We start from the raw sequence: 54,269 nt of genomic DNA, 5'->3' as shown, positions 1-54,269 counted from the left end.
CCCCACTCTCCCCACCCCCCCTCTCTCTCCCACTCTCCCCCCCCCCACTCTCCCCACCCCACTCTCTCTCCCCACTCTCCCCACCCCCACTCTCTCTCCCCACTCTCCCCACCCCCCACTCTCCCCACCCCACTCTCTCCCCACTCTCCCCCCCCCACTCTCCCCCCCCCACTCTCCCCACTCTCCCCACCCCACTCTCTCTCCCCACTCTCCCCACCCCCACTCTCCCCCCCCCACTCCCCCCACTCTCCCCCCACTCTACCACTCCCCCCACTCTCCCCACCCCACTCTCTCCCCACTCTCCCCACCCCCTCTCTCCCCACTCTCCCCCACCCCCTCTCTCCCCACTCTCCCCACCCCCTCTCTCCCCACTCCCCCCACCCCCTCTCTCCCCACTCTCCCCCACCCCACTCTCTCCCCACTCTCCCCACCCCCTCTCCCCACTCCCCCACCCCCACTCTCCCCCACTCTCTCCCCCCCCCACTCCCCCCACTCTCCCCACTCCCTCTCTCCCCACCGTCTCTCCCCACTCCCCCCACTCTCCCCACTCTCCCCACCCCACTCTCTCTCCCCACTCTCCCCACCCCCCACTCTCTCTCCCCACTCTCCCCACCCCCCTCTCTCTCCCACTCTCCCCCCCCCCACTCTCCCCACCCCACTCTCTCTCCCCACTCTCCCCACCCCCACTCTCTCTCCCCACTCTCCCCACCCCACTCTCTCCCCACTCTCCCCCCCCCCACTCTCCCCCCCCCACTCTCCCCACTCTCCCCCACCCCACTCTCTCTCCCCACCCCCACTCTCCCCCCCCCACTCCCCCCACTCTCCCCCCACTCTACCACTCCCCCCACTCTCCCCACCCCACTCTCTCCCCACTCTCCCCACCCCCTCTCTCCCCACTCTCCCCACCCCCTCTCTCCCCACTCCCCCCACCCCCTCTCTCCCCACTCTCCCCACCCCACTCTCTCCCCACCCCCACTCTCCCCACTCTCCCCACCCCCCACTCTCTCCCTGCACTTTCCCTTCACCTCACACGACCCCAGCCTCTACAAACCACGCCCACCAACAACACATAGACTCCTCCCCCCTCACCCTCAAGCCACGCCTCCCGCTACCATGACAACGCCCCTCCCCCCTCAAGCCACGCCTCCCGCTACCATGACAACGCCCCTCCACCATCAAGCCACGCCTCCCGCTACCGTGACAACGCCCCGCCCCCCCACCGCAATCCCAAGCCACGCCCCCCGCCACTAACCACGCCCACAATTAAAGCCACGCCCCCCTTACCCCTCAAGCCACGCCTCCCGCTACCATGACAACGCCCTGCCTCCACCACCACCTCCATCGACAATCTCAGCCACTCCCCCTCACCCTCAAGCCACGCCCTCTTACCCTCAAGCCACGCCCCCTTACCCTCAAGCCACGCCCCCCGCCGCCACTAACCACGCCCACAATCTTAAACACGCCCCCCTCACCCGATCACAAACCGCCATGACCACCACCACCATGACAACCACCACAACTACAACCTCGACAACCACTACCATCACAACCACCACAACTACAACAACCACCACAACTACAACAACAACCACCACTACAACAACCACGACAACCACCACCATCACAACCACCACAACCACGACCACCACCACCATCACAACCACCACAACTACAACAACCACCACAACTACAACAACCACGACAACCACCACAACTACAGCAACCACTACCATCACAACCACGACAACCACCACCATCACAACCACCACAACTACAACAACCACTACCATCACAACCACGACAACCACCACCATCACAACCACCACAACTACAACAACGACAACCACCACCAACAACACAACCATCACAACCACCACCACTACAGCCACCACAACTACAACAACCACTACCATGACAATCACCACCACTACAGCCACCACAACCATCACAACCACCACCACTACAGCCACCACAACTACAACAACCACTACCATCACAACCACGACAACCACCACCAACAACCACAACTACAACAACCACTACCATCACAATCACCACCACAACGACCACCATCACAACCACCACCACTACAGCCACCACCACCACAACGACCACCACCACTACAACCACAACAACAACCACCACAACCACAACTATCAAAACCACCACTACCACAACCACCACAACTATTACAACTACTACCACAACCACCACAACTACTACCACAACCACCACTACTACCACCATCACAACCACAACTATCAAAACCACCACTACCACAACCACCACAACTATTACAACTACTACCACAACCACCACAACTACTACCACAACCACCACTACAACCACCATCACAACCACAACTATCAAAACCACCACTACCACAACCACCACAACTATTACAACCACTACCACAACCACCACAACTACTACCACCACTACTACCACCATCACAACCACAACTATCAAAACCACCACTACCACAACCACCACAACTATTACAACCACTACTATCACCACAACCACCACTACCACAACCACCACAACTACCACCACCACTACTACCACCATCACAACCACAACTATCAAAACCACCACAACCACCACAACTATTACAACCACTACTATCACCACAACCACCACTACCACAACCACCACAACTACCACCACCACTACTACCACCATCACAACCACAACTATCAAAACCACCACAACCACCACAACTATTACAACCACTACTATCACCACAACCACCACTACCACAACCACCACAACTACTACCACCACCACTACTACCACCATCACAACCACAACTATCAAAACCACCACTACCACCACAACTATTACAACCACTACTATCACCACAACCACCACTACCACAACCACCACAACTACTACCACCACCACGACCACCATCACAACCACAACTATCAAAACCACCACAACCACCACAACTATTACAACCACTACTATCACCACAACCACCACTACCACAACCACCACAACTACCACCACCACTACTACCACCATCACAACCACAACTATCAAAACCACCACAACCACCACAACTATTACAACCACTACTATCACCACAACCACCACTACCACAACCACCACAACTACTACCACCACCACTACTACCACCATCACAACCACAACTATCAAAACCACCACTACCACAACCACCACAACTATTACAACCACTACTATCACCACAACCACCACTACCACAACCACCACAACTACTACCACCACCACTACTACCACCATCACAACCACAACTATCAAAACCACCACTACCACCACAACTATTACAACCACTACTATCACCACAACCACCACTACCACAACCACCACAACTACTACCACCACCACGACCACCATCACAACCACAACTATCAAAACCACCACAACCACCACAACTATTACAACCACTACTATCACCACAACCACCACTACCACAACCACCACAACTACCACCACCACTACAACCACCATCACAACCACAACTATCAAAACCACCACAACCACCACAACTATTACAACCACTACTATCACCACAACCACCACAACTACCACCACCACAACTACCACCATCACAACCACAACTATCAAAACCACCACAACCACCACAACTATTACAACCACTACTATCACCACAACCACCACTACCACAACCACCACAACTACTACCACCACCACTACTACCACCATCACAACCACAACTATCAAAACCACCACTACCACAACCACCACAACTATTACAACCACTACTATCACCACAACCACCACTACCACAACCACCACAACTACCACCACCACTACTACCACCATCACAACCACAACTATCAAAACCACCACAACTATTACAACCACTACTATCACCACAACCACCACTACCACAACCACCACAACTACTACCACCACCACTACTACCACCATCACAACCACAACTATCAAAACCACCACTACCACAACCACCACAACTATTACAACCACTACTATCACCACAACCACCACTACCACAACCACCACAACTACTACCACCACTACAACCACCATCACAACCACAACTATCAAAACCACCACAACCACCACAACTACTACCACCACCACTACTACCACCATCACAACCACAACTATCAAAACCACCACTACCACAATCACCACAACTATTACAACCACTACTATCACCACAACCACCACTACCACAACCACCACAACTACTACCACCACTACAACCACCATCACAACCACAACTATCAAAACCACCACTACCACAACCACCACAACTATTACAACCACTACCACAACCACCACCAATTTTCCCGCCAAAATCAAGGAATCCCCTCACAAATTCGTGTGACGTCATCCATTCACTCCACTTCATCACAAGGCTGGTGTGACGTCATCACGCAAACATTTATTGGAGGCTCGAGGTGACGTCATCGCGCCGCCTGCTGACGCCAATCGGGGTGACGTCATCACGCAAAACATTTCTTGCAGACTCGAGGCGACGTCATCGCGCCACCCGCGTTTTCCAAGCGTGGTGACGTCATCACGCAAACATTTCTTGTCGGTTCGGGGTGACGTCATCACGCCGCCCGCTTTCTCCAATCGGGGTGACGTCATCGCGCAACTCTTTTCACAAGGCGCGCGGTGACGTCATCACGCAATACGCTCTCCAGCTGAGGATCGACGTCATCACGCAACTCCTCTCCGGGCGAGGTGACGTCACCACGCAAAACTAAAATCCCTCGTGACGTCATCGAACGTGGTGATGGTGGTGATGATGGTGATGGTGGTGGTCGTGATGATGGTGATGGTGGTGATGGTGATGATGGTGATGATGATGGTGATGATGATGGTGATGGTGGTGGTGATGATGATGGTGGTGATGGTGGTGATGGTGGTGATGATGGTGATGGTGGTGATGGTGATGATGGTGATGATGATGGTGATGATGATGGTGATGGTGGTGGTGATGATGATGGTGGTGATGGTGGTGATGGTGGTGATGATGGTGATGGTGGTGATGGTGATGATGGTGGTGATGGTGGTGATGATGGTGATGGTGGTGATGGTGATGGTGGTGATGATGGTGATGGTGGTGATGATGGTGATGGTGGTGATGATGGTGATGGTGGTGATGTTGATGATGGTGGTGGTGGTGATGGTGGTGATGATGGTGATGGTGATGATGGTGGTGATGGTGGTGATGGTGATGGTCGTGATGATGGTGATGGTGGTGATGATGGTGATGGTGGTGATGGTGATGGTGGTGATGGTGGTGATGGTGGTGGTGGTGATGGTGGTGATGATGGTGGTGGTGATGGTGATGATGGTGATGATGATGGTGATGATGATGGTGATGGTGGTGATGGTGGTGGTGATGATGATGGTGGTGATGGTGGTGATGGTGGTGATGGTGATGATGCTGGTGATGGTGATGGTGGTGATGATGGTGATGGTGGTGATGGTGATGGTGGTGATGATGGTGATGGTGGTGATGATGGTGATGGTGGTGATGATGGTGATGGTGGTGATGTTGATGATGGTGGTGGTGGTGATGGTGGTGATGATGGTGATGGTGATGATGGTGGTGATGGTGGTGATGGTGATGGTCGTGATGATGGTGATGGTGGTGATGATGGTGATGGTGGTGATGGTGATGGTGGTGATGATGGTGATGGTGGTGATGATGGTGGTGGTGATGGTGATGATGGTGGTGATGATGATGGTGGTGATGGTGGTGATGATGGTGGTGATGGTGGTGATGATGGTGGTGATGATGATGGTGATGATGGTGGTGATGATGGTGGTGGTGATGATGGTGGTGATGGTGGTGATGATGGTGGTGATGATGATGGTGATGATGGTGATGATGATGGTGGTGATGATGGTGGTGATGGTGGTGGTCACTGTGTGTGTGTCACTGTGTCTGTCACTGTGTCACTGTGTGTGTGTCACTGTGTCACTGTGTGTGTCACTGTGTCACTGTGTGTGTGTCACTGTGTCACTGTGTGTGTGTCACTGTGTCACTGTGTGTGTGTCACTGTGTCACTGTGTGTGTGTCACTGTGTGTGTGTCACTGTGTCACTGTGTGTGTGTCACTGTGTCACTGTGTGTGTCACTGTGTCACTGTGTGTGTGTCACTGTGTCACTGTGTGTGTGTCACTGTGTCACTGTGTGTGTGTCACTGTGTGTGTGTCACTGTGTGTGTGTCACTGTGTCACTGTGTGTGTGTCACTGTGTCACTGTGTGTGTGTCACTGTGTGTGTGTCACTGTGTCACTGTGTGTGTGTCACTGTGTCACTGTGTGTGTGTCACTGTGTCACTGTGTGTGTGTCACTGTGTGTGTGTCACTGTGTCACTGTGTGTGTGTCACTGTGTCACTGTGTGTGTGTCACTGTGTGTGTGTCACTGTGTCACTGTGTGTGTGTCACTGTGTGTGTGTCACTGTGTCACTGTGTGTGTCACTGTGTGTGTGTCACTGTGTGTGTGTCACTGTGTCACTGTGTGTGTGTCACTGTGTCACTGTGTGTGTGTCACTGTGTGTGTGTCACTGTGTCACTGTGTGTGTGTCACTGTGTCACTGTGTGTGTGTCACTGTGTGTGTGTCACTGTGTCACTGTGTGTGTGTCACTGTGTGTCACTGTGTGTGTGTCACTGTGTCACTGTGTGTGTCACTGTGTGTGTCACTGTGTGTGTGTCACTGTGTCACTGTGTGTGTCACTGTGTGTGTGTCACTGTGTGTCACTGTGTGTGTGTCACTGTGTCACTGTGTGTGTGTCACTGTGTGTCACTGTGTGTGTGTCACTGTGTCACTGTGTGTGTGTCACTGTGTCACTGTGTGTGTGTCACTGTGTGTCACTGTGTGTGTGTCACTGTGTCACTGTGTGTGTCACTGTGTGTGTGTCACTGTGTCACTGTGTGTGTGTCACTGTGTCACTGTGTGTCACAACAACGAGCGGAGCGCCGGGTGGCTAAAGCACAGCAAGTTGGCACAGTAGGGGGCACAGGTGGTGCATCAGCCAGTCATCTCGGTCGTCTCAGTCAGTCGACCCGTGGCACCTGCTGGGTCTGCCCCGTGACCTCCTCATGCACCTAGCCTGGCACAGCAGCACAACCCGTGGCACCTGCTGGGTCTGTCACGTGACCTCCTCATGCACCTAGCCTGGCACAGCAGTACAACCCGTGGCACCTGCTGGGTCTGCCACGTGACCTCCTCCTCATGCACCTAGCCTGGCACAGCAGCACAACCCGTGGCACCTGCTGGGTCTGCCACGTGACCTCCTCCTCATGCACCTAGCCTGGCACAGCAGTACAACCCGTGGCACCTGCTGGGTCTGCCACGTGACCTCCTCCTCATGCACCTAGCCTGGCACAGCAGTCAACCCATGGCACCTGCTGGGTCTGCCACGTGACCTCCTCATGCACCTAGCCTGGCACAGCAGCACAACCCGTGGCACCTGCTGGGTCTGCCACGTGACCTCCTCCTCATGCACCTAGCCTGGCACAGCAGTACAACCCGTGGCACCTGCTGGGTCTGCCACGTGACCTCCTCCTCATGCACCTAGCCTGGCACAGCAGTCAACCCGTGGCACCTGCTGGGTCTGTCCCGTGACCTCCTCATGCACCTAGCCTGGCACAGCAGTACAACCCGTGGCACCTGCTGGTTCTGTCACGTGACCTCCTCATGCACCTAGCCTGGCACAGCAGCACAACCCGTGGCACCTGCTGGGTCTGCCACGTGACCTCCTCCTCATGCACCTAGCCTGGCACAGCAGCACAACCCGTGGCACCTGCTGGGTCTGCCACGTGACCTCCTGCCAGCGGGCGTTCGACACTTCACGTGGTAGCCTCAAGGTGCACATGGCCTGGCACAAGCGTCGTGGTGACGTCACCGCCACTTAGTGGCGAATGGCGGTTGTTGTGTATCACTGTGTGTGTGTCACTGTGTGTGTCACTGTGTGTGTGTGTCACTGTGTGTATCACTGTGTGTGTGTGTCACTGTGTGTATCAGTGTGTGTGTGTGTGTCACTGTGTGTGTGTGTCACTGTGTGTGTCACTTTGTGTGTGTCACTGTGTCACTGAGTGTGTCACTGTGTGTGTGTGTCACTGTGTGTCCGTGTGTGTGTCACTATGTGTGTCACTTTGTGTGTGTCAGTGTGTGTGTCACTGTGTGTGTCACTGTGTGTGTCACTGAGTGTGTCACTGTGTGTGTGTGTCACTGTGTGTGTCAGTGTGTGTGTCACTGTGTGTATCACTTTGTGTGTGTCACTGTGTGTCACTGTGTGTGTGTCACTGTGTCACTGTGTGTGTGTCACTGTGTGTCACTGTGTGTGTGTCACTGTGTCACTGTGTGTGTGTCACTGTGTCACTGTGTGTGTGTCACTGTGTGTCACTGTGTGTGTGTCACTGTGTCACTGTGTGTGTCACTGTGTGTGTGTCACTGTGTCACTGTGTGTGTGTCACTGTGTCACTGTGTGTCACAACAACGAGCGGAGCGCCGGGTGGCTAAAGCACAGCAAGTTGGCACAGTAGGGGGCACAGGTGGTGCATCAGCCAGTCATCTCGGTCGTCTCAGTCAGTCGACCCGTGGCACCTGCTGGGTCTGCCCCGTGACCTCCTCATGCACCTAGCCTGGCACAGCAGCACAACCCGTGGCACCTGCTGGGTCTGTCACGTGACCTCCTCATGCACCTAGCCTGGCACAGCAGTACAACCCGTGGCACCTGCTGGGTCTGCCACGTGACCTCCTCCTCATGCACCTAGCCTGGCACAGCAGCACAACCCGTGGCACCTGCTGGGTCTGCCACGTGACCTCCTCCTCATGCACCTAGCCTGGCACAGCAGTACAACCCGTGGCACCTGCTGGGTCTGCCACGTGACCTCCTCCTCATGCACCTAGCCTGGCACAGCAGTCAACCCATGGCACCTGCTGGGTCTGCCACGTGACCTCCTCATGCACCTAGCCTGGCACAGCAGCACAACCCGTGGCACCTGCTGGGTCTGCCACGTGACCTCCTCCTCATGCACCTAGCCTGGCACAGCAGTACAACCCGTGGCACCTGCTGGGTCTGCCACGTGACCTCCTCCTCATGCACCTAGCCTGGCACAGCAGTCAACCCGTGGCACCTGCTGGGTCTGTCCCGTGACCTCCTCATGCACCTAGCCTGGCACAGCAGTACAACCCGTGGCACCTGCTGGTTCTGTCACGTGACCTCCTCATGCACCTAGCCTGGCACAGCAGCACAACCCGTGGCACCTGCTGGGTCTGCCACGTGACCTCCTCCTCATGCACCTAGCCTGGCACAGCAGCACAACCCGTGGCACCTGCTGGGTCTGCCACGTGACCTCCTGCCAGCGGGCGTTCGACACTTCACGTGGTAGCCTCAAGGTGCACATGGCCTGGCACAAGCGTCGTGGTGACGTCACCGCCACTTAGTGGCGAATGGCGGTTGTTGTGTATCACTGTGTGTGTGTCACTGTGTGTGTCACTGTGTGTGTGTGTCACTGTGTGTATCACTGTGTGTGTGTGTCACTGTGTGTATCAGTGTGTGTGTGTGTGTCACTGTGTGTGTGTGTCACTGTGTGTGTCACTTTGTGTGTGTCACTGTGTCACTGAGTGTGTCACTGTGTGTGTGTGTCACTGTGTGTCCGTGTGTGTGTCACTATGTGTGTCACTTTGTGTGTGTCAGTGTGTGTGTCACTGTGTGTGTCACTGTGTGTGTCACTGAGTGTGTCACTGTGTGTGTGTGTCACTGTGTGTGTCAGTGTGTGTGTCACTGTGTGTATCACTTTGTGTGTGTCACTGTGTGTCACTGTGTGTGTCACTGTGTCACTGAGTGTGTGTGTCACTGTGTCACTGTGTCACTGAATGTGTGTGTGTCACTGTGTCACTGAGTGTGTCACTGTGTGTGTGTCACTGTGTGTGTGTGTCACTGTGTCACTGAGTGTGTCTCTGTATGTGTGTCATTGAGTGTGTCACTGTGTGTGTGTCACTGTGTGTGTGTCTCTGTGTGTCACTGTGTGTCTGTGTGTGTGTCACTGTGTGTGTCACTGTCACTGTGTGTGTGTCTCTGTGTGTGTCTCTGTGTGTCACTGTGTGTGTGTGTCTCTGTGTGTGTCACTGTGTGTCACTGTGTGTGTGTCACTGTGTGTGTGTGTCTCTGTGTGTCACTGTGTGTCTGTGTGTGTGTCTCTGTGTGTGTCACTGTGTGTCACTGTGTGTGTGTCACTGTGTGTGTGTGTCTCTGTGTGTGTCACTGTGTGTCATTGAGTGTGTCACTGTGTGTGTGTCACTGTGTGTGTGTCTCTGTGTGTCACTGTGTGTCTGTGTGTGTGTCACTGTGTGTGTCACTGTGTCACTGTGTGTGTGTGTGTCTCTGTGTGTGTCTCTGTGTGTCACTGTGTGTGTCACTGTGTGTGTGTCACTGTCTGTGTGTGTGTGTCACTGTGTGTGTCACTGTGTGTGTGTGTCACTGTGTGTGTCTCTGTGTGTCACTGTGTGTGTCACTGTGTGTGTGTCACTGTCTGTGTGTGTGTGTCACTGTGTGTGTCACTGTGTGTGTGTGTCTCTGTGTGTGTCTCTGTGTGTCACTGTGTGTGTGTCACTGTCTGTGTGTGTGTGTGTCACTGTGTGTGTCACTGTGTGTGTGTGTCACTGTGTGTGTCTCTGTGTGTCCGTGTGTGTGTCACTATGTGTGTCACTTTGTGTGTGTCAGTGTGTGTGTCACTGTGTGTGTCACTGTGTGTGTCACTGAGTGTGTCACTGTGTGTGTGTGTCACTGTGTGTGTCAGTGTGTGTGTCACTGTGTGTATCACTTTGTGTGTGTCACTGTGTGTCACTGTGTGTGTCACTGTGTCACTGAGTGTGTGTGTCACTGTGTCACTGTGTCACTGAATGTGTGTGTGTCACTGTGTCACTGAGTGTGTCACTGTGTGTGTGTCACTGTGTGTGTGTGTCACTGTGTCACTGAGTGTGTCTCTGTATGTGTGTCATTGAGTGTGTCACTGTGTGTGTGTCACTGTGTGTGTGTCTCTGTGTGTCACTGTGTGTCTGTGTGTGTGTCACTGTGTGTGTCACTGTGTCACTGTGTGTGTGTCTCTGTGTGTGTCTCTGTGTGTCACTGTGTGTGTGTGTCTCTGTGTGTGTCACTGTGTGTCACTGTGTGTGTGTCACTGTGTGTGTGTGTCTCTGTGTGTCACTGTGTGTCTGTGTGTGTGTCTCTGTGTGTGTCACTGTGTGTCACTGTGTGTGTGTCACTGTGTGTGTGTCTCTGTGTGTGTCACTGTGTGTCATTGAGTGTGTCACTGTGTGTGTGTCACTGTGTGTGTGTCTCTGTGTGTCACTGTGTGTCTGTGTGTGTGTCACTGTGTGTGTCACTGTGTCACTGTGTGTGTGTGTGTCTCTGTGTGTGTCTCTGTGTGTCACTGTGTGTGTCACTGTGTGTGTGTCACTGTCTGTGTGTGTGTGTCACTGTGTGTGTCACTGTGTGTGTGTGTCACTGTGTGTGTCTCTGTGTGTCACTGTGTGTGTCACTGTGTGTGTGTCACTGTCTGTGTGTGTGTGTCACTGTGTGTGTCACTGTGTGTGTGTGTCTCTGTGTGTGTCTCTGTGTGTCACTGTGTGTGTGTCACTGTCTGTGTGTGTGTGTCACTGTGTGTGTCACTGTGTGTGTGTGTCACTGTGTGTGTCTCTGTGTGTCACTGTGTGTGTCACTGTGTGTGTGTCACTGTCTGTGTGTGTGTGTCACTGTGTGTGTCACTGTGTGTGTGTGTCACTGTGTGTGTCTCTGTGTGTCACTGTGTGTGTCACTGTGTGTGTGTCACTGTCTGTGTGTGTGTGTCACTGTGTGTGTGTGTGTCACTGTGTCACTGTGTGTGTGTCACTGTGTATGTTACTGTCTGTGTGTGTGTCACTGTGTGTGTGTCACTGTCTGTGTGTGTGTGTCACTGTGTGTGTGTGTGTCACTGTGTCACTGTGTGTGTGTGTCACTGTGTGTGTGTGTGTGTCACTGTGTGTGTGTGTCACTGTGTGTGTCATTGTGTGTGGCACTGTGTGTGTGTGTCACTGTGTGTGTCACTGTGTGTGTCACTGTGTGTGTGTGTCACTGTGTGTGTCACTGTGTGTGTCACTGTCTGTGTGTGTGTGTCACTGTGTGTGTCACTGTGTGTGTCTGTGTGTGTGTGTCACTGTGTGTGTCACTGTGTGTGTGTGTCACTGTGTGTGTTTCACTGTGTCACTGTGTGTGTGTCACTGTGTGTGTCACTGTGTGTGTTTCACTGTGTCACTGTGTGTGTGTCACTGTGTGTGTGTGTGTCACTGTGTCACTGTGTGTGTGTCACTGTGTGTGTGTCACTGTGTGTGTGTCACTGTGTCACTGTGTGTGTCACTGTGTGTGTGTCACTGTGTGTGTGTCTCTGTGTGTCACTGTGTATGTGTCACTGTGTGTGTGTCACTGTCTGTGTGTGTGTCACTGTGTGTGTCACTGTCTGTGTGTGTGTCACTGTGTGTGTCACTGTGTGTGTGTCACTGTGTGTGTGTCACTGTGTGTGTCACTGTGTGTGTGTCACTGTGTGTGTGTGTCACTGTGTGTGTGTCACTGTGTGTGTCACTGTGTGTGTGTCTCTGTGTGTGTGTGTCACTGTGTGTGTGTGTCACTGTATGTGTGTCACTGTGTGTGTGTGTCACTGTGTGTGTGTCACTGTGTGTGTGTGTCACTGTGTGTGTCACTGTGTGTGTGTCACTGTGTGTGTGTCACTGTGTGTGTGTGTCACTGTGTGTGTGTCACTGTGTGTGTCACTGTGTGTGTGTCTCTGTGTGTGTGTGTCACTGTGTGTGTGTGTGTCACTGTGTGTGTGTCACTGTGTGTGTGTGTCACTGTGTGTGTGTCACTGTGTGTGTGTGTCACTGTGTGTCACTGTGTGTGTGTCACTGTGTGTGTGTGTGTCACTGTGTCACTGTGTGTGTGTCACTGTGTGTGTGTGTCACTGTGTGTGTGTCACTGTGTGTGTCACTGTGTGTGTGTGTCACTGTGTGTGTGTGTCACTGTGTGTGTGTCACTGTGTCACTGTGTCACTGTGTGTGTGTCTCTGTGTGTCACTGTGTGTGTGTCACTGTGTGTGTCACTGTGTGTGTGTGTGTCACTGTGTGTGTGTGTCACTGTGTCACTGTGTCACTGTGTGTGTGTCTCTGTGTGTCACTGTGTGTGTGTCACTGTGTGTGTCACTGTGTGTGTGTGTGTCACTGTGTGTGTGTCTCTGTGTGTCACTGTGTGTGTGTCTCTGTGTTTGTGTGGGGAGCGGTGGGTGTAGTGGTTAGCGCGCTGCGCTATGAACCCGGCGACCCGGGTTCGATTCCCACTCACGGCCAACACGAGTGGCGATTATCTGAACCGGTCCTGGGCCTCCCCTAGGTCGACTCAGCCTCAAATGAGTACCTGGCGCGGTGTGTAAACATCGCCCCTGGGGAGACAAAGGCGGCCGGGCGTGGTGCTGGCCACCCACCCCCCTCGTGTGCCACTGTGCCGGCAGCCTTCATAGGCGCTACTCGCTAACAGCACTTGCCCCTACAGTCTGTTGAGGCTACACGGGGGATCTTTGTGTCACTGTGTGTGTGTCACTGTGTGTGTGTGTGTCACTGTGTGTGTGTCACTGTGTGTGTGTGTGTCACTATGTGTGTCACTGTGTGTGTGTCACTGTGTGTTAGTGTGTGTGTGTCACTGTGTGTTAGTGTGTGTGTGTCACTGTGTGTGTCACTGTGTGTGTGTCACTGTGTGTTAGTGTGTGTGTGTGTCACTGTGTGTGTCACTGTGTGTGTGTCACTGTGTGTTAGTGTGTGTGTGTCACTATGTGTGTCACTGTGTGTGTGTCACTGTGTGTTAGTGTGTGTGTGTCACTGTGTGTGTCACTGTGTGTGTGTCACTGTGTGTTAGTGTGTGTGTGTCACTGTGTGTGTCACTGTGTGTGTGTCACTGTGTGTTAGTGTGTGTGTGTCACTATGTGTGTCACTGTGTGTGTGTCACTGTGTGTTAGTGTGTGTGTGTCACTGTGTGTGTCACTGTGTGTGTCACTGTGTGTGTGTGTCACTGTGTGTGTGTCACTGTGTGTGTGTGTGTGTCACTGTGTGTTAGTGTGTGTCACTGTGTGTGTGTCACTGTGTGTGTGTGTCACTGTGTGTGTGTGTCACTATGTGTGTCACTGTGTGTGTGTCACTGTGTGTGTGTCACTGTGTGTGTCACTGTGTGTGTGTCACTGTTAGTGTGTGTGTGTGTCACTGTGTGTGTGTCACTGTGTGTGTGTGTTAGTGTGTGTGTGTGTTAGTGTGTGTGTGTGTTAGTGTGTGTCACTGTGTGTCACTGTGTGTGTTAGTGTGTGTGTGTGTCACTGTGTGTTAGTGTGTGTGTGTGTCACTGTGTGTGTGTCACTGTGTGTGTGTGTTAGTGTGTGTGTGTGTGTCACTGTGTGTGTGTCACTGTGTGTGTGTGTTAGTGTGTGTGTGTGTTAGTGTGTGTCAGTGTGTGTCACTGTGTGTTAGTGTGTGTGTGTCACTGTGTTAGTGTGTGTGTGTGTCACTGTGTGTTAGTGTGTGTGTGTCACTGTGTTAGTGTGTGTGTGTCACTGTGTGTGTGTCACTGTGTGTGTGTCACTGTGTGTGTGTCACTGTGTGTGTTAGTGTGTGTGTGTCACTGTGTTAATGTGTGTGTGTCACTGTGTGTGTGTCACTGTGTGTGTGTCACTGTGTTAGTGTGTGTGTGTCACTGTGTGTGTGTCACTGTGTGTGTGTCACTGTGTGTGTTAGTGTGTGTGTGTCACTGTGTGTGTGTCACTGTGTGTGTGTCACTGTGTGTGTTAGTGTGTGTGTGTCACTGTGTGTTAGTGTGTGTGTGTCACTGTGTTAGTGTGTGTGTGTCACTGTGTGTGTGTCACTGTGTGTGTGTCACTGTGTGTGTTAGTGTGTGTGTGTCACTGTGTTAGTGTGTGTGTGTCACTGTGTGTGTGTCACTGTGTGTGTGTCACTGTGTTAGTGTGTGTGTGTCACTGTGTGTGTGTCACTGTGTGTGTGTCACTGTGTGTGTTAGTGTGTGTGTGTCACTGTGTGTGTGTCACTGTGTGTGTGTCACTGTGTGTGTGTCACTGTGTTAGTGTGTGTGTGTCACTGTGTGTGTGTCACTGTGTGTGTGTCACTGTGTGTGTTAGTGTGTGTGTGTCACTGTGTTAGTGTGTGTGTGTCACTGTGTGTTAGTGTGTGTGTGTCACTGTGTGTGTTAGTGTGTGTGTGTCACTGTGTGTCACTGTGTGTGTGTCACTGTGTGTGTTAGTGTGTGTGTGTCACTGTGTGTGTGTCACTGTGTGTGTTAGTGTGTGTGTGTCACTGTGTGTGTGTCACTGTGTGTTAGTGTCACTGTGTGTGTTAGTGTGTGTGTCACTGTGTGTTAGTGTGTGTGTGTTAGTGTGTGTGTCACTGTGTGTTAGTGTGTGTGTCACTGTGTGTGTTAGTGTGTGTGTCACTGTGTGTTAGTGTCACTGTGTGTGTTAGTGTGTGTGTCACTGTGTGTTAGTGTGTGTGTCACTGTGTGTGTTAGTGTGTGTGTCACTGTGTTAGTGTGTGTGTGTCACTGTGTGTGTGTGTGTCACTGTGTTAGTGTGTGTTAGTGTGTGTGTGTGTCACTGTGTTAGTGTGTGTGTGTCACTGTGTGTGTGTGTGTCACTGTGTTAGTGTGTGTTAGTGTGTGTGTGTGTCACTGTGTGTGTGTGTTAGTGTGTGTGTGTGTCACTGTGTGTGTCACTGTGTGTGTGTTAGTGTGTGTGTGTGTGTGTGTGTTAGTGTGTGTGTGTCACTGTGTGTGTGTGTTAGTGTGTGTGTGTCACTGTGTGTGTGTCACTGTGTGTGTCACTGTGTGTGTGTTAGTGTGTGTGTGTGTGTTAGTGTGTGTGTGTGTCACTGTGTGTGTCACTGTGTGTGTGTTAGTGTGTGTGTGTGTGTTAGTGTGTGTGTGTGTGTTAGTGTGTGTGTGTGTCACTGTGTGTGTCACTGTGTGTGTGTTAGTGTGTGTGTGTGTGTTAGTGTGTGTGTGTGTCACTGTGTGTGTCACTGTGTGTGTGTGTGTCACTGTGTGTGTGTCACTGTGTGTGTGTCACTGTGTGTGTGTGTGTCACTGTGTTAGTGTGTGTGTGTCACTGTGTGTGTGTGTGTCACTGTGTTAGTGTGTGTTAGTGTGTGTGTGTGTCACTGTGTGTGTGTGTTAGTGTGTGTGTGTGTCACTGTGTTAGTGTGTGTGTGTCACTGTGTGTGTGTGTGTCACTGTGTTAGTGTGTGTTAGTGTGTGTGTGTGTCACTGTGTGTGTGTGTTAGTGTGTGTGTGTGTCACTGTGTGTGTGTCACTGTGTGTGTCACTGTGTGTGTGTTAGTGTGTGTGTGTGTGTGTTAGTGTGTGTGTGTCACTGTGTGTGTGTGTTAGTGTGTGTGTGTCACTGTGTGTGTGTCACTGTGTGTGTCACTGTGTGTTAGTGTGTGTGTGTGTGTGTCACTGTGTGTGTCACTGTGTGTGTGTTAGTGTGTGTGTGTGTGTGTTAGTGTGTGTGTGTGTCACTGTGTGTGTCACTGTGTGTCACTGTGTGTGTGTCACTGTGTGTGTGTGTGTCACTGTGTGTGTGTCACTGTGTGTGTTAGTGTGTGTGTGTCACTGTGTGTGTGTCACTGTGTGTGTGTCACTGTGTTAGTGTGTGTGTGTCACTGTGTGTTAGTGTGTGTGTGTCACTGTGTGTGTGTTAGTGTGTGTGTGTGTGTTAGTGTGTGTGTGTGTCACTGTGTGTGTCACTGTGTGTCACTGTGTGTGTGTCACTGTGTGTGTGTGTGTCACTGTGTGTGTGTCACTGTGTGTGTTAGTGTGTGCGTGTCACTGTGTGTGTGTCACTGTGTGTGTGTCACTGTGTGTGTTAGTGTGTGTGTGTCACTGTGTTAGTGTGTGTGTGTCACTGTGTGTGTCACTGTGTTAGTGTGTGTGTGTCACTGTGTTAGTGTGTGTGTGTCACTGTGTGTGTTAGTGTGTGTGTGTCACTGTGTTAGTGTGTGTGTGTCACTGTGTGTGTGTCACTGTGTGTGTGTGTGTCACTGTGTTAATGTGTGTGTGTCACTGTGTGTGTTAGTGTGTGCGTGTCACTGTGTGTGTTAGTGTGTGTGTGTGTCACTGTGTGTGTGTGTTAGTGTGTGTGTGTGTCACTGTGTGTGTGTCACTGTGTGTGTTAGTGTGTGCGTGTCACTGTGTGTGTGTGTTAGTGTGTGTGTGTGTGTCACTGTGTGTGTGTCACTGTGTGTGTTAGTGTGTGCGTGTCACTGTGTGTGTTAGTGTGTGTGCGTGTCACTGTGTGTGTGTGTTAGTGTGTGTGTGTGTGTCACTGTGTGTGTGTCACTGTGTGTGTCACTGTGCGTGTGTTAGTGTGTGTCACTGTGTGTGTCACTGTGTGTGTTAGTGTGTGTGTGTCACTGTGCGTGTCTTAGTGTGTGTCACTGTGTGTGTCACTGTGTGTGTTAGTGTGTGTCACTGTGTGTGTCACTGTGCGTGTTAGTGTGTGTCACTGTGTGTGTTAGTGTGTGTCACTGTGTGTGTCACTGTGTGTGTGTGTCACTGTGTGTGTCACTGTGTGTCACTGTGTGTGTGTCACTGTGTGTGTGTCACTGTGTGTGTCACTGTTTGACACCGTGTGTAGGTCGACTCGGCCTTAAATGAGGACCTGGTGCGATGTGTAAACATCGCCACTAGAGTGCCGTGCCCGCCTTAATAGGTGCTCGCTAACAGCACTTGCCCCTACAGTCTATCAAGGCTATACGGGGCATCTTTGTCTGTACCTTTGTCACTGTAAACGTGAGAATCGCTTGCGACGATTACTTAACCGATTCCAGTGCGTTCACTTACAAAGGAGAATCGATTTTTCGCCGTTCGGATCGATTCCCCTGCCCCACCAATTGAAACGAACGCGGAATTCATCGATTCCAGCGTCGTCGATTCCCACCTTTCCGATTCCTCCGCCGAATCGACTCCAGCGAAGGGCGTGGCCAGCTCCCCCGTGACGTCATGCATACATTAACATATACTTAGCATATCATTAACATATACTTAGCATATCATTAAAATATACTTAACATATCATTAACATACACTTAACATATGTTTATCATATACTTAGCATGTCATTAGCATCTCATTTGCCGTTCACTCCACATGCGATCAACAGACTCCAAGCGTGATAATCATTAGCATTTTATTGGCATGTAATTAGCATGTAATTAGCATGTTACCGTGAAACGTGATACACATTAAAATGGTGAGCGAGTGGGTGGGTGGGTGAGTGAGTTGGTGAGTGGGTGGGTGAGTGGGTGGGTGAGTGGGTGGGTGAGTGGGTTGGTGTGTGGGTGAGTGTGTTGGTGAGTGTGTTGGTGAGTGTATGGGTGAGTTGGTGGGTGAGTGTGTGGGTGAGTGTGTGGGTGAGTGGGTGAGTGAGTGGGTGGGTGAGTGAGTGGGTGAGTGGGTGAGTGGGTGGGTGAGTGTGTTGGTGAGTGTATGGGTGAGTTGGTGGGTGAGTGTGTGGGTGAGTGTGTGGGTGAGTGGGTGAGTGAGTGGGTGGGTGAGTGAGTGGGTGAGTGGGTGAGTGGGTGAGTGGGTTGGTGTGTGGGTGAGTGGGTGTGTTGGTGAGTGTGTTGGTGAGTGTATGGGTGAGTTGGTGGGTGAGTGGGTGGGTGAGTGTGTGGGTGAGTGGGTGAGTGAGTGGGTGGGTGAGTGGGTGAGTGGGTGAGTGGGTGAGTGGGTTGGTGTGTGGGTGAGTGGGTGTGTTGGTGAGTGTGTTGGTGAGTGTGTTGGTGAGTGTATGGGTGAGTTGGTGGGTGAGTGGGTGGGTGAGTGGGTGGGTGAGTGGGTGGGTGAGTGTGTTGGTGAGTGTATGGGTGAGTTGGTGGGTGAGTGGGTGGGTGAGTGGGTGGGTGAGTGGGTTGGTGTGTGGGTGAGTGGGTGAGTGGGTGTGTTGGTGAGTGTGTTGGTGAGTGTATGGGTGAGTTGGTGGGTGAGTGGGTGGGTGAGTGGGTGGGTGAGTGGGTTGGTGTGTGGGTGAGTGGGTGAGTGGGTGTGTTGGTGAGTGTGTTGGTGAGTGTATGGGTGAGTTGGTGGGTGAGTGGGTGGGTGAGTGGGTGGGTGAGTGGGTTGGTGAGTGTGGGTGAGTGTGTGGGTGAGTGGGTGGGTGAGTGAGTTGGTGAGTGGGTTGGTGAGTGTGTGGGTGAGTGGGTTGGTGTGTGTGGGTGAGTGTGTGGGTGAGTGGGTGGGTGAGTGAGTTGGTGAGTGGGTTGGTGAGTGTGTGGGTGAGTGGGTGGGTGAGTAGGTGAGTGGGTGTGCTGGTGAGTGTGTTGGTGTGTGGGTGAGTGGGTGAGTGGGTGTGTTGGTGAGTGTGTTGGTGAGTGTATGGGTGAGTTGGTGGGTGAGTGGGTGGGTGAGTGGGTGGGTGAGTGGGTGTGCTGGTGAGTGTGTTGGTGAGTGTGTGGGTGGGTGAGTGGGTGGGTGAGTTGGTGAGTGAGTTGGTGAGTGTGTGGGTGAGTGTGTGGGTGAGTTGGTGAGTGAGTGAGTTGGTGAGTGAGTTGGTGAGTGGGTTTGTGAGCGGGTTGGTGAGTGGGTTTGTGAGTGAGCTGGTGAGTGAGTGTGTTGGCGAGTGAGTGAGTTGGTGAGTGAGTTGGTGAGTGAGTTGGTGAGTGAGTTGGTGAGTGAGTTGGTGAGTGAGGTGGTGAGTGAGTGACTGAGTGAGTGAGTGGGTGGGTGGGTGAGTGAGTGAGTGGGTGGGTGGGTGGGTGAGTGAGTGAGTGGGTGAGTGGGTGGGTGAGTGAGTTGGTGAGTGAGTTGGTGAGTGAGTTGGTGAGTGGCGGTGCTGTAAACGGACCAGCTTCTCTGTACAACACTGGCCAAAAATGCACCGCACTCACCGCACTCACTCACCAAACACTCACCACTCACTCACCCTCCTTGTGTGTATGATGCAGTGAGTGGGTGATTGCGATCGCGATGGTATAGCCGGCTTTTCTGTATCACGCCGGAGTAGTGAGTGAGGTGGGTGGGTGGGTGAGCGAGTCGGTGGGTGAGTGGGTGGGTGAGCGAGTGGGTGAGTGGGTGGGTGAGCGAGTGGGTGGGTGAGTGGGTGGGTGAGCGAGTGGGTGGGTGAGTGGGTGGGTGAGCGAGTGGGTGGGTGAGTGGGTGAGTGAGTGGGTGAGCGAGTGAGCGAGTCGTTGAGTGAGTGAGTGGTTCATATCGCGATGGTATAGCCGGCTTTTCTGTATCACGCCGGAGTAGTGAGTGGGTGAGTGAGTGGGTGAGTGAGTGGGTGAGTGAGTGAGTGGGTGAGTGGGTGGGTGAGTGAGTGAGTGGGTGAGTGAGTGGGTGGGTGAGTGGGTGGGTGAGTGGGTGAGCGAGTGAGCGAGTCGAGTGAGTGAGTGGTTCATATCGCGAGGGTATGGCCGGCTTTTCTGTATCACACCGGTGAGTGAGTGACACAGTGCGTGACACAGTGCGTGGCACAGTGCGTGACACAGTGCGTGACACAGTGCGTGTGACAGTGCGTGACACAGTGCGTGACACAGTGAGTGACACAGTGAGTGACACAGTGAGTGACACAGTGAGTGACACAGTGAGTGTGTAAAGTGCTTTAAGAGTGTTTCAGATGGTGTTTGACCGGCTTTTCTGTATCACGCCGGAGTAGTGAAGTGGGCGAGTGAGTGGGGTGAGCGAGTGAGTGGGTGAGTGAGTGCGTGAGTGAGTAGGTGGGTGAGTGAGTGAGTAGGTGAGTGGGCGAGTGGGTGGGTGAGGGAGTGAGTAGGTGAGTGGGTGAGTGAGTAGGTGAGTGAGTGCGTGAGTGAGTAGGTGAGTGAGTAGGTGAGTGAGTGAGTGGGTGAGTGAGTGGGTGAGTGAGTGAGTGGGTGAGTGAGTGGGTGAGTGAGTGGGTGAGTGGGTAGGTGGGTGAGTGAGTGAGTAGGTGAGTGGGTGAGTGGGTGGGTGAGGGAGTGAGTAGGTGAGTGGGTGAGTGGGTGAGTGAGTAGGTGAGTGAGTGCGTGAGTGAGTAGGTGAGTGAGTAGGTGAGTGCGTGAGTGAGTAGGTGAGTGGGTGAGTGGGTAGGTGGGTGAGTGAGTGGGTGAGTGAGTGAGTGGGTGAGTGAGTGGGTGAGCGGGTGAGTGAGTGGGTGAGTGGGTGAGTGAGTAGGTGAGTGGGTGAGTGAGTAGGTGAGTGGGTGAGTGGGTAGGTGGGTGAGTGAGTGGGTGAGTGAGTGGGTGAGCGGGTGAGTGAGTGGGTGAGTGGGTGAGTGAGTAGGTGAGTGGGTGAGTGGGTAGGTGAGTGGGTGAGTGAGTAGGTGAGTGGGTGAGTGAGTGAGTGAGTAGGTGAGTGGGTGAGTGGGTAGGTGAGTGGGTGAGTGGGTAGGTGGGTGAGTGAGTGGGTGAGTGAGTGAGTGGGTGAGTGAGTGGGTGAGTGAGTGAGTGAGTAGGTGAGTGCGTGAGTGAGTAGGTGAGTGGGTGAGTGGGTAGGTGAGTGGGTGAGTGAGTAGGTGAGTGGGTGAGTGAGTGAGTGAGTAGGTGAGTAGGTGAGTGGGTGAGTGGGTAGGTGAGTGAGTGAGTGAGTGGGTGAGTGAGTGAGTAGGTGAGTAGGTGAGTGGGTGAGTGGGTAGGTGAGTGAGTGAGTGAGTGAGTGGGTGAGTGGGTAGGTGGGTGAGTGAGTGGGTGAGTGAGTGAGTGGGTGAGTGAGTGAGTGGGTGAGTGAGTGCGTGGGTGAGTGGGTGAGTGAGTGGGTGAGTGAGTAGGTGAGTGGGTGAGTGAGTGGGTGAGTGAGTAGGTGAGTGGGTGAGTGAGTGGGTGAGTTAGTGGGTGAGTGAGTGGGTGAGTGAGTAGGTGAGTGAGTGGGTGAGTGAGTAGGTGAGTGGGTGAGTGAGTGGGTGAGTGAGTAGGTGAGTGAGTGGGTGAGTGGGTAGGTGAGTGAGTGGGTGATTGAGTAGGTGAGTGGGTGATTGAGTAGGTGAGTGAGTGGGTGAGTGAGTGGGTGAGTGGGTAGGTGAGTGAGTGGGTAGGTGGGTGAGTGAGTGGGTGAGTGAGTGGGTGGGTGAGTGAGTGGGTGAGCGGGTGAGTGAGTGGGTGAGTGGGTGAGTGAGTAGGTGAGTGGGTGAGTGAGTAGGTGAGTGGGTGAGTGAGTGAGTGAGTAGGTGAGTGGGTGAGTGGGTAGGTGAGTGGGTGAGTGGGTAGGTGGGTGAGTGAGTGGGTGAGTGAGTGGGTGAGCGGGTGAGTGAGTGGGTGAGTGGGTGAGTGAGTAGGTGAGTGGGTGAGTGGGTAGGTGAGTGGGTGAGTGAGTAGGTGAGTGGGTGAGTGAGTGAGTGAGTAGGTGAGTGGGTGAGTGGGTAGGTGAGTGGGTGAGTGGGTAGGTGGGTGAGTGAGTGGGTGAGTGAGTGAGTGGGTGAGTGAGTGGGTGAGTGAGTGAGTGAGTAGGTGAGTGCGTGAGTGAGTAGGTGAGTGGGTGAGTGGGTAGGTGAGTGGGTGAGTGAGTAGGTGAGTGGGTGAGTGAGTGAGTGAGTAGGTGAGTAGGTGAGTGGGTGAGTGGGTAGGTGAGTGAGTGAGTGAGTGAGTGGGTGAGTGAGTGCGTGGGTGAGTAGGTGAGTGGGTGAGTGAGTAGGTGGGTGAGTGAGTGAGTGGGTGAGTAGGTGAGTGGGTGAGTGAGTGAGTGGGTGAGTGGGTAGGTGGGTGAGTGCGTGAGTGAGTGAGTGGGTGAGTGAGTGGGTGAGTGAGTGAGTGGGTGAGTGAGTGGGTGAGTGAGTGAGTGAGTGGGTGAGTGAGTGGGTAGGTGGGTGAGTGAGTGAGTGGGTGAGTGAGTGAGTGGGTGAGTGAGTGGGTGAGTAGGTGAGTGGGTGAGTGGGTAGGTGGGTGAGTGAGTGAGTGGGTGAGTGAGTGAGTGGGTGAGTGAGTGGGTGAGTAGGTGAGTGAGTGGGTGAGTGAGTAGGTGAGTGGGTGAGTGAGTGGGTGAGTGAGTGGGTGAGTGAGTGGGTGAGTGAGTGGGTGAGTGAGTGGGTGAGTGAGTGGGTGAGTGAGTGGGTGAGTGAGTGGGTGAGTGAGTAGGTGAGTGAGTGAGTGGGTGAGTGAGTAGGTGAGTGAGTGGGTGAGTGAGTAGGTGAGTGGGTGAGTGAGTGGGTGAGTGAGTAGGTGAGTGGGTGAGAGTGGGTGAGTGAGTGAGTAGGTGAGTGAGTGAGTGGGTGAGTGAGTGGGTGAGTGGGTGAGTGAGTGGGTGAGTGAGTGGGTGAGTAGTGGTGTAAAGTGCTTTCAGTGAGCGAGTGTGTGAGGGTGTTTCACATGGAGTTTGACCGGCTTTTCTGTATCACGCCGGAGTAGTGAAGTGGGCGAGTGAGTGGGTGAGTGAGTGAGTGAGTGGGTGAGTGGGTGAGTGAGTGAGTGGGTGAGTGAGTGAGTGCGTGGGTGAGTGAGTGGGTGAGTGAGTGCGTGGGTGAGTGGGTGGGTGAGCGGGTGAGTGAGTGGGTGGGTGTTTGCGATCGCGAGGGTATAGCCGGCTTTTCTGTATCACGCCGGAGTAGTGAGTGGGTGAGTGGGTGGGTGAGCGAGTGAGCGGGCGAGTGAGTGGGTGAGTGGGTGAGTGCGTGGGTGAGTGCGTGGGTAAGCGAGATCTAAACTTTATATACCGTGTCTCCCAGTGTCTCCCAGTGTCTCCCCGTGTCTCCCCGTGTCTCCCCGTGTCTCCCCGTGTCTCCCAGTGTCTCCCAGTGTCTCCCAGTGTCTCCCAGTGTCTCCCAGTGTCTCCCAGTGTCTCCCAGTGTCTCTCAGTGTCTCCCAGTGTCTCCCAGTGTCTCCCCGTGTCTCCCCGTGTCTCCCCGTGTCTCCCCGTGTCTCCCCGTGTCTCCCCGTGTCTCCCAGTGTCTCCCAGTGTCTCCCAGTGTCTCCCCGTGTCTCCCAGCGTCTCCCAGCGTCTCCCAGCGTCTCCCCGCGTCTCCCCGTGTCTCCCCGTGTCTCCCAGTGTCTCCCCGTGTCTCCCAGTGTCTCCCCGTGTCTCCCCGTGTCTCCCAGTGTCTCCCCGTGTCTCCCCGTGTCTCCCAGTGTCTCCCAGTGTCTCCCCGTGTCTCTCAGTGTCTCCCCGTGTCTCCCAGTGTCTCCCCGTGTCTCCCCGCGTCTCCCCGCGTCTCCCCGCGTCTCCCTGTGTCTCCCCGTGTCTCCCAGTGTCTCCCCGTGTCTCCCAGTGTCTCCCAGCGTCTCCCAGCGTCTCCCCGTGTCTCCCCGTGTCTCCCAGTGTCTCCCCGTGTCTCTCAGTGTCTCTCAGTGTCTCCCCGTGTCTCCCAGCGTCTCCCAGTGTCTCCCCGTGTCTCCCAGTGTCTCCCCGTGTCTCCCCGTGTCTCTCAGTGTCTCCCCGTGTCTCCCAGCGTCTCCCAGTGTCTCCCCGTGTCTCCCAGTGTCTCCCCGTGTCTCCCCGTGTCTCCCAGTGTCTCCCAGTGTCTCCCAGTGTCTCCCAGTGTCTCCCAGTGTCTCCCAGTGTCTCCCAGTGTCTCCCAGTGTCTCCCAGTGTCTCTCAGTGTCTCCCAGCGTCTCCCTGTGCCTCCCAGTGTCTCCCCGTGTCTCCCTGCGTCTCCCCGTGTCTCCAGATTTAAAACTTCAGCTTCTTGGCCTGCTCCCAGGGGAATTCGGAGCGTCCGAAGTGTCCGTAGCAAGCGGTGCTCTGGTAGATGGGCCGCTTCAGATCCAAATCTCTGCATCACCAACACAACAACACACACACACAGTGACACACACACACACACAGTGACACACACACACAGTGACACACACACACAGTGACACACACACACAGTGACACACACACACACAGTGACACACACACACAGTGACACACACACACAGTGACACACACACACACAGTGACACACACACACACAGTGACACACACACACAGTGACACACACACACAGTGACACACACACACAGTGACACACACACACAGTGACACACACACACAGTGACACACACACACAGTGACACACACACACAGTGACACACAGTGACACACACACACACACACACACAGTGACACACAGTGACACACACACACACTAACACACAGTGACACACACACACACTAACACACAGTGACACACACACACACTAACACACAGTGACACACACACACACTAACACACAGTGACACACACACACACTAACACACAGTGACACACACACACACTAACACACAGTGACACACACACACACTAACACACAGTGACACACACACACACTAACACACAGTGACACACACACACACTAACACACAGTGACACACACACACACTAACACACAGTGACACACACACACACTAACACACAGTGACACACACACACACTAACACAGTGACACACACACACACTAACACACAGTGACACACACACACACTAACACAGTGACACACACACACACTAACACACAGTGACACACACACACACTAACACACAGTGACACAGTGACACACACACTAACACACAGTGACACACACACACACTAACACACAGTGACACACACACACACTAACACAGTGACACACACACACACACTAACACAGTGACACACACACACACTAACACACAGTGACACACACACTAACACAGTGACACAGTGACACACACACTAACACACAGTGACACACACACTAACACACAGTGACACAGACACACACACACAGTGACACAGACACACACACTGTGACACAGACACACACACTGTGACACAGACACACACACTGTGACACAGACACACACACACTGACACACACACACACAGTGACACACACACACACAGTGACACACACACACACAGTGACACACACACACACAGTGACACACACACACAGTGACACACACACACAGTGACACACACACACACACAGAGTGACACACACACACAGTGACACACACACACAGTGACACACACACACACACAGAGTGACACACACACACACACAGTGACACACACACACAGTGACACACACACAGTGACACACACACACAGAGACACACACACACACAGTGACACACACACACAGTGACACACACACACAGTGACACACACACACAGTGACACACACACACAGTGACACACACACACAGTGACACACACACACAGTGACTCACACACACACACCCACACAGTGACACACACACAGTGACACACCCACACAGTGACACACACACACACAGAGTGACACGTACAGTGACACACACACAGTGACACACACAGTGACACACACAGTGACACACACACACACACAGTGACACACACAGTGACACACACACAGTGACACACACACACACACAGTGACACACACACACAGTGACACACACAGTGACACACACACAGTGACACACACACACAGTGACACACACACACAGTGACACACACAGAGACACACACACAGTGACACACACACAGTGACACACACAGTGACACACACACACAGTCACCTCACGATGACACCGGGTCGCAGGTCAAAGTTTGCGTTGACAATCTGCAGCAGCTCCAGCTCCGAGCGTTGAGACGTCCCGTAGTGGAAAATAGAGATGGACAGCGGGTGACTCACTCCAATCGCGTACGCCACCTGTCAATCACAGGTTACTCACTCACTCACCCACTCACTCACTCACCCACCCACCCACTCACCCACTCAATCACTCACTCACTCACTCACCCACCCACTCACCCACTCACTCACCCACTCACTCACCCACTCACTCACTCACCCACCCACCCACCCACCCACCACCTCACTCACTCACCCACCCACCCACCCACCCACTCACCCACCCACTCACCCACTCACCCACCCACTCACCCACCCACGCACCCACTCACCCACGCACCCACTCACCCACTCACCCACCCACTCACTCACCCACCCACCCACTCACTCACTCACCCACTCACCCACCCACCCACGCACCCACCCACCCACTCACCCACCCACCCACTCACCCACCCACTCACTCACCCACCCACCCACTCACTCACTCACCCACTCACCCACCCACCCACGCACCCACCCACCCACTCACCCACCCACCCACTCACTCACTCACCCACTCACCCACCCACCCACGCACCCACTCACCCACGCACCCACTCACCCACTCACCCACCCACTCACTCACCCACCCACCCACTCACTCACTCACCCACCCACTCACCCACCCACCCACGCACCCACCCACCCACCCACTCACCCACCCACCCACTCACTCACCCACTCACCCACTCACTCACTCACCCACTCACCCACACACCCACTCACCCACCCACTCACTCACCCACCCACTCACCCACCCACTCACTCACTCATTCACCCACCCACTCACTCACTCACTCACTCACTCACCCACACACCCCACCACTCACCCACCCACCCACCCACCCACTCACCCACTCACTCACTCACTCACCCACCCACTCACTCACCCACCCACCCACTCACCCACCCACCCACTCACCCACTCACCCACTCACTCACTCACCCACTCAGCCACCCACTCACTCACCCACCCCACCACCCACTCACCCACTCACTCACTCACCCACCCACTCACCCACCACCCACCCACCCACTCACTCACCCACCCACCCACCCACTCACCCACTCACTCACTCACCCACTCACCCACCCACTCACTCACCCACCCACCCACCCACCCACTCACCCACTCACTCACTCACCCACTCAGCCACCCACTCACTCACCCACCCCACCACCCACTCACCCACTCACTCACTCACCCACCCACTCACCCACCACCCACCCACCCACTCACTCACCCACCCACCCACCCACTCACCCACTCACTCACTCACCCACTCACCCACCCACTCACTCACCCACCCACCCACCCACTCACCCACTCAGCCACCCACTCACTCACCCACCCCACCACCCACTCACCCACTCACTCACTCACCCACCCACTCACCCACCACCCACCCACCCACTCACTCACCCACCCACCCACCCACTCACCCACTCACTCACTCACCCACTCACCCACCCACTCACTCACCCACCCACCCACCCACTCACCCACTCACTCACTCACCCACTCAGCCACCCACCCACCCACTCACCCACCCACTCACCCACTCACCCACCCACTCACCCACCCACTCACCCACCCACTCACCCACCCACCCACCCACCCACTCACCCACCCACCCACTCACCCACCCACCCACTCACCCACCCACCCACCTCACCACCCACCCACTCACCCACCCACCCCACCACTCACCCACCCACCCACCTACTCACCCACTCACCCACCCACCCACTCACCCACCCACCACCTCACTCACCCACCCACCCACCCACCCACCCACTCACCCACCCACCACCTCGCTCACTCACCCACCCACCCACCCACCCACTCACCCACCCACCCACTCACTCACCCACCCACCCACCCACCCACCCACCCACCCACTCACCCACCCACCCACTCACCCACCCACCCACTCACTCACTCACCCACCCACTCACTCACCCACCCACCCACCCACTCACCCACCAACTCACCCACTCACCCACTCACCCACCCACCCACTCACCCACCCACTCACTCACCCACCCACTCACTCACCCACCCACCCACTCACCCACCCCACCCACCCACCCACCCACCCACCCACCACCTCGCTCACTCACCCACCCACCCACCCACCTACCCACTCACCCACCCACCCACCCACTCACCCACCCACCCACTCACCCACCCACCCACCCACTCACCCACCCACTCACCCACCCACCCACCCACCCACCCACTCACCCACCCACCCACCCACTCACTCACTCACTCACCCACCCACCCACCCACCCACTCACCCACCCACTCACCCACTCACTCACTCACCCACTCACCCACCCACTCACCCACTCACCCACCCACCCACTCACCCACCCACCCACTCACCCACTCACCCACCCACTCACCCACCCACTCACCCACCCACCCACCCACTCATCCACCCACTCACCCACCCACCCACCCACTCACCCACCCACTCACCCACTCACCCACCCACTCACCCACCCACTCACCCATTCACTCACCCACCCACCCATTCACTCACCCACCCACCCACTCACCCACCCACCCACTCACCCACCCACCCACTCACCCACCCACTCAGCCACTCACCCACCCACCCACTCACCCACCCACCCACTCACCCACTCACCCACCCACTCACCCACTCACCCACCCACTCACCCACCCACCCACTCACCCACCCACTCACCCACCCACCCACTCACCCACTCACCCACCCACTCACCCACTCACCCACCCACTCACCCACCCACCCACTCACTCACCCACCTACCCACCCACCCACCCACTCACCCACCCACCCACCCACCCACCCACCCACTCACCCACCCACCCACCCACCCACTCACCCACCCACCCATCCACCCGCCTACTCACCTACCCACCCACTCACTCACCCACCCACCTACCCACCCACTCACTCACCCACCCACTCACCCACCCACTCACCCACCCACCCACTCACTCACTCACCCACCCACCCACCCACCCACCCACTCACCCACCCACCCATCCACCCGCCTACTCACCTACCCACTCACTCACTCACTCACCCACCTACCCACCCACCCACCCACTCACTCACCCACCCACCCACCCACCCACCCACCCACTCACCCACCCACCCACCCACTCACCCACCCACCCATCCACCCGCCTACTCACCTACCCACCCACTCACTCACCCACCCACCCACTCACTCACCCACCTACCCACCCACTCACTCACCCACCCACTCACCCACCCACTCACCCACCCACCCACCCACCCACCCACTCACTCACTCACCCACCTACCCACCCACCCACCCACTCACTCACCCACCCACCCACTCACTCACCCACCCACCCACCCACCCACCCACCCACCCACCCACTCACCCACCCACCCACCCACCCACTCACCCACCCACCCATCCACCCGCCTACTCACCTACCCACCCACTCACTCACCCACCCACCCACCCACTCACTCACCCACCCACCCACCCACCCACTCACCCACCCACTCACCCACCCACCCACTCACTCACCCACCCACTCACTCACCCACCCACCCACCCACCTGTACCAGCACCCTACGACACAAGCCAGCGGTGACTAGAGACTTGGCCACCCAGCGCGCCGCGTACGCCGCTGAACGGTCCACTTTGGAGAAGTCTTTGCCGGAGAAAGCTCCACCGCCATGAGCGCCCCACCCCCCGTACGTGTCCACGATCACCTTGCGGCCCGTCAACCCCGCGTCGCCCTGAGGGGGGGGGGGGGGGAGAGTGGGGGGGGGGGTGGGTGGGTGGGTGAGTGAGTGGGTGGGTGGGTGGGTGAGTGGGTGAGTGAGTGAGTGAGAGAGTGGGTGGGTGGGTGAGTGAGTGGGTGGGTGGGTGAGTGAGTGGGTGGGTGGGTGGGTGAGTGGGTGAGTGAGTGGGTGGGTGAGTGAGAGAGTGGGTGAGTGGGTGAGTGGGTGGGTGGGTGAGTGGGTGAGTGGGTGGGTGGGTGAGTGAGTGGGTGGGTGGGTGAGTGAGAGAGTGGGTGAGTGGGTGAGTGGGTGGGTGGGTGAGTGGGTGAGTGGGTGGGTGGGTGGGTGAGTGAGAGAGTGGGTGAGTGGGTGAGTGGGTGGGTGGGTGGGTGAGTGAGAGAGTGGGTGAGTGGGTGAGTGGGTGGGTGGGTGAGTGGGTGAGTGGGTGGGTGGGTGAGTGGGTGAGTGGGTGGGTGGGTGAGTGAGTGGGTGGGTGGGTGAGTGAGAGAGTGGGTGAGTGGGTGAGTGGGTGGGTGGGTGAGTGGGTGAGTGGGTGGGTGGGTGGGTGAGTGAGAGAGTGGGTGAGTGGGTGAGTGGGTGGGTGGGTGAGTGGGTGAGTGGGTGGGTGGGTGAGTGGGTGAGTGGGTGGGTGGGTGAGTGAGTGGGTGGGTGGGTGAGTGAGAGAGTGGGTGAGTGGGTGAGTGGGTGGGTGGGTGAGTGAGTGGGTGGGTGGGTGAGTGAGAGAGTGGGTGAGTGGGTGAGTGGGTGGGTGGGTGAGTGGGTGAGTGGGTGGGTGGGTGGGTGAGTGAGAGAGTGGGTGAGTGGGTGAGTGGGTGGGTGGGTGGGTGAGTGAGAGAGTGGGTGAGTGGGTGAGTGGGTGGGTGGGTGAGTGGGTGAGTGGGTGGGTGGGTGAGTGGGTGAGTGGGTGGGTGGGTGAGTGAGTGGGTGGGTGGGTGAGTGAGAGAGTGGGTGAGTGGGTGAGTGGGTGGGTGGGTGAGTGGGTGAGTGGGTGGGTGGGTGGGTGAGTGAGAGAGTGGGTGAGTGGGTGAGTGGGTGGGTGGGTGAGTGAGAGAGTGGGTGGGTGGGTGAGTGAGTGGGTGGGTGGGTGAGTCGGTGGGTGGGTGGGTGGGTGAGTGAGTGGGTGAGTGGGTGGGTGGGTGAGTGAGTGAGTGAGAGAGTGGGTGAGTGGGTGGGTGGGTGAGTGAGTGGGTGGGTGGGTGAGTGAGAGAGTGGGTGAGTGGGTGGGTGAGTGGGTGGGTGAGTGGGTGGGTGAGTGGGTGGGTGAGTGGGTGGGTGGGTGAGTGGGTGAGTGAGAGAGTGGGTGAGTGGGTGAGTGGGTGAGTGGGTGAGTGGGTGGGTGGGAGAGTGGGTGGGTGGGAGAGTGAGTGAGTTGATGATTGAGTGGGTGAGTGAGTGGGTGGGTGGGTGAGTGAATGAGTGGGTGGGTGAGTGGGTGGGTGAGTGGGTGGGTGAGTGGGTGGGTGAGTGGGTGGGTGAATGGGTGGGTGAGTGGGTGAGTGGGTGAGTGGGTGGGTGAGTGAATGAGTGGGTGGGTGAGTGGGTGGGTGAGTGGGTGGGTGGGTGAGTGGGTGGGTGGGTGAGTGAGTGAGTGAGTGGGTGGGTGGGTGGGTGGGTGGATGGGTGGGTGAGTGGGTGGGTGAGTGAGTGAATGAGTGGGTGGGTGAGTGGGTGGGTGGGTGAGTGAGTGAGTGAGTGGGTGAGTGGGTGAGTGGGTGGGTGAGTGAATGAGTGGGTGGGTGAGTGGGTGGGTGAGTGGGTGAGTGGGTGAGTGGGTGGGTGAGTGAATGAGTGGGTGGGTGAGTGGGTGGGTGAGTGGGTGGGTGAGTAGGTGGGTGGGTGGGTGAGTGGGTGGATAGGAGGGTGAGTGGGTGGGTGAGTGGGTGAGTGAGTGAGTGGGTGGTGGGATGGGTGGGTGGGTGGGTGAGTGAGTGGGTGGGTGGGTGAGTGGGTGGGTAGGAGGGTGAGTGGGTGGGTGAGTAAGTGATTGAGTAGGTGAGTGAGTGGCTGAGTGAGTTGGTGGGTGAGTGGTGGGTGGGTGACTGAGTGAATGAGCGAGTGAGCGAGTGGTGAGTTGGTAAGTTGGTGAGCGAGTTGGTGAGCGAGTTGGTGAGCGAGTTGGTGAGTGAGTTGGTGAGTGAGTGGCTGAGTGAGTGAGTGAGTTGTTGAGTGAGTGAGTGGGAGAGTGACTGAGTGACTGAATGAGTGAGTGAGTGACTGAGTGAGTGAGTGTCTGAGTGACTGAGTGAGTGAGCGAGCGAGCGACTGAGTGGTGAGCGAGTTGGTGAGCGAGTTGGTGAGTTGGTGAGCGGGTTGGTGAGCGAGTTGGTGAGCGAGTTGGTGAGTTGGTGAGCGAGTTGGTGAGCGAGTTGGTGAGCGAGTTGGTGAGCGAGTTGGTGAGCGAGTTGGTGAGTGACTGAGTAACTGAGTGACTGAGTGAGTGACTGAGTGAGCGAGCGAGCGAGCGACTGAGTGGTGAGCAAGTTGGTGAGCGAGTTGGTGAGCGAGTTGGTGAGCGAGTTGGTGAGCGAGTTGGTGAGCGAGTTGGTGAGCGAGTGGGTGAGCGAGTGGGTGAGCGAGTTGGTGAGCGAGTGGGTGAGCGAGTTGGTGAGCGAGTTGGTGAGCGAGTTGGTGAGCGAGTTGGTGAGCGAGTTGGTGAGCGAGTTGGTGAGCGAGTGGGTGAGCGAGTTGGTGAGCGAGTTGGTGAGCGAGTTGGTGAGCGAGTGGGTGAGCGAGTTGGTGAGCGAGTTGGTGAGCGAGTGGGTGAGCGAGTGGGTGAGCGAGTGGGTGAGCGAGTGGGTGAGCGAGTGGGTGAGCGAGTGGGTGAGCGAGTGGGTGAGCGAGTTGGTGAGCGAGTTGGTGAGCGAGTTGGTGAGCGAGTTGGTGAGCGAGTTGGTGAGCGAGTTGGTGAGCGAGTTGGTGAGCGAGTTGGTGAGCGAGTTGGTGAGCGAGTGGGTGAGCGAGTGGGTGAGCGAGTGGGTGAGCGAGTGGGTGAGCGAGTGGGTGAGCGAGTTGGTGAGCGAGTTGGTGAGCGAGTTGGTGAGCGAGTTGGTGAGCGAGTTGGTGAGCGAGTTGGTGAGCGAGTTGGTGAGCGAGTTGGTGAGCGAGTTGGTGAGCGAGTTGGTGAGCGAGTTGGTGAGCGAGTTGGTGAGCGAGTTGGTGAGCGAGTTGGTGAGCGAGTTGGTGAGCGAGTTGGTGAGCGAGTGGGTGAGCGAGTGGGTGAGCGAGTGGGTGAGCGAGTGGGTGAGTGACTGAATGAGTGAGTGAGTGGTGAGCAAGTTGGTGAGCGAGTGGGTGAGCGAGTGGGTGAGCGAGTTGGTGAGCGAGTGGGTGAGCGAGTGGGTGAGCGAGTGGGTGAGCGAGTGGGTGAGTGACTGAATGAGTGAGTGAGTGGTGAGCAAGTTGGTGAGCGAGTGGGTGAGCGAGTGGGTGAGCGAGTGGGTGAGCGAGTGGGTGAGCGAGTGGTTGAGCATCTCTCCTAACCTGCGGCCCACCGATGACGAATCGACCGCTGGGCTGGAGGTGGCACACGGTGTCGGCGTCGAGGTAGCGCTCCGGAACGACGGACCTCACCACTCGCTCCATCAGAGCCTCACGCATCTCCTCCAGAGAAACCTGCAGCAGTGGAGAGAACGTGGTGATGGTGGTGGTGATGGTGGGGATGGTGGTGATGATGGTGATGGTGATGGTGGTGGTGATGGTGGTGATGATGGTGGTGATGGTGGTGATGGTGATGGTGGTGATGATGGTGATGGTGATGGTGGTGGTGGTGATGGTGGTGGTGATGGTGGTGATGATGGTGATGGTGATGGTGGTGGTGGTGATGGTGGTGATGATGGTGGTGGTGATGGTGGTGATGGTGGTGGTGATGGTGGTGATGGTGGTGATGGTGGTGATGGTGGTGGTGATGGTGGTGGTGATGGTGGTGGTGATGGTGGTGATGGTGGTGATGGTGGTGATGGTGGTGATGGTGGTGGTGGTGATGGTGGTGATGGTGGTGGTGATGGTGGTGATGGTGGTGATGGTGATGGTGGTGGTGATGGTGGTGATGGTGGTGATGGTGGTGGTGGTGATGGTGGTGATGGTGGTGGTGGTGATGGTGGTGATGGTGGTGGTGGTGATGGTGGTGGTGGTGGTGATGGTGATGGTGGTGGTGGTGGTGATGGTGGTGATGGTGGTGATGGTGGTGATGGTGGTGATGATGGTGATGGTGGTGATGGTGATGGTGGTGATGGTGGTGATGGTGGTGGTGGTGGTGATGGTGATGGTGGTGATGATGGTGGTGGTGGTGGTGATGGTGGTGATGGTGGTGGTGGTGATGGTGGTGATGGTGGTGATGGTGATGGTGGTGATGGTGGTGATGGTGGTGATGGTGGTGGTTGTGGTGATGGTGATGGTGGTGGTGGTTGTGGTGATGGTGATGGTGGTGGTGGTGGTGATGGTGGTGATGGTGGTGGTGGTGATGGTGGTGATGGTGATGGTGGTGATGGTGGTGGTGGTGATGGTGGTGGTGGTGATGGTGGTGGTGGTGGTTGTGGTGATGATGATGGTGGTGATGGTGGTGGTGGTGATGGTGGTGGTGATGGTGGTGATGATGATGATGGTGGTGATGATGATGGTGGTGATAGTGATGGTGGTGATGATGATGGTGGTGATGGTGGTGGTGGTGATGGTGGTGGTGATGGTGGTGATGATGATGGTGGTGATGGTGGTGGTGGTGATGGTGGTGGTGATGGTGGTGATGGTGGTGGTGATGGTGGTGGTGGTGGTGATGGTGGTGATGGTGATGGTGGTGGTGGTGATGGTGATGGTGGTGATGGTGGTGATGGTGGTTGTGGTGGTAGTGATGATGATGGTGGTGATGGTGGTGGTGATGGTGGTGGTGGTGATGGTGGTGGTGGTGATGGTGGTGATGGTGATGGTGGTGATGGTGGTGGTGATGGTGGTGATGGTGGTGGTGGTGGTTGTGGTGGTGGTGGTGGTGGTTGTGGTGATGGTGGTGATGGTGATGGTGGTGGTGGTGATGGTGATGGTGGTGATGGTGGTTGTGGTGGTAGTGATGATGATGGTGGTGATGGTGGTGGTGATGGTGGTGGTGGTGATGGTGGTGGTGGTGATGGTGGTGATGGTGATGGTGGTGATGGTGGTGGTGGTGGTTGTGGTGGTGATGGTGGTGGTGGTGATGGTGGTGATGGTGGTGGTGGTGATGGTGGTGGTGGTGATGGTGGTGGTGATGGTGGTGGTGGTGATGGTGGTGGTGGTGGTGGTGGTGATGGTGGTGGTGGTGATGGTGGTGATGGTGATGGTGGTGATGGTGGTGGTAGTGATGGTGGTGGTGGTGATGGTGGTGATGGTGGTGGTGATGGTGGTGATGGTGATGATGGTGATGATGGTGATGGTGGTGATGGTGGTGGTGATGGTGGTGATGGAGGTGGTGATGGTGGTGATGGTGGTGATGGTGGTGGTGGTGATGGTGATGATGGTGATGGTGGTGATGGTTGTGGTTGTGGTGATGGTGATGATGGTGGTTGTGGTTGTTGTGGTAGTTGTTGTGGTAGTTGTTGTGGTAGTTGTGGTGGTTGTTGTGGTGGTAGTTGTGATGGTGATGATGGTGGTGGTGGTGGTGATGGTGATGATGGTGGTGGTGGTGATGGTGGTGATGATGGTGATGATGGTAGTTGTAATTGTTGTTGTGGTAGTTGTTGTGGTGGTAGTTGTGGTAGTTGTGGTGGTGGTGGTTGTGGTGGTTGTGATGGTTGTGGTGGTTGTGGTGGTTGTGGTGGTTGTGGTGGTTGTGGTAGTGGTGGTGGTTGTGGTTGTTGTGGTGGTAGTTGTGGTAGTTGTGGTAGTTGTGGTGGTGGTGGTGGTAGTTGTGGTGGTTGTGGTGGTGGTTGTGGTTGTGGTAGTGGTGGTGGTTGTGGTGGTTGTGGTTGTGGTGGTGGTTGTGGTAGTGGTGGTGGTGGTTGTGGTTGTGGTGGTGGTTGTGGTTGTGGTGGTTGTGGTTGTGGTGGTAGTTGTGGTGGTTGTGGTGGTGGTTGTGGTGGTGGTTGTGGTTGTGGTGGTGGTTGTGGTGGTAATTGTAGTTGTTGTGGTAGTTGTGGTAGTTGTTGTGGTTGTGGTAGTTGTTGTGGTGGTAATTGTAGTTGTTGTGGTAGTTGTGGTGGTTGTGGTGGTTGTTGTGGTGGTAATTGTAGTTGTTGTGGTGGTTGTAGTTGTAATTGTTGTTGTGGTAGTGGTGGTGGTTGTGGTTGTTGTGGTGGTGATGGTGGTAGTTGTTGTGGTAGTTGTGGTGGTTGTGGTGGTTGTGGTGGTAGTTGTTGTTGTTGTGGTGGTGGTAGTTGTGGTGGTTGTGGTGGTGGTTGTGGTGGTGATGGTGATGGTGGTGATGGTGGTGGTGGTTGTGGTTGTGGTGGTAGTTGTTGTGGTGGTTGTAGTTGTAATTGTTGTGGTGGTGGTAGTTGTGGTAGTGGTGGTAGTTGTGGTTGTTGTGGTGGTGGTCACCTTCTCGTCGTGTTGCACAGAGATGACGAGGGTGTGCACTCGGACGGGCACCACGGCCCCACACTCCTGACGGTACTGCACAGTCACCTGCACACTCAGTCAGTCAGTCAGTCACTCAGTCACTCACTCACTCAGTCACTCAGTCAGTCAGTCAGTCAGTCACTCACTCAGTCACTCAGTCAGTCACTCAGTCACTCAGTCAGTCACTCAGTCAGTCACTCAGTCAGTCACTCACTCACTCACTCACTCAGTCACTCACTCAGTCACTCACTCAGTCACTCAGTCAGTCACTCAGTCACTCAGTCAGTCACTCAGTCAGTCACTCAGTCACTCAGTCAGTCACTCAGTCAGTCACACAGTCACTCACTCAGTCACTCACTCAGTCACTCAGTCAGTCACTCAGTCAGTCACACAGTCACACAGTCACTCAGTCACTCAGTCAGTCACTCAGTCAGTCACACAGTCACAGTCACTCAGTCACTCACTCAGTCAGTCAGTCAGTCACTCACTCAGTCACTCAGTCAGTCACTCACTCACTCAGTGAGTCAGTGAGTCACTCAGTCAGTCACTCACTCAGTCAGTCAGTCACTCACTCAGTCACTCACTCAGTCACTCACTCACCTGAGTCTTTGAGTCTGGATGGAGCCAGGGTAGGGAGCCGTCTCTGCATAGTTGAGCCATGCGTCACTCAGTCACTCACTCACTCAGTCAATCAGTGACTCACTCAGTCAGTCAGTCACTCAGTCAGTGACTCACTCACCCACTCACTCACTCACTCAGTGACTCACTCACTCACTCACCTGAGTCTTGGAGTCTGGACGGAGCCAGGCCAGCAAGCCATCCCTGCGTAGCTGAGCCATGCGTCACTCAGTCACTCACTCACTCACTCAGCGACTCACTCAGTGACTCACTCACTCACTCAGTGACTCACATCACTAAGTCACTCACTTACTCACTCACCTGAGTCTTGGAGTCTGGACGGAGCCAGGGTAGGGAGCCATCCCTGCGTAGCTGAGCCATGCGTCACTCAGTCACTCACTCACTCACTCAGCGACTCACTCAGTGACTCACTCACTCAGTGACTCACCCACTCACTCACTCACTCAGTCACTCACCCACTCACCCACTCACTCACTCACTGACTCACTAAGTCACTCACTCACTCACTCACCTGAGTCTTGGAGTCTGGACGGAGCCAGGGTAGGGAGCCATCCCTGCGTAGCTGAGCCATGCGTCACTCACTCACTCACTCAGCGACTCACTCAGTGACTCACTCACTCACTCAGTGACTCACTCACTCACCTGAGTCTTGGAGTCTGGACGGAGCCAGGGTAGGGAGCCATCCCTGCGTAGCTGAGCCATGCGTCACTCAGTCACTCACTCACTCACTCACTCAGCGACTCACTCAGTGACTCACTCACTCACTCAGTGACTCACTCACTCACCTGAGTCTTGGAGTCTGGACGGAGCCAGGGTAGGGAGCCATCCCTGCGTAGCTGAGCCATGCGTCACTCAGTCACTCACTCACTCACTCAGCGACTCACTCAGTGACTCACTCACTCACTCAGTGACTCACTCACCTCACCTGAGTCTTGGAGTCTGGACGGAGCCAGGGTAGGGAGCCATCCCTGCGTAGCTGAGCCATGCGTCACTCAGTCACTCACTCACTCACTCAGCGACTCACTCAGTGACTCACTCACTCACTCAGTGACTCACTCACTCACCTGAGTCTTGGAGTCTGGACGGAGCCAGGGTAGGGAGCCATCCCTGCGTAGCTGAGCCATGCGAGCGTTGAGCGAGTGAGCCAGTGACACGGTCAGCGGCATCAGCTCCTCAGTCTCGTCCGTAGCGTAGCCAAACATCAAGCCCTGGGGGGGGGGGGGGGGGGGGGGGGGGGGGGCAGAGAACGCTCACCAGCTCCCACTCACCCGCTCACCCGCTCACCCACTCAATCACTCACTCACCCACCCACTCACCCACTCACCCACCCACTCACTCAATCACTCACTCACTCACTCACCCACCCACTCACTCACTCACCCACCCACTCACCCACCCACCCACTCACCCACCCACCCACCCACTCACCCACCCACCCACTCACTCACCCACCCACCCACCCACCCACTCACCCACCCACCCACCCACCCACCCACTCACCCACCCACCTGATCTCCAGCTCCGATGTCGAGCTCGGAGCGATGTTGATGCACTGAGTGCATCACCCACCCACTCACCCACCCACCCACCCACCCACCCCACCCACCCACTCACCCACCCACCCACTCACTCACCCACCCACCCACTCACCCACCCACCCACTCACCCACCCACCCACTCACCCACTCACCCACCCACCCACCCACCTGATCTCCAGCTCCGATGTCGAGCTCGGAGCGATGTTGATGCACTCCGAGTGCATCACCCACCCACTCACCCACCCACCCACCCACCCACCCACCAACCCACTCACCCACCCACCCACCCACTCACCCACCCACTCACCCACCCACCCACCTGATCTCCAGCTCCGATGTCGAGCTCGGAGCGATGTTGATGCACTCCGAGTGCATCACCCACCCACCCACCCACCCACTCACCCACCCACTCACCCACCCACCCACCCACTCACCCACCCACCCACCCACCCACTCACCCACCCACCCACCCACCCACTCACCCACCCACCCACCCACCCACTCACCCACTCACCCACCCACTCACCCACTCACCCACCCACCCACCCACTCACCCACCCACCCACCCACTCACCCACCCACCCACCCACTCACCCACCCACCCACCCACTCACCCACCCACCCACCCACCTGATCTCCAGCTCCGATGTCGAGCTCGGAGCGATGTTGATGCACTCCGAGTGCATCACCCACCCACTCACCCACTCACCCACCCACCCACCCACCCACCCACTCACCCACTCACTCACCCACCCACCCACTCACCCACCCACCCACTCACTCACCCACCCACCCACTCACCCACCCACCCACTCACTCACCCACCCACTCACCCACCCACCCACCCACTCACCCACCCACCCACCCACTCACCCACCCACCCACCCACCCACTCACCCACCCACCCACTCACCCACCCACCCACTCACCCACCCACTCACCCACCCACCCACCCACCCACCCACTCACCCACCCACCCACCCACCTGATCTCCAGCTCCGATGTCGAGCTCGGAGCGATGTTGATGCACTCCGAGTGCATCACCCACCCACCCACCCACCCACCCACCCACTCACCCACCCACCCACTCACCCACCCACTCACCCACCCACCCACTCACCCACTCACCCACCAACTCACCCACCAACTCACCCACCAACTCACCCACCAACTCACCCACCAACTCACCCACTCACCCACTCACCCACTCACCCACCCACCCACCAACTCACCCACTCACCCACCCACCCACCTGATCTCCAGCTCCGATGTCGAGCTCGGAGCGATGTTGATGCACTCCGAGTGCATCACCCACCCACTCACCCACCCACCCACCCACCCACTCACTCACCCACCCACTCACCCACTCACCCACTCACTCACCCACCCACCCACTCACTCACCCACCCACTCACTCACCCACCCACCCACCCACCCACCCACCCACTCACCCACCCACCCACCCACTCACCCACCCACCCACCCACCCACCCACTTACCCACCCACTCAGCCACCCACCCACTCAGCCACCCACCCACTCAGCCACCCACCCACTCACCCACCCACCCACTCACCCACCAACTCACCCACCCACCCACTCACTCACCCACCCACTCACCCACCCACTCACCCACCCACCCACTCACCCACCCACCCACCCACCCACCCACTCACCCACCCACCCACTCACCCACTCACTCACCCACTCACCCACCCACTCACTAACCCACCCACTCACCCACCCACCCACCCACCCACCCACCCACCCACCCACTCACCCACCCCACCCACCCACCCACTCACCCCACCCACCCACTCACCCACCCACCCACTCACCCACCCACCCACTCACCCACCCACCCACCCACCCACCTGATCTCCAGCTCCGATGTCGAGCTCGGAGCGATGTTGATGCACTCCGAGTGCATCACCCACCCACCCACTCACCCACTCACCCACTCACCCACCCACCCACTCACTCACCCACCCACTCACTCACCCACCCACCCACCCACTCACCCACCCACTCACCCACCCACCCACTCACCCACCCACCCACTCACCCACCCACCCACTCACCCACCCACCCACTCACCCACCCACCCACCCACCCACCCACCCACTCACCCACCCACTCAGCCACCCACCCACTCAGCCACCCACCCACTCAGCCACCCACCCACTCACCCACCCACCCACCCACTCACCCACCAACTCACCCACCCACCCACTCACTCACCCACCCACTCACCCACCCACCCACTCACCCACCCACTCACCCACCCACCCACCCACTCACCCACCCACTCACCCACCCACCCACTCACCCACCCACCCACTCACCCACCCACCCACCCACCCACCCACCCACTCACCCACCCACTCACTCACCCACTCACTCACCCACTCACCCACCCACTCACTAACCCACCCACTCACCCACCCACCCACTCACCCACCCACCCACCCACTCACCCACCCACCCACCCACTCACCCACCAACTCACCCACCCACCCACTCACTCACCCACCCACTCACCCACCCACTCACCCACCCACCCACCCACTCACCCACCCACCCACTCACCCACCCACCCACCCACCCACTCACCCACCCACCCACTCACCCACCCACCCACCCACTCACCCACCCACCCACCCACCCACCTGATCTCCGGCTCCGATGTCGAGCTCGGAGCGATGTTGATGCACTCCGAGTGCATCACCCACCCACTCACCCACCCACTCACTCACCCACCCACCCACCCACCCACCCACTCACCCACCCACCCACCCACTCACCCACCCACCCACTCACCCACCCACCCACCCACTCACCCACCAACTCACCCACCCACCCACTCACTCACCCACCCACTCACCCACCCACTCACCCACCCACCCACCCACTCACCCACCCACCCACTCACCCACCCACCCACCCACCCACTCACCCACCCACCCACTCACCCACCCACCCACCCACTCACCCACCCACCCACCCACCCACCTGATCTCCGGCTCCGATGTCGAGCTCGGAGCGATGTTGATGCACTCCGAGTGCGATGTCGGGAGATTGTTGCTCCAACGCCACCAGCACATTGCAGGTCTTGTAGTCAAAGCCTGCAGCAGTCAACAACAACAACCACAACAACAACCACAACCACGTCAACAACTACTGGTGGTGGTGGTGAGTGTGGTGGTGGTGAGTGTGGTGGTGGTGGTGAGTGTGGTGGTGAGTGTGGTGGTGGTGGTGAGTGTGGTGGTGGTGGTGGTGAGTGTGGTGGTGGTGGTGAGTGTGGTGGTGGTGGTGAGTGTGGTGGTGAGTGTGGTGGTGGTGAGTGTGGTGGTGGTGGTGAGTGTGGTGGTGGTGGTGGTGAGTGTGGTGAGTGTGGTGGTGGTGAGCGTGGTGAGTGTGGTGGTGGTGGTGAGTGTGGTGGTGGTGGTGGTGGTGAGCGTGGTGAGTGTGGTGGTGGTGAGTGTGGTGGTGGTGGTGGTGGTGAGTGTGGTGGTGGTGGTGAGTGTGGTGGTGGTGGTGAGTGTGGTGGTGGTGGTGAGTGTGGTGGTGGTGGTGAGTGTGGTGGTGGTGGTGAGTGTGGTGGTGAGTGTGGTGGTGGTGAGTGTGGTGGTGGTGGTGAGTGTGGTGGTGGTGGTGGTGAGTATGGTGGTGGTGAATGTGGTGGTGGTGGTGAGTGTGGTGGTGGTGGTGGTGGTGAGCGTGGTGAGTGTGGTGGTGGTGAGTGTGGTGGTGGTGGTGAGTGTGGTGGTGGTGAGTGTGGTGGTGGTGGTGAGTGTGGTGGTGGTGGTGGTGAGTATGGTGGTGGTGAATGTGGTGGGGGTGGTGAGTGTGGTGGTGGTGGTGGTGGTGAGCGTGGTGAGTGTGGTGGTGGTGAGTGTGGTGGTGGTGGTGGTGGTGAGTGTGGTGGTGGTGGTGAGTGTGGTGGTGGTGGTGAGTGTGGTGGTGGTGGTGAGTGTGGTGGTGGTGAGTGTGGTGGTGGTGAGTGTGGTGGTGGTGGTGGTGAGTGTGGTGGTGGTGAGTTTGGTGGTGGTGAGTGTGGTGGTGGTGAGTGAGTGAGTCACTGAGTGAGTGAGTGAATGAGTGAGTGGTGAGTGAGTGTGGTGGTGGTGAGGGTGAGTGTGGTGGTGTGTGAGTGAGTGAGTCACTGAGTGAGTCACTGAGTGAGTCACTGAGTGAGTGAGTGGTGAGTGAGTGTGGTGGTGGTGGTGGTGGTGAGTGTGGTGGTGTGTGAGTGAGTGAGTCACTGAGTGAGTCACTGAGTGAGTCACTGAGTGAGTGAGTGGTGAGTGAGTGTGGTGGTGGTGAGGGTGAGTGTGGTGGTGTGTGAGTGAGTGAGTCACTGAGTGAGTCACTGAGTGAGTCACTGAGTGAGTGAGTGGTGAGTGAGTGTGGTGGTGGTGGTGGTGAGTGTGGTGGTGTGTGAGTGAGTGAGTCACTGAGTGAGTCACTGAGTGAGTCACTGAGTGAGTGAGTGAATGAGTGAGTGGTGAGTGAGTGTGGTGGTGGTGGTGGTGGGTGTGGTGGTGTGTGAGTGAGTGAGTCACTGAGTGAGTCACTGAGTGAGTCACTGAGTGAGTCACTGAGTGAGTGAGTGGTGAGTGAGTGTGGTGGTGGTGAGGGTGAGTGTGGTGGTGTGTGAGTGAGTGAGTCACTGAGTGAGTCACTGAGTGAGTCACTGAGTGAGTCACTGAGTGAGTGAGTCACTGAGTGAGTCACTGAGTGAGTCACTGAGTGAGTGAATGAGTGAGTGAGTCACTGAGTGAGTGAGTGGTGAGTGAGTGTGGTGGTGAGTGTGGTGAGTGTGGTGGTGTGTGAGTGAGTGAGTCACTGAGTGAGTCACTGAGTGAGTCACTGAGTGAGTCACTGAGTGAGTGAGTGAATGAGTGAGTGGTGAGTGAGTGTGGTGGTGGTGAGGGTGAGTGTGGTGGTGTGTGAGTGAGTGAGTCACTGAGTGAGTCACTGAGTGAGTGAGTGAATGAGTGAGTGGTGAGTGAGTGTGGTGGTGGTGGTGGTGAGTGTGGTGGTGAGTGAGTGAGTGAGTCACTGAGTGAGTCACTGAGTGAGTGAGTGAATGAGTTGAGTGGTGAGTGAGTGTGGTGGTGGTGGTGGTGAGTGTGGTGGTGTGTGAGTGAGTGAGTCACTGAGTGAGTCACTGAGTGAGTCACTGAGTGAGTCACTGAGTGAGTCACTGAGTGAGTGAGTGGTGAGTGAGTGTGGTGGTGGTGAGGGTGAGTGTGGTGGTGTGTGAGTGAGTGAGTCACTGAGTGAGTCACTGAGTGAGTCACTGAGTGAGTGAGTGAGTGGTGAGTGAGTGTGGTGGTGGTGGTGGTGGTGGTGAGTGTGGTGGTGTGTGAGTGAGTGAGTCACTGAGTGAGTCACTGAGTGAGTGAGTGAATGAGTGAGTGGTGAGTGAGTGGTGGTGGTGGTGGTGGTGAGTGTGGTGGTGTGTGAGTGAGTGAGTCACTGAGTGAGTCACTGAGTGAGTGAGTGAGTGGTGAGTGAGTGTGGTGGTGGTGAGGGTGAGTGTGGTGGTGTGTGAGTGAGTGAGTCACTGAGTGAGTCACTGAGTGAGTCACTGAGTGAGTGAGTGGTGAGTGAGTGTGGTGGTGGTGAGGGTGAGTGTGGTGGTGTGTGAGTGAGTGAGTCACTGAGTGAGTCACTGAGTGAGTCACTGAGTGAGTGAGTGAATGAGTGAGTGGTGAGTGAGTGTGGTGGTGGTGAGTGTGGTGGTGAGTGAGTGAGTGAGTCACTGAGTGAGTCACTGAGTGAGTGAGTGAATGAGTGAGTGGTGAGTGAGTGTGGTGGTGGTGAGGGTGAGTGTGGTGGTGTGTGAGTGAGTGAGTCACTGAGTGAGTCACTGAGTGAGTCACTGAGTGAGTGAGTGGTGAGTGAGTGGTGAGTGAGTGTGGTGGTGGTGAGGGTGAGTGTGGTGGTGTGTGAGTGAGTCACTGAGTGAGTCACTGAGTGAGTCACTGAGTGAGTCACTGAGTGAGTGAGTGGTGAGTGAGTGTGGTGGTGGTGAGGGTGAGTGTGGTGGTGTGTGAGTGAGTGAGTCACTGAGTGAGTGAGTGAATGAGTGAGTGGTGAGTGAGTGAGTGAGTCACTGAGTGAATGAGTGAGTGGTGAGTGAGTGGTGAGTGAGTGTGGTGGTGGTGGTGGTGAGTGTGGTGGTGTGTGAGTGAGTGAGTCACTGAGTGAGTCACTGAGTGAGTCACTGAGTGAGTGAGTGGTGAGTGAGTGTGGTGGTGGTGAGGGTGAGTGTGGTGGTGTGTGAGTGAGTGAGTCACTGAGTGAGTCACTGAGTGAGTCACTGAGTGAGTGAGTGGTGAGTGAGTGTGGTGGTGGTGAGGGTGAGTGTGGTGGTGTGTGAGTGAGTGAGTCACTGAGTGAGTCACTGAGTGAGTCACTGAGTGAGTCACTGAGTGAATGAGTGGTGAGTGAGTGTGGTGGTGGTGGTGGTGAGTGTGGTGGTGGTGAGTGTGGTGGTGGTGAGTGTGGTGGTGGTGAGTGTGGTGAGTGTGGTGGTGAGTGTGGTGGTGAGTGAGTGAGTGAGTCACTGAGTGAGTCACTGAGTGAGTCACTGAGTGAGTGAGTGAATGACTGAGTGGTGAGTGAGTGTGGTGGTGTGTGAGTGAGTGTGGTGGTGGTGAGGGTGAGCGTGGTGGTGGTGAGCGTGGTGGTGAGTGTGGTGGTGGTGGTGAGTGTGGTGGTGTGTGAGTGAGTGAGTCACTGAGTGAGTCACTGAGTGAGTCACTGAGTGAGTCACTGAGTGAGTGAGTGAATGAGTGAGTGGTGAGTGAGTGTGGTGGTGAGTGTGGTGAGTGTGGTGGTGTGTGAGTGAGTGAGTCACTGAGTGAGTCAGTGAGTGAGTCACTGAGTGAGTGAGTGAATGAGTGAGTGGTGAGTGAGTGTGGTGGTGGTGAGGGTGAGTGTGGTGGTGTGTGAGTGAGTGAGTCACTGAGTGAGTCACTGAGTGAGTGAGTGAGTGAATGAGTGAGTGGTGAGTGAGTGTGGTGGTGGTGAGGGTGAGTGTGGTGGTGGTGAGTTTGGTGGTGGTGAGTGTGGTGGTGGTGAGTGAGTGAGTCACTGAGTGAGTGAGTGAATGAGTGAGTGGTGAGTGAGTGTGGTGGTGGTGGTGGTGAGTGTGGTGGTGTGTGAGTGAGTGAGTCACTGAGTGAGTCACTGAGTGAGTCACTGAGTGAGTGAGTGAATGAGTGAGTGGTGAGTGAGTGTGGTGGTGGTGAGGGTGAGTGTGGTGGTGGGTGAGTGAGTGAGTCACTGAGTGAGTCACTGAGTGAGTGAGTGAATGAGTGAGTGGTGAGTGAGTGTGGTGGTGGTGGTGGTGAGTGTGGTGGTGGGTGAGTGAGTGAGTCACTGAGTGAGTCACTGAGTGAGTCACTGAGTGAGTGAGTGAATGAGTGAGTGGTGAGTGAGTGTGGTGGTGGTGTGGCGAGTGTGGTGGTGTGTGAGTGAGTGAGTCACTGAGTGAGTCACTGAGTGAGTCACTGAGTGAGTGAGTGAATGAGTGAGTGGTGAGTGAGTGGTGAGTGAGTGTGGTGGTGGTGGTGGTGAGTGTGGTGGTGGGTGAGTGAGTGAGTCACTGAGTGAGTCACTGAGTGAGTCACTGAGTGAGTGAGTGAGTGGTGAGTGAGTGTGGTGGTGGTGGTGGTGGTGGTGAGTGTGGTGGTGTGTGAGTGAGTGAGTCACTGAGTGAGTCACTGAGTGAGTCACTGAGTGAGTGAGTGAGTGAATGAGTGAGTGGTGAGTGAGTGTGGTGGTGGTGGTGGTGAGTGTGGTGGTGTGTGAGTGAGTGAGTCACTGAGTGAGTCACTGAGTGAGTGAGTGAATGACTGAGTGAATGAGTGAGTGGTGAGTGAGTGTGGTGGTGGTGAGGGTGAGTGTGGTGGTGTGTGAGTGAGTGAGTCACTGAGTGAGTCACTGAGTGAGTCACTGAGTGAGTCACTGAGTGAGTGAGTGAATGACTGAGTGGTGAGTGAGTGTGGTGAGGGTGAGTGTGGTGGTGGTGAGCGTGGTGAGGGTGAGTGTGTGCTCACCCTTGGACGAGTCGTCGTAGCCGATGCCCCTCACCGTGTCCCTCACCACGCGCTGGTAGTCCACCACGGCATTCGACGTGATCTCCCCGCACAGCAGCACCATGCCGGTCTTAGCTACGCATTCTAATAGCCACGCGGGTAGAAAATCATACAGCACATTAGCATGGGAGAGTCGCCATACCTATCTGTGGTAGGTAATCTAGTAGCCACATAATATAAATCATACAACGCATTAGAATGGGGGAGTCACCATGCCGGTCTTAGCTACGCATTCTAATAGCCACGCGGGCGGAAATCATACAGCACATGAGCATGGGAGAGTCGCCATACCTATCTGTGGTATGTATTCTAGTAGCCACGCGGGTGGAAATCATACAGCACATTAGCATATAGGAGTCATTACCTATCTGTGGTACACATTCTAATAGCAACATATAATATAAATCATACAGCGCATGAGCAGGGGGTCACCATTACCTATCTGTGGTACACATTCTAGTAGCCACATATTATAAATCATACAGCACATTAACATAGGGGAGTCATTACCTATCTGTGGTAGGTAATCTAGTAGCCACATAATATAAATCATACAGCGCATTAGAATGGGGGAGTCACCATGCCGGTCTTAGCTATGCATTCTAATAGCAACGCGGGCGGAAATCATACAGCACATTAGCATGGGGAAGTGAGTTTAGTGGTGAGTGTGGTGGTGAGTGAGTGGTGAGTGAGTGGTGAGTGAGTGGTGAGTGAGTGAGTGGGTGAGTGAGTGAGTGGTGAGTGAGTGGTGAGTGAGTGGTGAGGGAGTGAGTGAGTGGGTGAGTGAGTGAGTGGTGAGTGAGTGGTGAGTGGTGAGTGAGTGAGTGGGTGAGTGAGTGGTGAGTGGTGAGTGAGTGAGTGGTGAGTGAGTGGTGAGTGAGTGGGTGAGTGAGTGAGTGAGTGGTGAGTGAGTGGTGAGTGAGTGAGTGAGTGGTGAGTGAGTGGTGAGTGAGTGGGTGAGTGAGTGAGTGAGTGGTGAGTGAGTGGTGAGTGAGTGGTGAGGGAGTGAGTGAGTGGGTGAGTGAGTGAGTGGTGAGTGAGTGGTGAGTGAGTGGTGAGTGAGTGAGTGGTGAGTGGTGAGTGAGTGAGTGGGTGAGTGAGTGGTGAGTGGTGAGTGAGTGAGTGGTGAGTGAGTGGTGAGTGAGTGAGTGGTGAGTGAGTGAGTGAGTGAGTGGTGAGTGAGTGGTGAGTGAGTGGTGAGTGAGTGGTGAGTGGTGGTGAGTGAGTGAGTGAGTGAGTGAGTGAGTGAGTGAGTGAGTGGTGAGTGAGTGGTGAGTGAGTGGTGAGTGGTGGTGGGTGAGTGGTGAGTGAGTGAGTGGTGAGTGAGTGGTGAGTGAGTGAGTGAGTGAGTGGTGAGTGAGTGAGTGAGTGGGTGAGTGAGTGGTGAGTGGTGGTGAGTGAGTGGTGAGTGAGTGGTGAGTGAGTGAGTGAGTGGTGAGTGAGTGAGTGAGTGGGTGAGTGAGTGGTGAGTGGTGGTGAGTGAGTGGTGAGTGAGTGGTGAGTGAGTGGTGAGTGAGTGGTGAGTGAGTGAGTGGTGAGTGAGTGAGTGAGTGGTGGGTGAGTGAGTGAGTGAGTGGGTGAGTGAGTGGTGAGTGGTGGTGAGTGAGTGGTGAGTGAGTGGTGAGTGAGTGGTGAGTGAGTGGTGAGTGAGTGAGTGGTGAGTGAGTGGTGAGTGAGTGGTGAGTGAGTGGTGAGTGAGTGAGTGGTGGGTGAGTGAGTGAGTGAGTGGTGAGTGAGTGGTAGTGAGTGGTGAGTGAGTGGTGAGTGAGTGAGTGGTGAGTGAGTGGTGAGTGAGTGGTGAGTGAGTGGTGAGTGAGTGAGTGGTGAGTGAGTGGTGAGTGAGTGAGTGGTGAGTGAGTGGTGAGTGAGTGGTGAGTGAGTGGTGAGTGAGTGAGTGGTGAGTGAGGTGGTGAGTGAGTGGTGAGTGAGTGAGTGGTGAGTGAGTGGTGAGTGGTGGTGAGTGAGTGGTGAGTGAGTGGTGAGTGAGTGGTGAGTGAGTGAGTGGTGAGTGAGTGGTGAGTGAGTGGTGAGTGAGTGAGTGGTGAGTGAGTGAGTGGTGGGTGAGTGAGTGAGTGAGTGGTGAGTGAGTGGTAAGTGAGTGGTGAGTGAGTGGTGAGTGAGTGAGTGGTGAGTGAGTGGTGAGTGAGTGGGTGAGTGAGTGGTGAGTGAGTGAGTGGTGAGTGAGTGAGTGTGAGTGAGTGGTGAGTGAGTGGGGTGAGTGAGTGGTGAGTGAGTGGTGAGTGGTGAGTGAGTGGTGAGTGAGTGAGTGGTGAGTGAGTGGTGAGTGAGTGAGTGGTGAGTGAGTGGTGAGTGAGTGGTGAGTGAGTGAGTGGTGGGTGAGTGGTGAGTGAGTGAGTGGTGAGTGAGTGAGTGGTGGGTGAGTGGTGAGTGAGTGAGTGGTGAGTGAGTGAGTGGTGGGTGAGTGTGTGAGGTGAGTGAGTGGTGAGTGAGTGAGTGAGTGGTGAGTGAGTGGTGAGTGAGTGAGTGGTGAGTGAGTGAGTGAGTGGTGAGTGAGTGGTGAGTGAGTGAGTGGAGTGGTGAGTGAGTGGTGAGTGAGTGGTGAGTGAGTGAGTGGTGAGTGAGTGGTGAGTGAGTGGTGAGTGAGTGGAGTGAGTGAGTGAGTGGTGTGAGTGAGTGAGTGAGTGGTGAGTGGTGGGTGAGTGAGTGGTGAGTGAGTGGTGAGTGAGTGAGTGGTGAGTGAGTGGTGAGTGAGTGGTGAGTGAGTGAGTGGTGAGTGAGTGGTGAGTGAGTGGTGAGTGTGAGTGGTGAGTGAGTGAGTGGTGGGTGAGTGAGTGAGTGGTGGTGAGTGAGTGGTGAGTGGTGAGTGAGTGGAGTGTGGAGTGAGTGAGTGGTGTGAGTGGTGAGTGAGTGAGTGAGTGAGTGGTGAGTGAGTGGAGTGAGTGGTGAGTGAGTGGTGAGTGAGTGAGTGGTGAGTGAGTGAGTGAGTGGTGGTGTGAGTGAGTGAGTGGGTGAGTGAGTGGTGAGTGAGTGGTGAGTGAGTGGTGGTGAGTGAGTGTGTGGTGAGTGAGTGAGTGGTGAGTGAGTGGTGAGTGAGTGGTGAGTGAGTGGTGAGTGGAGTGGTGAGTGAGTGTGAGTGAGTGGTGAGTGGAGTGAGGTGAGTGGTGTGTGAGTGTGTGAGTGGGTGAGTGAGTGGTGAGTGGTGGTGAGTGAGTGGTGAGTGAGTGGTGAGTGAGTGGTGAGTGAGTGGTGAGTGAGTGAGTGAGTGGTGGGTGAGTGAGTGAGTGGTGAGTGAGTGGTGAGTGGTGGTGAGTGAGTGGTGAGTGGTGAGTGGTGTGAGTGAGTGGTGAGTGGTGAGTGAGTGAGTGGGTGAGTGGTGAGTGAGTGGTGTGTGGTGAGTGAGTGGTGAGTGAGTGGTGAGTGAGTGGTGGTGAGTGGTGAGTGGTGGTGAGTGAGTGGTGGTGGTGAGTGGTGAGTGGGTGAGTGGTGGTGAGTGAGTGGTGAGTGAGTGAGTGAGTGGGTGTGTGAGGTGAGTGGTGAGTGAGTGGTGAGTGAGTGGTGAGTGAGTGGTGAGTGAGTGAGTGGTGAGTGAGTGGTGAGTGAGTGGTGAGTGAGTGGTGAGTGAGTGAGTGGTGAGTGAGTGAGTGGTGGTGAGTGAGTGGGGTGAGTGAGTGGTGAGTGAGTGGTGGGTGAGTGAGTGGTGAGTGAGGTGAGTGAGTGGTGAGTGAGTGTGGGTGAGTGAGTGGTGAGTGGTGAGTGAGTGGTGAGTGAGTGGGTGGTGAGTGAGTGGTGTGTGTGTGTGTGAGTGGTGGAGTGAGTGAGTGGTGAGTGAGTGGTGAGTGAGTGAGTGGTGGGTGAGTGGTGAGTGAGTGAGTGGTGAGTGTGTGAGTGGTGGGTGAGTGAGTGAGTGAGTGGGTGAGTGAGTGGTGGTGAGTGGGTGAGTGAGTGAGTGGTGAGTGGTGAGTGAGTGGTGTGTGGGTGAGTGAGTGGTGGGTGAGTGGTGGTGTGAGTGAGTGAGTGAGTGGTGGTGAGTGGTGAGTGAGTGGTGAGTGAGTGGTGAGTGAGTGAGTGAGTGGTGGGTGAGTTGGTGGTGTGAGTGGTGAGTGAGTGGTGAGTGGTGAGTGGTGAGTGAGTGGTGAGGTGGTGAGTGAGTGGTGAGTGAGTGAGTGAGTGGGTGAGTGAGTGAGTGAGTGGTGGGTGAGTGGGTGGGTGGTGAGTGGTGAGTGAGTGAGTGAGTGGTGAGTGAGTGAGTGGTGAGTGAGTGGTGAGTGAGTGGTGAGTGAGTGAGTGGGTGAGTGAGTGAGTGAGTGGTGGGTGAGTGGTGGGTGAGTGGTGGTGGAGTGAGTGGTGAGTGAGTGAGTGGTGAGTGAGTGAGTGAGTGAGTGAGGTGAGTGGTGAGTGAGTGGGTGAGTGAGTGAGTGGTGAGTGAGTGGTGAGTGAGTGAGTGAGTGAGTGGTGAGTGAGTGAGTGAGTGAGTGGTGAGTGGAGTGAGTGAGTGGTGAGTGAGTGGTGAGTGAGTGAGTGGTGAGTGAGTGGTGGGTGAGTGGTGAGTGGTGAGTGAGTGGTGAGTGAGTGAGTGGTGAGTGAGTGAGTGAGTGGTGAGTGAGTGAGGTGGTGTGAGTGGTGGGTGAGTGAGTGAGTGAGTGAGTGGGTGAGTGAGTGAGTGAGTGGTGAGTGAGTGGTGAGTGAGTGGTGAGTGAGTGGGTGAGTGAGTGAGTGAGTGGTGAGTGAGTGGTGGGTGAGTGAGTGAGTGGTGAGTGAGTGGTGAGTGGGTGAGTGGGTGAGTGAGTGGTGAGTGAGTGGTGAGTGAGTGAGTGGGTGAGGTGAGTGAGTGAGTGGTGAGTGAGTGAGTGGTGAGTGAGTGGTGAGTGAGTGAGTGGGTGATGTGAGTGAGTGAGTGGTGAGTGAGTGGTGGTGAGTGAGTGTGAGTGAGTGGTGAGTGAGTGAGTGGTGTGGTGAGTGAGTGGTGGTGAGTGGTGGTGAGTGAGTGAGTGGGTGAGTGAGTGGTGAGTGAGTGGTGAGTGAGTGAGTGAGTGGGTGAGTGAGTGGTGTGTGTGAGTGGTGAGTGAGTGGTGTGAGTGAGTGGTGAGTGGTGAGTGAGTGAGTGAGTGTGTGAGTGGTGTGAGTGAGTGAGTGGTGGTGAGGTGGTGAGTGAGTGGTGAGTGAGTGGTGAGGGTGAGTGAGTGGTGGTGAGTGGTGAGTGAGTGAGTGGTGAGTGAGTGAGTGGTGAGTGAGTGGTGAGTGAGTGAGTGAGTGAGTGGTGAGTGGTGAGTGTGAGTGAGTGAGTGGTGAGTGATGGTGGGGTGAGTGGTGGGAGTGAGTGAGTGGGTGGTGAGTGAGTGAGTGAGTGTGAGTGAGTGGAGTGGTGTGAGTGAGTGGTGAGTGAGTGAGTGAGTGAGTGTGTGGTGAGTGAGTGAGTGGTGAGTGAGTGGTGAGTGTGTGGTGAGTGAGTGAGTGAGTGGTGAGTGAGTGGTGGAGTGAGTGGTGTGTGTGAGTGAGTGGTGAGTGAGTGTGGTGAGTGAGTGAGTGTGAGTGAGTGGTGAGTGAGTGGTGAGTGAGTGGTGGTGGTGAGTGTGTGAGGTGTGAGTGGTGAGTGTGGTGAGTGAGTGGTGTGTGAGTGGGTGGTGAGTGAGTGGTGTGTGGTGAGTGAGTGGTGGTGAGTGGTGGTGGTGAGTGAGTGGAGTGGTGAGTGAGTGAGTGGTGGTGAGTGGTGAGTGAGTGAGTGGTGAGTGAGTGGTGGTGAGTGGTGGTGAGTGGTGAGTGAGTGGTGGGTGAGTGGTGGGTGAGTGGGTGAGTGAGTGGTGAGTGAGTGTGTGAGTGGGTGAGTGTGGTGGGTGAGTGAGTGGTGAGTGTGTGGTGGTGTGTGAGTGAGTGGTGTGGTGAGTGAGTGAGTGAGTGGGTGAGTGGGTGAGTGAGTGGGTGAGTGAGTGGGTGAGTGAGTGAGTGGGTGAGTGAGTGAGTGAGTGGTGAGTGAGTGGGTGAGTGGAGTGGTGAGGTGAGTGAGTGGTGAGTGGGTGGGGTGAGTGAGTGAGTGAGTGGTGGAGTGAGTGAGTGAGTGAGTGGTGTGAGTGAGTGGGTGAGTGAGTGGTGAGTGAGTGGGTGAGTGAGTGGTGGTGTGGTGAGTGAGTGGGGTGAGTGGGTGTGAGTGAGTGGTGATGTGAGTGAGTGAGTGAGTGAGTGGTGAGTGAGTGAGTGGTGTGAGTGGTGGTGAGTGGGGTGAGTGAGTGGTGAGTGGGTGAGTGAGTGTGAGTGGTGGTGAGTGAGTGAGTGGCGTGTGTGAGTGTGTGAGTGAGTGGGTGGTGAGTGGTGAGTGAGTGAGTGAGTGTGGTGAGTGGTGAGTGAGTGGTGAGTGAGTGGTGGTGTGTGTGAGTGAGTGAGTGGTGGGTGAGTGGTGAGTGAGTGGTGGGTGTGTGAGTGGTGAGTGAGTGTGAGGTGAGTGAGTGGGTGTGTGAGTGAGTGGGGTGAGTGGAGGTGGTGAGTGGTGGTGAGTGGGTGTGTGAGTGAGTGGTGGTGAGTGGTGAGTGAGTGGGGGAGTGAGTGGGGAGTGGTGAGTGAGTGTGTGAGTGAGTGGTGAGTGATGTGGGGTGGGTGAGTGAGTGAGTGGGTGTGTGGTGGTGGTGGTGGTGAGTGGTGAGTGAGTGAGTGAGTGAGTGGTGTAGTGGTGAGTGAGTGAGTGGTGGGTGAGTGTGTGGTGTGTGGTGGTGGTGAGTGGTGGTGAGTGGGGGTGAGTGAGTGAGTGGGTGAGTGAGTGAGTGGTGTGGTGGTGGTGGTGAGTTGATGGTTGGTGGGTGGGGGTGGGAGTGAGTGGTGTGTGGTGGTGAGTGGGTGGGGTGATGTGAGTGGTGAAGTGAGTGGTGGGTGAGTGAGTGAGTGAGTGGTGGGTGGTGAGTGAGGTGAGTGGCTGAGTGAGTGGTGAGTGAGTGGGGTGATGTGATGTGAGTGAGTGGTGTGTGAGTGGTGGTGAGTGAGTGAGTGAGTGGTGAGTGAGTGGTGAGTGAGTGGGTGGTGGGTGGGGCGTGAGGTGGTGGAGTGAGTGGTGAGTGAGGTGAGTGGGTGAGTGAGTGAGTGGTGAGTGAGTGGTGAGTGAGTGAGTGAGTGT

At 56.0% G+C, this 54,269-nt stretch overlaps 1 protein-coding gene across 1 annotated transcript; it reads right to left on the bottom strand.

Annotated features, from left to right (window-relative positions):
• Positions 1-24,578: 24,578 nt before the first annotated feature.
• On the bottom strand, positions 24,579-47,316 carry LOC144955490 (S-adenosylmethionine synthase-like). Its single transcript, XM_078885692.1, has 8 exons — positions 47,174-47,316; positions 42,111-42,223; positions 38,626-38,769; positions 36,902-36,988; positions 33,884-34,015; positions 30,215-30,397; positions 26,521-26,654; positions 24,579-24,759 (listed from the first exon to the last, which is right to left on the bottom strand). The coding sequence occupies exons 1-8, from the start codon at positions 47,274-47,276 to the stop codon at positions 24,657-24,659; spliced, it is 999 nt and encodes a 332-aa protein (XP_078741818.1). The 5' UTR covers positions 47,277-47,316; the 3' UTR covers positions 24,579-24,656.
• Between the last annotated feature and the right edge of the window lie 6,953 nt (positions 47,317-54,269).

This window comes from Lampetra fluviatilis, unplaced genomic scaffold (assembly GCF_964198595.1).
Source record: "Lampetra fluviatilis unplaced genomic scaffold, kcLamFluv1.1 SCAFFOLD_705, whole genome shotgun sequence".
NCBI classification, from domain to species: Eukaryota; Metazoa; Chordata; class Hyperoartia; order Petromyzontiformes; family Petromyzontidae; genus Lampetra; species Lampetra fluviatilis.
Note: the sequence above shows the minus strand (reverse complement) of the source record. Positions and strands in the feature narration are given on the sequence as shown.

What these genes read in the sequence shown, in the direction of transcription:
- LOC144955490 (XM_078885692.1), bottom strand. Translation starts at nt 47,276, where the DNA reads ATGGTGCTGCTGTGCGGGGAGATCACGTCGAATGCCGTGGTGGACTAC. An exon ending in CTGTGCAACACGACGAGAAG is followed by an intron (nt 34,016 to 36,901) that starts GTGACCACCACC and finishes CCACTGCTGCAG; the next exon opens with GTTTCTCTGGAGGAGATGCG. An exon ending in CGACCCGGTGTCATCGTGAG is followed by an intron (nt 24,760 to 26,520) that starts GTGACTGTGTGT and finishes TTGGTGATGCAG; the next exon opens with AGATTTGGATCTGAAGCGGC.